The sequence below is a fragment of the Capsicum annuum genome, chromosome 6 (genome assembly GCF_002878395.1).
Source record: "Capsicum annuum cultivar UCD-10X-F1 chromosome 6, UCD10Xv1.1, whole genome shotgun sequence".
NCBI lineage: Eukaryota > Viridiplantae > Streptophyta > Magnoliopsida > Solanales > Solanaceae > Capsicum > Capsicum annuum.
Genome location: NC_061116.1, coordinates 193,496,209 through 193,565,645, shown reverse-complemented (window position 1 = coordinate 193,565,645; position 69,437 = coordinate 193,496,209). Strand labels below are relative to the sequence as shown.

Here is a 69,437-nt window from a genome sequence, read left to right as displayed (position 1 = left end):
GAGGGTGTAATGTTACTACATTGTTTTCTAGCTGTCTGTATTCTAAAATTCCTATAGCTTGTACAATATCGAATACTTTCTAATCTACACTTTAGCAAACTTATATGATTTATGCAATTTACTAAATTTATAAAGTCTGAAATAAAGATTGCTTCTGGTAATTCTGTAGTTTCTAATATTTCTATTTGATTTATTAGTCTTTGTTATATTCTTAAAATATCATTTCTTTGTCTTATTTCTTTATATAAATGATTATATTCTCTTTGTATTTCTCTTCCAAAAGGGTTCGTTTTCATGTATTTTTATCCTAAAGGAATACTTACTTGGTCACAATGTCTTCTATAATAGCTTATTCTTCTATTATGGTTAAATACGTCAATACCAGTTCCCTGTAATTCCCAACTTATTTCACTTACATATTCTCTGAATAATTCTGATTGTGAAGTGTCTATACATTTTAATAAATCTAAATAAATACTTAAAAAAGTATTTCTAGCTCTTCTTTCTCTGCCTTTTGTTTTATTTCTTCGTATAAAAACCAATATCTATGTCATATATTATTAGCAAAAGGATGTCTTTTCATTTATTATTATTTCTAAACTTAAGATGTTTTATTAAATGATATTCTAATTCAAATATTGTAGTAATTATTTTATCTAAGGTTATAGGGTCTTCTTTTATGGTATTAAGTCATTTATATTCTATATATAAACAATACAAATTATTTTCGATTTCTTTTAATGTTTTTGTATTTTTAGGTGGTATATTCATTAAACTATATATATATATATATATATATATATATATATATATATATATATATAAAACCCCCCACCCCCTTTCTTTCTTCTTCAAAAGACCCAACCCTTTTCACAATCTTCAAGCCACAACCACCACCACCCTGCCCACTCTTCTTTTCTTCTTCTGATGACATCCATTAATACTTTTTAGTCTTAATCATTGATTTAATTTTCACTAATATAACATTTTCTTTTAAAAAATGGGTGTTCTAAATTGCACATTTGAAAATTATAATAAAGATTTTTTGAAGCAGGATGAAGGTTTTTACTTTAGGTGATGATAGGGATTTAAAAAAAGGGGAGGATTTGAAGAGGAAGGAAGGGGGTAGAAGTTTGTAGAAGATGAAGGGTGGGAGTTGGGGTTTGAAGATGAAAAGGGGGAGGGCGTGGGTGGGGGGGGAGGGGGGCAAGGTTGAAGAAGATAAAGCGGTGGGGGTGAGTCTTATTTTTTTATTATATATAATTAAATTAGTAGGATTCACCAGAACCTCTTTTAAAAAAATGCGTTTTAATTTTTTTTGTCACTCCAGCTATTAAAGGGGTTATATAATTCACGTAAAAGTTGCTTAAGAGGGTATTTAAATATGTATAAAGTTAAAGTGGCAAAGCAAGTTGTCATGACAAGTTCGGGGGTTTTCTTATGCAATGTTTGATTTGATGTATCAAAAATAATTTCTAAAAAAATATTCTTTTTATAAAAATACCCTCTATATATCTGTTGAAAAAAATGTGAAAAAAAATTGAGGGATAATTATGTCTTTAATCATGTTAAGGCATGCATTAGATCCATTGCATTACTAATGCCATGAATTTTGAGGTATTAATAATACATTCCTCAATACACAATAGAGTGTATAACTAAGGCAAACATTAATTATACATAGGCTAAAATTGTATCAAACAAGGTACTAGTAATACATAAGACTAATGTATGCATTATTCTTTTTAATACATTCTACCAAACGACCCCTTAAAAGTATTTGAGAGTGTGTGAGTACATAAGATATGTTGGGTTTTAAGTTTATGAACTTAGATTGGACAACGACGGTCCTAGGATTTAGGGGTTATAGGTGTTTGTGAGGTTCAAACATGCATATTGATGTTCAAAGTGTTAAGGTTTAGCCCCCCAAATCAAATCATTTAATTATCTTCTTGGTTTCTGAGATATCTTGAGGGAACTACTGACCTCGGCCTTTGGTATCCTAAAGGAAGCAATTTCAAGTTGGTGGGATATGCAGATGCTGACTATGCAGGTTATCTAGTGGATAGAAAAAGCACCACAGGTGTGACACACTTTCTTGGATCATGTTTAATTTCATGGTCTACCAAGAAGCAAAATTTGTGGTCTTGTCAACTACTGGGGCTGAGTATGTAGCTGCTGGATCATGTTGTGCACAATTGCTATGGATCAAACAACAATTGTAGAATTTTGGTATGGATGTTGGTTGTGTTTCAATTTTTGTGACAAGACTAGTGCCATAAATATTGCTAACAATCTAGTTTAACATAAGATAACTAAACATATTGATATTAGAAATCATTTTCTAAAAGACAATGTTCAGAAGGGTCATATATCACTCATATTTTGCTCCACTAAAAAATAAATTATTGATATTTTTATTAGACATTAGGTAGAGAATACTTTGAAAAGAACAGGCTAGACTCAGAGATGATTAAAATTGCATGAACTACCTTTAATGATTGGTTAATTAGAAAATGTACTCATTGTATACTAGCCTTTTGCTATTCATTTCAGTCTTGCACATTCAGTTGTGTGTCCTTATTCCAGTGTAATGGTAATTTATTTTAACTTTGTCTTAGTTGTGCAAAATTAGGGAAAATACAAAGCAATGGAGCTCATGGACTTTTGTCAATTATGATTTACTTAAGTTAGTAGTTGGCTATGCATTATAAAACGGCTAAGAACTTATGTTCCAAATGTTGTCAAAATTCAAAAGTCCTCTTTTTTAAAAAGTTTCCACCGCCTTCTTTTCATTTTCCCATCTCCTTTTCCTATCGTTCACTCCTGTCACACCCATTCACTCCTACAAACTTCAATTTTTTTCTCCTTCTCTCTCTCTCCATCTATATAAACCCTAATCGATATTACACTCCATCATTATCACTTCTGAAATACGACCACCTTGCTCCATTCAAAGCTTTAAAGTCGTCTTAATGGCCTCATTAACTCCATCTTCCTAGCTAAGAATGATTCCACTGATTCCTTCTCCAAATTAGTCGCTATTATTATTCATTCAGATGTAGACAAAACACTAGAAACTTTCTCCTCTCTTACCTTCAAAATATCTGATGTTAGGGCTTGGAACGAGTTTTGTTCCATGGTTGATTTGTTTTCCCAAGACCCTTCTTGTAATCAATCTTATAATTCCTCTTCCTCTGATCTAGTGTAAGAGTTCACTCCTCTTCTGATACTTTCTCTTGATGATGTACCCATTCCTACTCCTGTTCCAAAACGAGTTCATTCTCGCTTAGTAAAGAAATATGTGGATCGTGTTTCTATTCCCAAGGATGAAACTTTTCTTAAAACATCTACACGTCCTGCTCCACTCAAGACTCATCACACTAGAAACCAAAAGAGGCAAGAGAAGGCCTATCTTGAGGAAGTTCTTCAAGCAAGTAAAAAAGAAACAGTCATTTTTTACCTTTTCTACTCCACGAATTCCACCCTTAGATACTGATCTACTTGTTCAATCCATTCGTCGAGAAAAGACCATAAAACGTTCTATTCCTAAGCCCATAGCTCTTCGTCCCTCAAGATTTTCCCCTTCGTCTACACCCTCAAAGAAATCTGCTCCAAAGAAGCCTAATCCCTCTTCTCCAAAATCCAAAAGAACTCTAAAATCTAAGTCTTTAAAACAAGTCACTCAACCTGGTTCATCTTCTGAATCAAAAGCTACTGAGGTTGATGTCCCTCCTCATACTAATATCTGATCCCAACTTGTAGTATATTCTGCACTTTCAAAAGAGGTCCTTTATTCTAGGACGTATTGTTACTGGATTTCAGTGAACTTGAAATAGCCACTCTCTTGGAAAAAATAGAGTTTCATGGATGGTCTTTCTTATTTCATCAGTTTAATATTCAACACAAATTTGAGAGGCCTGAAGTCTATGAATTCTATGTTATTTTTTGAAAAGAAACTGTAAATGATGAAATGGAATCACTGATTTCCAATAAAACTTGAAAGTTAGTTGATTTATCATCGGGTTGTAAAACAATTGGATGTAAATGAGTATTATGTAAAAAAAATTAAAATCGGATGGATCTGTTGATAAATACAAGGCTATACTAGTGACTAAAGATTTTAAGCAACTAGAAGGCCTAGAATTTTTTTTATACTTTTTCTCCGGTAACTAGAATTACATCCATTAGACTTTAGTTATTGTTGTAGCAATTTTTAATGTACAAATTCATCAAATGGATGTAAAAATTGCTTGTTTAAATAATGACCTAAATGAGGAGATTTACATGGAACAATCCGAGTATTTTGTCGAGGCTGACCAAGAAAGCAAAGTATGTAAACTTACTAAATTCTTATATGGCTTGAAACATGCATCAAAGTAATGACATTAAAAGTTTGATTCCTACATGATTGATAATGGCTTTAAAACAAATGAGTGTGATAAGTGTATATATCATAAGTTTTGAAATAATTTACATATTATTATTTGCCTACATGTTGATGATTTATTGATCTTTGGCTCTAACATGAATGTCATTGGAGAGACTAAAAATATTTTTAGAAGTCATTTTGATATGAAAGATCTTGGTGAGGTAAATTTTATTCTAGGAATAAAAATAACTAGAACATGTGATAGAATTTTCCTTGATCAGTCATATTATGTTGAGAAAATTTTTTAAAAAATATAATTTTCTTGATTGCAAGCATGTTGTAACTCCATTTGATTCTAGTGTTCACTTGTTTCCCGCTGAAAGTGAAAATGATGTAATAAATCAAAAGGAATATGCTAGCATAATTGAAAGTTTGAGATATGTGACTCATTGCACTAGACATGATATTGCATATGCATTAGGAGTACTTAGCAGGTTTACTAGTAAGTCAGTTAATGAAAATTGACATGCTATAACGAGAGTAATGAAATATTTAATTGGAATGAATACTTGTGGTTTGTTCTATAAAAAATATCCTATTGTACTTGAAGGCTTTTGTGATACGAATTGAAACACTTTATCAGATGATTTCTTATCTACTACTGGTTATATTTTTACTTTGGGTGGTGTTTCTATTTGCTGGAAATCTAAAAAATAAACTGTAATTGCTAACTCTACCATGGAGGCTGAACTAATTGTTTTAGCTTCAGCTAGTGAGGAAGCGAATTAGTTGAGAGATTTGTTATTTCAAATACATTATTTTGAAAAATCAATTCCTCTTATTTTAATTCATTGTTATAGCACCGCTGTAATTGATAGAGTTCAAAACCGTTATTACAACGATATATCCAGATTCATAAGGAGAAAACACAGTAATGTGAGATCATATTTGACAAATGATACCATTAATGTTAATTATGTCAAATCGTGTGAAAATCTTGCAGATCCATTAACTAAGACCTTAGCAAGAGAAAAGGTCTGGAGCACATCGAGGGGGATAAAATTGAAGCCTATTGAATCTTAAGTCATATGTGAGGAAATCCAACCTGAGGACTAGAGATCCTATAACCTGGTTCAATGGAAAAAACAAATCACATGATGACTTCTTGTGAAAAATGCACTATCTTTATTCCTCCCTATGGTGTGAGTGCATTTACTTGTAATGATTGTGAGGTTGAATTTAAAAAAATCTTAGTGAAAATCTGTAGCTCGTATGAGTGGAGTGCTAAAATTACAGGAGCAGTCTCGATAGATTTCACCTATGTGTGTGGAGGTAGGCCGCTTCCTATGAGAATTAGGCTCATTCTCAAAGACATTAATGAAATCAGGATAGCACAGGGCCGCAATGTGCTGGCTATAAATCTCATGTCAACACCTTGATTATTATGTGTAAGCATTAACTTTTTATTTCTCTTAAGCAGTCATAGTTCAAGTCTGAGACCATTGCGGTTCTGAAGTAAAAAATTATTGTTTTATTAAGTAGAAGTTCAATGTAAAACACATCTTCATTATGTATGGTATTCTTCTTTTACCTAGTGAACTCTCTTATGTTAATATTAAAATAAGTGGGAGTTTGATGTTGTTTAAGCATTTTAATATCATTACACATGGTTTTTGACGTTATGCAACATAATGGTGCATTTCATGCTAGTTACTCCTTCTGTTACATATTTTTATGGTAAAGCCATCAGTTGAAAAACGCTAGGCGGCATATATGATTGCTGCATACCACTTTTCCACTGTGACATTATAAGATAATTATTTCTTTGGAGTTAATGGCCTTATTTTAAGTCATGAACGTGCATATTATTGTTACTTGAGTTGTGTTGGTGCTTGAAATGTAGTGGTTGAATTTGGTCACTATTTTTCTTGAGATTCATGTAACTTGTCACTTTCTATTCCTCCATTATGTTACTTTTTATGTGTTGTAACTCTTGTAATCTAAAGGTCATCGATATTTCATCTTTACTATCTTTCATTCATTCTTATACATTGCATGGAAGACTTTTCTTCCTATAAATAGAGGTGGTCTTGCACATTTTTCTAAGTACAAGAAATATTGAATTCACAAAAGTTAGTAAAAAAGAGAGTTTATTAATTGAAGGGAGGTGTTCTTTTTGGAGAGTTTTGAACTCAACTCTTGTTTAAAATTGTTGAGTGTTCTTTGTGAGAAGATCGTTATATCCTGTAGGGGACAAGTCAAGAAGATTACTGTTAGATCGGTGAAGCAGTTTGTTGTAGTGGGCTTGTATCTCCTTAAAGAGAGCGAGATATCTGCACCTCAATCGAAGAAGAAGAATATAACTTTTGTTTTTCTTTCCTTGTAACTTTTCAGTTGTAATATTATTGTAATTTCACCAACACTACCCTTCTATTTTCATATAGTTCCAACTTCAACTCATCCCTATGAAAATCCAATCATTATCTAATCATCTCCTTCTAGTCATTAGCTTATTATGAGAGAAGAAATAAAAATCTTTCCTTTTTTATGAAGTATTATAAAGGTAAGGATTTGCAACTACAATATTAAAGCACTAATATATACCTCAAGGTTACTACCAATCAAATTGTGGCATACGAAATTCTTTATAGTCATTATTGAACTTCATAAAACCTCTATGATGCTTGTTCTCTTCCAGCACTAAAGGAATCAGAAAAACCCTAATATTCAAATTCTCTGCAACTAGAATGTGAAATCAAACTGAACAAAGAAAGTGAGTTTTGACTTTTGACTTATCCACTTTAATTCTCTTAATTAATATTAATAATGTAGACAAAATTATCCATTTATCCCTCATTAAAAAATCTGAGTTATTACAGAATTGGTGAATTCCAACGCAATTACCAAAACAATTAAAGCTTTCTACATGTACATAGTTTTCAGTAATTTGCTTGGTGCTCTGAAAAATGAAATTCCAACACATTAAACAAAAGAAAAAAGCAAGAATAGTGTATAAAACATATAAAGATCCCTTTTTCACTAATACTTGTATGTACAAGAGCAAAAAATGGGTACAAAGCAAAAAATCATAAACCCATGTGCCAGCAATCCGGTTCACAAAGGAAAATCAGAAAAATACGACAACTAGAAAAAGCTTGTTGGAGGCCGGCAAGATAAATGTATAAAACATTAAAAGATCCTTTTTTCACTAATATTTGTATATACAAGAACAAAAAATGTGTACAAAGCAAAAATTTATAAACTAATATTTCTTCCATCCCTCTTGATCCAACAACTCTGAATCGATTCGTAAGTCTTCCATCACTCTAAAATCCATGGATAGTGTGAAGTTTTATGTTGTTCTCGCCTATCTGCTATTTCTTCTAGACTGTGTTTGTTTATCAACAAGTGTACTCTGTACTTATTCTATCTGTCTCACTCTTTCTCTGTATTAATGTCTATGATATTGAGATACCCTTGATAGGAGATACACAATTGTTAATTCTATAGTGATTATGCCTTTCGACAGAGATTGAAATTGAATGGGGATCGGTGACTAATGTGCCAAGGGCCTCTCCTGCTCTCCCTGTGGAAATCCCACACACTCAACCCTAGCTCATACATTTGTTCTTGGATAGTTTCCTTTACACTGACCCAATTGAAGAACCCGTCGTGTTATTAACATAGTCATTCTCGGGAGTTTCTGAAAATAAAACAAAACCACCATGATAACAAGTTGCTTTATTTTGTGATGTTGATGACGATAATGTTGGTTTTCTTTCAAATCTATTTTTACATGCAAACTGCATTTGATGTAAATTAGCTCAGTTTTATCATATCCTCCTTGCATATATATGTTTTATCTAATCCTAATGAAGATCTAAACTATAAACTATAATCCATTTGAAATGTTACATCTCCTCTCTATTTAATTCAGAGTTGGAGCTTAACCTGACATTTTAGAGAAATATTTTGAGAAAATTATTTTGTGTAGGAAAAAATTTCCATCTGGACAAAATATCTGCTTATAACTATAGCACAACGTCTGCTGTCGAGGAATTAACCCATCAAGCCAATTGTCAATGTGGAACATACTAACCTTTTCATCAACAGGCAATTTGTTGATGCTACATCAGGTAAATTAGTTAATCCATGTCAATCACCATAATAATATTCAGTTATCTTTTCATATCTATATTTAGCCCTTGATTGTGCGGCAGTAATAATTCCTTGACCTCTAAAATAAAATTTTCCGACCCACAACCTCAGGACAGGAGATTTAATTGCTCATGTTGCTGAAAGTGATGCAAAAGATATTAATCAAGCAATGTCTGCTGCTTGTAAGGGTTTTTATTAAGAATCATAGCCTAGAATGACTATTTATGTGTCACTTTCTTATCTCTTCGTACAGTCTTATGCTATGTTAATGGTTCTGGAGACAAGATTACACTTAATTCTCCATGGTTCATAACTGCAGGAAAGGTCAAAGGTATTGTTGTGCCTTTGCTGATATGATTGAGAAACATAACAATAAAATTGCAACGCCTCGGAAACTGGAAGCCATATAAGGAGGCTGCTAAGATTGAAGTACCAACGGTTGTACGTCTCAGCTATTATGCTGGTGAGTGAGAAATCCAACTGGAAAGAAAGTATATCATCAATTATTTCTTGTCCCTTGAAAATATTTATGTTCACAGTTCACTTATCGACGGTGCAGGTATGACTGTTTCTGCTGATGGACCATATCATGTTCAAACACTGCATGGACTGATTGGGTTTGCTGGTCAGATTATCTCAGGAAATTTTCCTCTTCTCGTGTTTTGTTGAAGATTGGCCCTGCTTTAGCTTGTGGCAATAAGTGTCATGTTAAAGATGGCTGATCAAATCCCATGATCTGCAGTTTTAAGTAGAAAATTGCAGGAGGTAACGTTCAAATTTCCTCTTTTATTGCGAGTAAATTTCATGGGTGGCCATCCAACTTTATATTTTTTATCGAAAAGTCATTTTTCTTTGTTTTGTTACACAAAAGTCATTTAACTTCGTCTCATCTTTCACAAAAGTATTTTAATATAATTTAATTAAAACCCTACCTAAAATGTGAGATGATATTTAAAAATATCCTTTGTGTTTGATGGTAGGTTCAAAATGACACCTCAAAGTATACCTTTGAGAAGTTTTGGTGCTTTAAGCTTACTATATCTTAGTACATTTGATTTTCTTTTAATACTTACCAAACTCTAATTGTTAAATTTTATAAAATTCTGAAAAAAAGAATTTAATATTGAGTCACATTTAGAGGTTTATTATCTGCAATTTTTTTTCATTTATTGTAGGATTTGGTGTGGCTTTGTAGATTAATTTATCTAATTATAGAATAATTTCATAGACCCCTTCACAAATTTCGTTTTTGAAAGTTGATCTCTCATATTACATATGATATCACACTGACTTTGGTTGTTTGATTTCTTTATAACAATTCTTTTAATTTATTTATCACTATAAAAACTGTATATTTGGAATTAAATTTTTTATGAAATAATTGAAATACCAAGGAGTGAAATACTTTAACAAAAATTTAAAATTTTCATTATGTCATCATTATCAAATTTCAACAAATCTTTCAGCTCCATCCCCGGCCTTTTCAAAATATCTATCATTCAATACTTTTTATTTTTTTTATTTCATAATAAGTAACATTATTATTTTTTTTTTCTAACTCTATTTAGTAAAAATTATTGCAGTTTACTTTGCATAGTCAATGTATTGAAAATAAAATTCATAGTAGTTATTATAAAATAATTTGAAAATCATATCTACTTATTTAATAGGCATAATACATAAATATGACCCTAAACTTGACACCAAATTATAACTTTGACCTTAAACTTTGATAGTGCACAAATAGGACCTTTAACTATTCAGAACCTGAACAAATATGACCTCCAATTTTGCAACCTCCATGCGTGAGTTTCTTTTTTTTTTTTTGTTAAAAAGGTGCATTTCAATATAATAAATAAAAAATTATAGAAAGTATTACATACGACAGGGCTCAGCCCGGGTTAATTATAAAAGTGTAGTAGTTTCGCTCATCTGAGGATAGAGCATTTGGATTAACAGATCTTTCAAAAGAAATTCCTCTCATGTCTGCTCCCAAGTCATGTTGAGCATACATGGGTGGAACTAGCAAAAGATGGGCCTCTTCGAAGTAGTTTAAGGCTGCCCCATGTTTGGCTAACTTGTTCGCGACCTGGTTCTGTTCCCTAAAGAAATGGTGTACTGCTGGGTGGCCCGCCTCCCTTAACTTTGACCTGCAAAGATTAATAATGTCATCATAATGTTCATTTCCATCTGTAAGCATGCGCAAGATTTCAAGTGAATCAGTATTGATTTCAATAGGTAAGAGGTTGTGTTGAATAGGTAGAGTAATGCCTACCTTGAGGGCAATTAGCTCCATTTGATTATTAGTAGCAAACATGAAACTTTGTGTGACGCCTAAAATCCATTCTCCTAAGTGATTACGAACTACACCTCTAATTCGTCCCTTCCCAGGGTTGCCCAATCAAGACCCATCCACATTGAGCTTATAATGGTCCGCCAAAGGAGGGTTCCATTTGATGTGGATAGTGGGCTTAAGATCTTTATTTTAGATTTTGTTCATGAGGAACTTGTATTCAATAGCTTCATTGTAGGCCTGAGCAAGGGAAGGCTTGACATAACCTTGTTGGAAGAGGTTATGGCTCCTGGATTTCCAGATAACCCATAGGCAATGAGGGATGATTTCATGCCAGAGAAGAGTTTTATCAAAGGCCTTATGTTTGGTGGCTCTCCAACTGTTGGACCAGTGAAGAGAGAAAAGATTAGAGGTTGTGTAGGCACTGGGGAAACTAGCATGGATGAATGTATCGGCCTAGAACCGTGAGGTAGAAGGACAATTGAAGAATAGGTGATTAGAATCTTCAATCGTGTGGTTACAGATTTTGCAGTGGGGGTTGATGTCCAAGCCCCTCCTAGACAGGTTAAAACCCGTAGGGAGCTTGTCATGGTGCATGAGCCAGATGAAGAATTTGATTCTAGGGGGGTTGGGAGCTGCCATATCCTACGTGGATATGTAATCCAATCATACGGTTCCACATCATTAAAAGGGCTGACTGGGAGGACTTTTGATCTGAAACTTAAAACGACGTTGTTTTGCTTCTATAAGTTAAAACGACGTCGTTTTACTTGTTATTATTATTATTATTATTATTATTATTATTATTATTATTATTATTATTATTATTCTACTACTATTTCTACATATTACGTACTACTATTGCTTCTATCAATATACCACTACTACTACGACTAATTATTATTATTATTATTATTATTATTATTAATAATAATAATAATAATAATAATAATGATAATAATAATAACAATATTTTAATAAAATTTCATCTTAATAACGTTTTATTAATAACGTTAATTTAATATACTACTACTACTGCCCTTAATAACGTTTTCTTAATAACGTTTTAATAACGCTAATTTAATATACTACTACTACTGCCCTTAACAACCTGTTATTAATAACGTTTTAATAACGATAATTTAATATACTACTACTACTGCCCTTAACAACCTTTTATTAATAACGTTTTAATAGCGTTAATTTAATATACTACTACTACTACTGCCCTTAATAACGTTTTAATAACGTTAATTTAATAATGTTTTAATAACGTTAATTTAATAACTTTAATTTCATAACGTTTTATTAAAACTATAATTTTTTTATTATTATTAGTATAGTTTCATCTTGGAGCTGAAAATAATAAAAAAAATAATAGTGAAAAGTTATTAAAATATATAAAAAGGAATTACTAAGGGCATAATAGTCATTTTACCCTTTTTTTTACTGTTGGAACGCTCAAATTTTTAGCCCGAAGCGTTCAGTTTTGCGTGTACAACACGCGTTTGGCCACATAGGATCGGAGGTCATATTTGTGCAGTTTTAAATAGTTAAAGGTTATATTTGTACACTATCAAAGTTTGAGGTCAAAGTTATAATTTAGTGTCAAGTTTAGGGTCATATTTATTTATTATGCCTATTTAATAGTGTATTGATAATATGAACAAAATAATATGTAGCAAAAGTAAAAAAAAAAAGTCTATAAATTAATCGAACAAAATAGTATATCAGTAAAAAGGTTAGTAAATGAAAATGTAATTATTGCTAATTTATGATAAATAGATTTTAATTTATTTATTTTTTATTTTACCTTTTTTCAATATTTTTAATTTAGTAGGTAGAGTTTGTCAAACATATGAAAATAAAATGATTCATTTCTATTAGCAATATAGTGAATCAAAACTGCTTAAAAGTATATCTGAGGACCATTTTGAACCTACCTTTAAACATAAAAGATCGTTTTTTATTTCATCTCAAATTTTAGGTATCGTTTTAACCAAATTATTTCAAAATGACTTTTGTGAAAGATGAGACAAAGTTAAATGACTTTTGTGTAACAAAATAAAACTTTTGATTAAAAAAATACAAAGTTGATGACGACCATGAAATATACTCCTTTTATTGCCTTAGACAGTAGTTCTGCACGGAAGTCCACGAAGTTTCATCTTTTTGGAATCATATATGAGTGAAAGAATAAGTTTGTTCTTACCAAAATTTTCAAAAATATTCCATAATTCCTGAATATTCTCATTACTTTTTATACCACTTGAGCAACAACATACTCAATATAATTTCATACGTGGAGCCGGAGGCCTAGGGCGTGGGGAGTGAGGAGGGTGGTGCGTAAGCAACCTTATTTCCTACCTTGTGAAGTTAGAGAGGTACTTTTCTTTTCATCAGAGTGTTGTTGCCGCTTGCTACATGTTGTCTGTTTAGTTATTTGACAACACTTTTTACTGGAATATGTTGTATTCTGTTCCTAAGAAGTTAGAATGTTAAAACATTATTTAGTTGAACAGAAAATGAACCTCCTTTTCCCATAAATTCCATCTGTATCCCACTTGAAATAATGGCCTAAATCATGTATTAGGGGAACTTTATACTTTTGAATACTTGTGCAATGTCTCTAACCTGAAATTGAAGAAGACCACCCCGATGCACATTTCTGTTCCATCTAGAATTTTCATCATCCAGTTTGCCTTCTAGCTTCTCTATTTATTGATTCCATCTGTCGATGAATATTTTTTCCTGTGATTTACCTTATAATGTGGATGTATAATTAAATTTATTCCCATTCAGATTTATTGAGGCTTAACGGCTGAATTCTTGCCTTATTTATGTATTCATTTGTTATTCTTGACATTACTTGCTTGAACATCTCATCTAAAGAGCTATGAGATTTTCTATTTGTCTAATTAAGTAATGACACGAGAAGTTTGTTCCTACACAATATAACTGGTTCTATTCTCTTATTTTTTTTGCCAATAGATTGCATCGGTGTTTTGCCTTCTTACTGAGGAATATTGCTTCAATTGTCTTGCAGAAATTGATGGTATAGGCTTAAAATGATTTGGAAATTTCTATGGAACATCATATTGGCCTATCTTGATGAAGCGCAAGGCTAAGGTACTTTTCCTCTTAATTTGTCAAGCTACAAATTTGACCCTTTATTGGTACTAAATCAGATTATGAGATTATTTATTTTGTTAGAAAAAACATAGTTAACCAGAAGCTGCACTAAAGCTATTATATATTTTTACAAATTACAAATTTTCTTAATCAATAAAACTCACATATCAACTTGACTATTATTTTTGTTGAACACTCTCAAATAAAGAAAGCTCGCTTCACCAAGGTCATTTTCATATTCATCTTGAACCAATTATTTTGAATATATATATAGGAGAAAGAGAGTGTGTTTTCAAGGGGGATAGATGAAACGAAAAGAACTGCATAGAAGCTCCTAAATGCTGATTTGTGGGTGCCTCATGTTGATGGGTAGGACATGAAATTTCCACATTATGAGAAATCTATTTAAAAAATTTGTGGTTATTTAATTTTCAGATTAATTATTTTGATTGAGTGACTTTTTCTTTGGTTCTTAAGAAATATTTTTTTTATCATATTTGTATAGCTCATTTCCTACATACATGTTTTTATTTGTCACCTATTTGTACAAGCTAAGATTTCACAGATACGGGTACTAGAAATGTTGTGGTTTGGCTGCCAACTGTCACTGTTGTGGCTAATAAGCATATTGATCGATTATACCTTCGTAACTACAATTTAGTATGCCATTTTCGTCGATATCATTTTTTAGGATAATCTTTGAAAATGGTATTTCTTCTTAGATTGTGGGTGAATTATCAATTCTAATTATTGTAAAGGACATGAACATCGATGTCAATGAGAGAACAGGACTGAGAGCTGTAACACACATTCAAATTCATTTTAAAAGAGGAGTTTTATCATATGCAAAAATTTATCAGAGATAAATATGGACTGAATATAATCTGAGATTTTAATTGCTAGTGTGTATTGAATTTTGGAATAAGGAATACGGAGACGTGGTTGTAGTTTGAATATTCAATCGTCTGTATGTATAGGTATGATATTGGTATGTTAAGTCTGCTTTTTTTCTTGACTCATTTGTCTTCTCAAAAACTTGGATTGACGGTCACTTTTCTGTGATGAATAATTGATAAATGTTAGATAAACGTTTATATAACTAATAGAGCTTTACCTAGTTATATCAGCTAAAAAAATAACATAAAAGCAATATTTTATGTAGGAGTTTCTCTTCCATACCAAGCTCGTGGCCTTGACGGTCTTTCTAATTTATTATTGTTCATTGTAAGTTCTCATTTAACAATCATATAAGCCAGTGATCAAACCGAGTAATTCAAATATCTATATTATTCACGTGAGTCACTTGAAAAATACATGGTTTCCACCAATACTCACTTTTATCCAATGTGTCCTCACGCATAATATGTTTCTATGGAAATGTCTTCCATGATTTTGCTGGTAGAATATCACCAGATAAAGTAAAGATATTGAAGACAAGGTTGAGCTTTATTTTTATAGGACCTGAAAGGCTATTGTGAGCATAAAAAACTCACGATTGCACCAAAATTTAGTCTTCTGAAATACGTCTAACTATGTGTGATCATTGATTTGCTGGACATTGAAATATACCCCGAACATACTTCAGGAATGCTTTCTCGACTTGCCAAATGGAAGGAAGGATAGGAGTTTAATTTCACAGCATTTAACAACAAGCTCATTGGAGCGAGAGACTTTTCTGCGTTCAATGGTGGAACACTATTAGATGAGAGAGGGCATGGTGCACATACTCCAAATACTTTTGATAGTGTTGCTGACATTTCACCTCTTGCTTATTTTAATATGTAAACAAATTTTGCAACTCAAGTTGCTTGCGTTCGGAAAGTGACATGTTATTATATGTGGTAGATCCACAATTGAAGATGGCGTTGATATTATATCCATTTCCATTGGTTTCTTAATGCTTTTTGGGATGAAACTATTGCACTTGGTGTATTTAGTTCTACGGGAAAGGAAATTTTTATAAGTTGTTCTGCTGGAAATGAAGGCCCATATAATTATACCTTAGCTTTGAAATATGTTTTGAACTTGGACTTGGTTCAATATTAAATTAAAGTGGATGACGTCAAATTTAGTCAAGTAGTTTGTATTATTCTTCTGGAAAGACTTGGGCATCACAAAGAAGAGGAAAATCTTCGATATTTTTTATGATAAAAGTAGAAACTATTACTAGGCAAAATGTATATAATGAGGGTAAATCTGATAAAGTTCACCAACACACGTCAGAATATGTGGTTAACAGGAATAAATATAACCGCAGTGTTTTCTGGTACACACAAGTAAATATAATTGCAGTGAGACTTTTCTGTTAACATATATTATAGTATTTGTTCTTTTGAAACTTTTTTGTATTTATAAAATATAGCTTGGCGATATTATTATAGCCTATCTCGTTGTATCTGTTGCATAGCAACAATATCTGTTCATGATAATCAAACTACAAAAGTGAAAAGTAGTAATTTTTCCTTCAAAATCATATACATTAGGCCCGTGCACAACACAAGGATACCATATCTAGTTATTATATAAAAAAGGTGAAGAGTTAGAAAATCAAGGGTAATTTTGTCATTTCAAAAAGATCAACATTGCTGGTAGGGATGGCAATAGGGGAACGAGGTTAGGGCGGGTTGGGGCTGGCGAAGTCTTGCCCTACCACTTATTTAACCGGCCCTGCCCCGCATAGTTTCCCCTGTCCCGCGCCGCCTTATATAGCTCTGTTTAATCTTAACAATGTGATTATTCATGCTATAGAAAGACAGAGAAGGAGGTCAAAGCAACAAAATGTATAGCTATTTTCATAAATATCCAATTCTTACTGTGAGATTAGTTCGATATTATTGTAGTGACCACCCTTCTTTGTTATTTTCATAAGTATCCGATTCTTTTTTCATTTAAGATAATAGTTAAAACTCTCATTTCTCTAAACTTTGTGGGACTGATTTGGGGTTGATCAGGGCTCAGATTATGTAATACCTCGAGTTTTTATGTCCTAAACCTCCCAAAAGATAGCCCATGAGGTTAGCGTTCCGACGCATCAAGCCTCGTATTGATCCGAGGTCATGACAAGAAGTTATGAAAATTTTCCTTTGAGAGCCTGACAAAATGCCATGGCTACGACTCAGGGTAAAGAGTCATTACCACTCATGACGAGTTGTCACGAGTGAGTCGTAGCCACTTCAGTGAGTCCCTCGGCCTTAGTCTAGTGACTACGATATCTCACTACGATTCGTAATCAGTGACTACGAGTCGTATCGAGGGACTTGTAGTCACAACAGTGTGTAACCAAGGATCCCCTCCAGTGGTTACGAGTCCAACATATGACTCGTGACCATACCTTACGATTCATTGTGTGGACTCGTAGCCTGACCAGTGTATGACCCAAGGACTCAGCTTCTGATTACGACTCCACCCTACACTCATAGTCAGTCATGATGAGTCGTTAGGTGGCAAGTCGTAGTCAGACCAGAATGTACCCAGAATCCCAGTATCCCAGGCTACGACGCAGGACAAAAATCGTAATCAATCGTTACGAGTCATGACTATTGGAAACGTGTTTTCCTACATGCTTTTCCAGGGGATTTTATGTCTTTTCCACCCCCTTAAAATCCAAATCCATGTCGTTTTGTCTTCCCAAAGAGTGGTATAAAAGGACCCAAAAGCCCCCAAATCATCAATTAACCGTATTCCACCCAAAGGAGATCAAAGAGACAAATTTCCCACCTTCGTCGAGCAAACTAGGGCTTCTCAATAAGCAAGATCAATTTCAAAGATTTCCCGAAGGCTCCTACTTCAGGTATGTGAGCTATTCATCAATGGGCTCCTTTCACCCATTGAATCCCAAAATTTCCAATCCTCACCCTAAGGATTCTCAATCGGCGCGTCACATAGTGCAATTTCCGCGATGAGCTCCGCGTCGCTATCGCGGACCCTTACTGCCTCCTCATGAAAATGCTCATAACTTTTTGCTCGAATATCGGATTAAGGCAAAATTGACAGCGTTAGAAAGTTAATTCAATCACCTACAATTTGGTGGGTCTTATGCTCCAAAATTATACATATTCCAGAAGTTATACACGTTCAAAATTAATCCTTATAGAATAGAATTTCAAAATTTAATCGATAATGAAAGTTCTTAACTCCACTTCACTCTAAGTGTTTTCTACAAACACCCTTTCTCTCAAAGGCACTTTTCACACTAGGATAATAATCATGACACTTATATTTATATTGAAAATAATTGGATTCAAGCTTATACACGTAAGACAACGGTTCAAATTTTAGCCCAAAAATGCTGAGTGTTACATTAGCGTGTAAAAGAATAACTCAAAATATGATGTACTACTAATGTTTGCATTAGTAATATAAGTATTAATTATGATTTTAGTAGTTATACAGAGATTATTTCTTACGCAACATCTGATTTGGTGTGTTAAAAATAACTTTCGTTGCATATTTTTAAATAAGAAATTATTTACAAAAATATCCTCCACGGATATAATAAAAATAATGTGAAAAAGGTTCTGAGGGGTTATAGTGTCTTTACCCATGCTAATGCATGCATTAAACACCATTACATTACTAATACTAAGGGTTTCCCACGTATTAATTATGCATAGCATAATACATAACAGAGTGTACATACATAGGTTAAAAAAGTATACCAAACAAGATATTAATAATACACAGAGCTAATGCATTTTTTTAATGCATACTACCAAACATCTCCTTAGATAAATTGAGTTTGATTTTGTTTGTGTGAATTCACTTATTTTTAAGTATTGGGTTCAATTGGTGTGAATGGAAAATGGAAGGACACAACCTTTTATGAAAAGACATATTATTTTGAAAAAGAAGTGACTGTTCAGATAGTTGTGTCTGATCAGAAAAAGACACGATGTTTTGAATGAAAAGACATGACTCTTCCAAAGGATACGCCTTTTCGGATGAACCATTGCCACCTTTCGGAAAGGGCACTTGATGGCTATATACACCTGAATTTATCCACAGGTTTTGGTATGAAAAATTTTCAGAAATACAAACTCTTCTTGTCTTCAAAACATTCCTTGTGATCAATCAAATCGTTGAGTGAGTTCGACGAATCCAATTATTTGAGGTACCACTATAGTTGGATTGAAAGTCATTTTATCCTGGGAGGAAAATTTCAAAACCTCGGGTACAGTGAGAGGAATTATTCCTTAAGGACACTCCGCAAAGTTGGGGGACTTGCCTTTACGTTTCTGTTTCATCTTAATTTCTGGAAAAATAAAATACACTTCTTAGAAAGATCACTTTGATCTTGTGTTGAGGGTGTTGTTGCACTTCATAGTGTTCTTGTTTTAAACTTGAACTAGTGTTGAAGTTATTGTGTCAAATTTGTACCCGAAAACGTTGAAAAACAACAATCTTAAGGAATAATTTTGGAAAAAAAAATATTTTTTTTGCTTGTTTGGTGAAATTTTCTTTTCACTAATTTTTTTTTTCAGAATCTGTATTGCTTGATTTTTAGAGATTAAAGCTTTTAGCTTTTTACTCCGTTTGAACTTAACTAGTGATTTGAAGACATAAATCTTCATCACAAGTTAAAGATCACTCAGTTGACGATTGAAAGTCACAAAAACTTCATCGTTAAACTATAAACAAGAGGTGTTTAAAGTTGCTGCAACTTTATTACTAGTATTTTGACATACTAAAGGTTTTGTCTTATTTTGATAGGAAAATGACGACTGATAGTCAAATGCATGATGCTAGAACGACTATGGCAGCAACTAGAATTGCCACGATGAGTCGTACTAATGCCCAACAAGCTATGGCACCAGCGGAGAAATCCGAAAAGTTCGCGGGTATTGACTTCAAGAGATGGTAGCAGAAAATATTTTTCTACCTCACAACTCTCTGCCTTGAATGGTTCACGGTTGAGGAAGCTCTGGAGGTGCCTGAGAGAACTTCTGAACAAGAGCGCTTCGTGATTATGGAGGTTTGGAAACACTCAGATTTCCTTTGTAGGAATTACATCTTGAGTGGTCTCCAAGATGACCTTTACAATGTGTACAGTGGAACAAAGACATCGAAAAAGTTATGGGGAGCGCTAGAATGAAAGTAAAAGACGGAGGATGCATGAACTAAAAAGTTCTTTGTTGCAAGATTCCTGGAGTACAAAATAATAGACAACAAGTCTGTTGTTTCCCAAGTGCAGGAACTACAAGTGATCATCCATGATCTCCTTGCAGAAGGTATGATTTTAACAAATACCTTTATTGAACAGTTTAAACATGTTCTTAGTATTTACATAACCTTTGTTGTAGGTTTGATTGTGAATGAAGCATTTCAAGTAGCAGAAATAATAGAGAAGCTACCACCTATGTGGAAAGACTTCAAGAACAATTTGAAACACAAACATAAGAAGATGTCAGTCGAAGATCTGATTGTACGACTACACATTGAAGAAGATAATACGGCTGCGGAAAGAAGGTCAAGAGGCAATTTTGCAATAAGAGGAGTAAACATTGTAGAAGATGACCAAAATAACTCCAAAAAGAGAAAGAAGCTGGAAATGAAAGCAATCAACCCAAGAAGAAATTCAAGGGAAAGTGCTTCAACTGTGGTAAGATTGACCATAAGTCTATGGATTGTCGTGCCCAGAAGAAAGGGAAGAAAAAGGACCAAGCAAATTTAACTGAGTCTAAGAAAGAAACGGATGATCTGTGTGCTATGCTTTTCGAATGCAACTTAGTGGGAAATCCTCGTAAATAGTGGATGGATTCTGGTGCCACCCGCTATGTTTGTACTAACAAGGATTTGTTTTCGACGTTCGCTCTGGCTCAAGTAGAAGAAAAGATCTACATGGAAAACTCTACTACTGCAAAAGTAGAAGGAACAGGAAAAGTGTGCTTGAAGATGACTTCCGGCAAAGTGTTGACACTTAACAATGTCTTGTATGTTCAGTTTCACTTCTAGACAAGAACGAATTCAAATGTATATTTGTTTCCAGAAAAATTGTGCTTAGTAAAGAAGAAGTGTATGCAGGAAAAGGCTACCTCAATGAGGACCTATTCAAAATGAATGTAATGAATGTTGAAATCAATAAAAGTTCAGTTTCTTCTTACTTGATTGAGTCTTATGATTTATGGCATGAACGTTTAGGCCATGTTAATTATAAAATATTACAAAAAATGATTAACTTAGAAGTTTTGACAAACTTTGAGTGCAATAAATCAAAATATCAAACATGTGTGGAATCAAAGTATGCAAATCATCCTTATAAGTCCGTTGAAAGGAATTTCAATCCCTTAGACTTAATACACACGAACATTTGTGATATGAAGTCAACACCATCACGTGATGAGAAAAGTATTTCATAACTTTTATCGATGATTGCACGAGATATTGTTATGTCTATTTGCTAAATAGTAAGGATGAAGCAATAGATGCATTTAGGCAATATAAAACTGAAGTTAAAAATCAGTTAGGGAAAAGGATAAAAATGATAAGAAGTGATAGGGGCGGAGAATATGAATCTCCCTTCGACAGAATATGTGTAGAGAATGGAATTTTCCATCAAACTATGGCCCCGTATTCACCTCAATCTAATGAAATTGCGGAAAGAAAAAATCGAACTTTGAAGGAAATGATGAATGTCTTACTTATAAGTTTAGGTTTACCGTAAAACTTGTGGGGGGAGGCTATCCTTACAGCCAACCGAATACTCAATAGAGTTCTCCATAGTAAGACACAATCAATCCCTTATGAAAAATGGAAAGGAAGGAAACCCAACTTGAAATATTTCAAAGTGTGGGGGTGTCTAGAAAAGGTCCAAGTTCCTATGCCTAAAAGAGTTAAGATAGGACCTACGGTGGAATGTGTGTTCATAGGATATGCTAAAAGTAGTAAAGCATGTCGATTTTTGGTTCATAAATACAAACATCCAGATATTAATGAAAATACGGTAATTAAATCAGATAACGCTAAATTCTTTGAAAATATTTATTCCTATAAAACTAGACGTGAACAGTCTAGTGGAGGGTCTAAACGAACTCGAGATGAACCAAGTGAGAATGTATATAATGATAAGAATCCAAGACATAGTACCCATCAAAGAACGTTAACTTTGTTTGGATCGGATTTTGTAACATTTCTCTTAGAAAATGAGCCTTAAACATTTAAGGAAGCGATGACATCTTCGGACTCATCCTTTTGGAAAGAGGCAGTCGATAGTGAGGTTGATTCAATCTTAAGAAACCATACATGGGAGTTGGTTGATCTTCCTCCAGGAAACAAACTTTTAGGATCTAAATTGATCTTAAAAAGAAAAATGAAAGCGGATGGTACTATTAACAAATACAAGGCAAGACTTGCAGTAAAAGACTTCAAACAAAAAGAAGGCCTTGATTACTTTGATACATACTCGCCGGTAACAAGGATAACATCGATTCGAATGTTAATTGCCTTGGCGGCGGTATATGGTCTTGAAATCCATCAAATGGATGTGAAAACTACATTCCTAAATGGAGAATTGAAGGAAGAAATTTACATAGAACAACCTGAGGGTTTTATGGTTCCAGGAAAAGAAAATAAGGTGTGTAAACTTGTTAAGTCACTTTATGGACTAAAACAAGCACCTAAGCAATGACATGCAAAGTTTGACCAAACAATGTTGGCAAACGGATTCAAAATTAATGAATGTGATTAATGTGTTTATATTAAAGACACTCCGAATCACCAAGTCATTGTGTGTTTATATGTGGATGATATGTTGATTATTAGTAGAGACACTTCAGACTTAAATACAATAAAACGAATGCTCGAGAGTAAGTTCGATATGAAAGACCTTGGAGTTGCGGACGTGATCTTAGGAATAAGAATTCATAGAATTCCACAAGGATTGGCATTGTCACAGTTTCATTACATCGAAAAAGTACTTGACAAAATTAAGTATATGGAATTTGGTATTGCCAAGACTCCATTGGGTATGAGCTTTGCACTTCGAAAGAATGAAGGTGAAAGTGACTCACAATTGGAGTACGCAAGAGTATTGGGATATTTAATGTATATAATGAATTGTACATGACCATACATAGCATGTGCTATTAGTAAATTAAGTCGGTACACGAGTTATCCCAACAAAATTCATTGGTTGGCAATGAAAAGAGTTTTGGGGTATCTCAAATACACTCAAGACTACGCTTTGCATTATAATAAATATCCCACGGTACTTGAAGGATATAGTGATGCAAATTGGATCACTGGATCAAACGAAGTAAAATCCATGACTGGATATGTATTTACTATCGGTGGAGGAACGGTCTCTTGAAAGTCATCCAAACATACTTGTATTGCTCGCTCTACAATGGAATCTGAATTTATCGCATTGGATAAAGCCGGTGAAGAAGCAGAATGGCTCCAGAATTTCTTGGAAGATATTCCTTATTGGCCCAAACCAGTGGAACCAGTATGTATACATTGTGATAGCCAATAGATGATAGAAAGGGCAGGGAGCATAATGTACAACGGTAAATCTCATCACATAAGACGGAGACATAATACCATTAAAGAATTTCTCTCTAGTGTAATTATCACTGTTGACTATGTGAAGTCAAAAGATAATGTGTCGGATCCACTTACAAAAGGACTATCTAGACAGGAGTTGAGAAAACATCTAAGGAAATGGGTTTAAAGCCTAGGACAAGTCAGCATAGCGGTAACTCTACCTAGTAGACTGGAGATCCCAAGAGCTAGGTTCAAGGAGATCAAACAAAGTTATGTCTGACAGGTTCAACATTGTCAAAATACCAACTCATTCTCATGATGTAGACAATGTTTAGTAAACAAGGATAAGACTTAAGGTGAAAAGTCTTTTAATGATTATCTAAATTTGGCAGATTTGATTAAATAGTTTAAATCTATAGGATTGAGCGTTTAGAAATCACCTATGTGAGGGAGAAGTGGAAGCCGCTTTAAAGAGAATGTTAGTAAAGGTCTATTCGCTAAGCTCTCATGATTAGTAAAGGTCTATTCTCTAAGCTCTCATGAAATCGGGACGTGTTCATGACTGAAAAGAATAAAATCGTGAGAACCATAAATGGTAAAAGGCTGGTTGTGTGACCTGTGTTTTCTAGGTGTACATTAAAGCTCGACGGTTCAAAGGGAAACCTACTTGTCCAGATGTAATCAGTCTTTACTTGATGATCACATATTTGTCCATAAAGTTTTACAAAGTATAGTCATTCTCCATTCATGTGGGGGATTGTTGGGTTCAATTGGTGTGAATGGAAAATGGAGGAACACAACCTTTTATGAAAAGGCATATTGTTTTGGAAAAGGAGTGACTGTTCAGATAGTTGTGTTTATTCAGAAAAGACACAATATTTTGAATGAAAAGACATGACTTTTCCAAAGGATACACCTCTTCGGATGAACCATTACCACCTTTCGGAAGGGGCAGTTGATGGCTATATAAACCTGCATTTATCCACAGGTTTTGGTATGAAATTTTTTTTTGAAATACAAACTCTTCTTGTCTTCAAAACATTCCTTGTGATCAATCAAATCGTTGAGTGAGTTCGACGAATCCAATAATTTGAGGTACCACTATAGTTGGATTGAAAGTCATTTTATCCTGAGAGGAAGATTCCAAAACCTCGGGTACAGTGAGGAAAATTATTCCTTAAGGACACTTCGTGAAGTTGGGGGACTTGGTTTTACATTTATGTTTCATCTTAATTTCTGGAAAAATAAAATGCACTTCTTAGAAAGATCACTTTGATCTTGTGTTGAGGGTGTTGTTGCACTTCATAGTATTTTTGTTTTAAACTTGAACTAGTGTTGAGTTATTGTGTCAAATTACAGATTCTTAAACCCGAAAACGTTAAAAAACAACATTAAGTACTTTTTACTTTTAAACATATTTTAAGTTTTGGTGATGTCAGATAGCTTTGATAGTGTTTGAAGAAACTATAAGGTCCTTTTAAGCGCCAATTTTCAGGTTAAAAAAGGAAAAAGGTACGAATATGTCCCTGAACTTTGATAAATGATACAAATATACACTCTGTCATACTTTAGGTACAAATAGACTCTTGTCGTTAATGAAAAAGTACGTATATACCCCTGAACTTTTATAAATGCTAGAGATATACCTTTTGTCATACTTTAGGTACAAATATACTCTTGTAGTTAATGAAAAAGTACATATATACCCCTAAACTTTGATAAATGGTATAAGTATACCCTCTGTCATACTTTAGGTACAAATATACTATTGCCGTTAATGAAAAGGTACAAATATACCCTTTTTACTAACGTCAAGACATGTGTCACAATCTTGTTCATTTGCCCCTTTTAATTCAATTTATCCTCACCCTACCAGAAAATAATTCTAATTTAACCCATAAACTGATTCAAATAATAACACAAACCCGATTCCGTCTAATAGAACCTTCAAGACGTAGCTCTATTCATGTATATTCATTTTCTCTTTCACTTTCTATTAGACCGTGTCGGGTTTGAGTTATTATTTAGATCGGGTTATGGGTTAAATTAGAATTATTTGGGGTGGAGTTGGGATAAATTAAATTTAAAAAGGTCAAATGAACATTGTGACACGTTCTACCGTTAGTGAGAAGGGTATATATGTACTTTTTCATTAATACAAGGTTATATTTGTACCTAAAGTATATCGAAAGGTATATCTGTACCATTTATCAAAGTTCAAAGTTATACATGTATTTTTTCATTAACGACAAAAGTATATTTATACCTAAAAAATGACAAAAGATATATTTATACCATTTATCAAAGTTTCAGTTAAAAAATGCAAAAATAAGACTAAAGTAGATGTCCCAACTTATGACAACAATGTACAGAGCTCCTAAGATAAGACAATTACATAATGCCACTAAAAAAAAAACAAACAAAAGAGTACAGCTCCTTGTACAACTATGCATAGCCATGATCGTTCTTACAAGTACAAGGCTCTTAAAAGAAAATTAAAAGATATGGGAATCAGTGTATTCAAAGATGATGTGAAACTTGAAAGAGGAAAACACATTTCAGCAGAACTGTTGAAAGCGATTGAGGAATCAAGAATTGCCATTATTATCTTTTCTGAGGACTATGCTTCATCCACCTGGTGCTTGGAGGAACTCGCAACGATAATGGAGTGTGTTGATCAGAAGGAACAAACGGCATATCCTGTCTTCTATAACGTTGAGCCATCTGATTTATGCATGAAAGGTACGTCAGAGAAAATTGGGTAAGAGCTGTCAAATAAGTATTCAAATTAAAACGATAGACAAAACTGATCAAATGTGATTTAACTAAAAGTAGGTCGGATTGGAGTAATTATGATACGGGAATTCCTAGCTCGAGATCTTTCACACGAAGCCAAGCACGTGAGTTGCAACGGCTCCAAGCCTTGTTCACATTCTTGGCCATGTGTGAGGCCCTTGTGAGCCCATCTAAGGGCCTATATTTAATAAAATGTAAAGAGGCCCACCAAGACACCCCAAACCCACCTACTTAAATGCCAAGGTTTATTTGGTCTTTGTCCCTCCTTTCTAAGTGACTATATAAGTCATGTAATAGGGCTAGTCTTGCTTTAGTTCATTCCCATTATTCAAGAAATAAAGACTTGTAAATTTTGGACTTCTCTTTCTCATCATTTGGAGAGGCCAAACCAAATTCTCACTAGTAGAGTGATATTAGTGTTGTATCTTGGCTAGAAACTAGGTTCTTGAGGTTTTTTGAGTTCCTCTTGGTCCAAGTAAGAACTTGGTATTGATATTTATTAGTCTTAGGGTCCTTTCTCTTGTTAGGGTTCTTAGATTAATGAATATTGTGTGTTAAGTTTCTATATCTTTCTTTGTATATCTTGTTAACATTGTGTTGTTGAATATAAAAGTCTAGTGAAGACGTATGGGGGATCTTTTGATTCACTAGCAATATTGTCTTTGTTGTTCTTGTTGTTAAACTCACTTTTCTAGTTCAAACAAGTATTGCAAGCCTAGTGAAGCCGTGTGTGGCCATTTTCGATTCACTAGCACTTTGTTGTTCATCTTGTTGTTCTTGTGTTGGTTGGAGTCTCTTGATACACACTTAGCATTGTATCATTTGGTATCAAAGCTCAAGGCTAGGTTTTGTTCTTACAAAAACAATCTTGGAAAGCTCTTACCAAAAAGTGTGTTCTTGAACATTTTCGTAAAAAAAAAATTGGTTGTAGATCTATAAAAGTTTTACTTGTTTAGTTGTTTCTTGTGTTGGTTTCTTTCTCATCAACACAAAGGGTGTTTAAATCTAAAGTTGAGCTTAATGAAAAAGAGAATTGTGTTGTAAAAAATAAAAGAAAAAACTTGGAAGTGACCATTGTGGTGTATTGTTGTTGTGTTCTTGAAGGTGTTGATGTTGTGTTTATCCTAAACTTCTCCTCATCTTATGTCTTAACTTCTATAAAAATAAATAGATCCAAAAAGGTTGTAGGACAAAATTGAAAATTGTTTGTGAGAAGACTTGCCAACATCACCTTTTCAAGACTTGACAACCACTTTTTCTTAAAACAAGGAACCTTGTCTTATGGGACTAGTGAGGTCAAACATCACCTTTTGAGTTTGAAAAAAAAGAAAAGAAAAGAAAAAAGGGGTTTGAAAAATGTTACAACACTTTATGTTTTCCATCCCAATAACAAGTCATCCATTACAAAAGATCTAAGGGAACTAAGACTCCAAGTTGATGAACTATTTATATGGACCCGCGGCCATTGACATGCTGCCATGTCACCCTAGTTATTGTTCACGTGATAATTAAGCTCAAATTTGGATGTTCTAGTTTTTAATTATTGATTCCTAGTTTCCTCTAATTGACTTGAGAACTAATTAACAAACTAGTACATTCCTACTAGCTTGTCAATTAGTCACTTGAAGCCTTGTGTTCGTGTCAACGTTTGTTTGTCTGCTTTTGTCGTTTGAATACGTTGTAACTCTTGGCTCTAGTCCGATGAGAATTCTTTGAGTTCCAAACAAGAATCCATTCCGGGAAAGAGCATACTTATACCTTACGAATTCACGGGTTCCTAGCCAATCTACAACTCTTGTGGAACTTGAGTGTGGGTGAACCAAGAGAGTGTGAGTGAGGAGAGGGACTTTAAATTAACTTGTTTGTTGCTTGTGTAGGTGATACCTTGATAGTGGAGGGAACCACATCTCAAACCGTGGATTCTAATGAAATGAAGAATATGAGGGTCACTCTTGAGGCTATGACCCAAACTCTTGAAAGGTTAAGTACGGAAGTGGGAGCCATAAGGGGAGAAGTGACAACTATTAGTGGGAGGTTAGAACAAGTGGAGAGTCAAAGGAACACTCGTCCTTCTACTCCTCGACATGTTTCGTCAAGTGGAAATGATAGAAATTCCTCCGCCACCGTTACTCCCGAAACATGGCCACAATTGCCAAATCCTTCACTAGCTCTACTAAATGCCGCAAGACAAACCACTTATAACCCTCTAAATAGAGACTCTAATAGACCAACCCGTTCCCAAATATCTCAAGTTCCGCAAGAGGTACTCAGACGTCAAATGCCTCCACAAAATCCGAACCCCCCTTCCAAGCTCCACTAAACCAAAGACTACTACCTCCATAAAATCCAATTCCTCTGAATCAAGTTCCAAATGTCGAAAATCATCCCGTCCACCTTGAGGAATATGGTAGAGAGAATTATGAAGGGTATGGAGCCTTTGACGATGCCTACATGAGGGAGGAAGAGATGAGAAGAGGTCGTGTGGATCCAAAGAGATACCGAGGGTATGGAGAAAGGGGAAACCGACACCTAGAGAGAGACGTAGGCATCAATACCATCAAATTGAGGCTACCTACCTTTAAGGGTGAAAGTGACCCTGATGTGTATCTTGCTTGGGAGTCGACGTGCGATAAAGTGTTTTAAGTGAATGATACATCGGAGGAAAAGAAGAGTCGTTATGCCATAGCTTATTTTGAAGGCTATGCTAACACTTGGTGGGAATACGTCAAGCGGTTCGATAATGAGTTGGTAGAGGTACAACCACCACCATGGTTTCGGTTGAGGTACCTAATGAGGCAACGGTATCTTCCCGAAAGTTATCATCATGAGTTACTTTCTAGGTTGTATAATTTACGACAAGGGAATCGAAGTGTTATGGCATACTATGACGAGTTTCAACAACTCATGTTGAAGCTTGATCATCGGGGAGAACAAATTGGCCATGACATCATTCGGTTCAAGTGTGGGTTGAACAAAGAGATCTCCACTCATTTAACGCTTCACAAGTTTGATACTGTTGAAGGGATTTTCCAAGCGGATCTTGAGATTGAAAGGGAGCTTAAAGAGAGGTCGTTGTTCAAGGCAAAGGGATCATCAACCTCGGGTTGGCCGAGGAGCAAAGATATGGTTCAACCATCTTTGGGTTGGCCCAAAAACAAGGACTAACCTGCCACTACAAGGCTGTCCAAGCCTAAAACAGTCCATAAATTTTCTCCTCGGCAAGAAGCTCATAAGTATCCTAATCCTAAAGGGTTCCAATGTTTCAAGTGCCAAGGTTGGGGACATAAAGCCATTGAATGTCCAAACCGGCGCAATGTGATCCTAAGGAAAAGGAGATTGTATTACCTTGGTGAGGAAGTGGGTCTTGAAAAAGAAGAGAATGAGGCCGAGCCTCAAGATGGAGAGAAACCCAAAAATGAGCCACATGATGATGATGATTGTGAGGATGCTTATCCACAAGAAGGGGAGTGCGTCATTCTAAACTTTGTAGTGAGGCGTGCCATGATTAGTAAGGCGATAGATGACCCTAGCCAACGAGAGAATTTATTCCATACTAAATGTCTTCTGAAGGGAAGTGTGTATACTATGGTGATAGATAGTGGAAGTTGTGCGAATATGGTTAGTGTTGAAATGGTGAACTTATTGAAATTGTTGACTACACCTCACACCAGTCCTTACAAGTTTCAATGTTTGAATGAATGCGGCGAGTTAAAGGTCACAAGGCAATGTATGATACGCTTTAAGGTAGCCAACTACCATGACGAGGTGCTTTGTGATATGATACCAATGGAGGCTTGTCACTTGTTGTTAGGAAGGCCTTGGCAATACGATAGATCGACCAAACATGATGGAAGGTCCAATAGGTATACACTTGAGAAGGATGGCCGAAAGGTCGCTCTTTATTCATTATTGCCTTCCCAAGTGAATGAATTATACCAAAAGATGTGGGAATTGAGGAAAAAGGGAAAGAAGGACGAGAGTGAGGGAAAAAGAGGGGAAACCGAGAGTGAGGGAGTAGGGAAAACTGAGGGGATCCTAATTTCTAAGGGGTAAGGAAGTGTGGTGATGATGTCTAGGAGGAAAGAATTATTTGTGGATCATGACGAGGACACTCCGATGCTCCTCTTGGCTCATTGTTTTAACACTAACGCCACTAACATTTCTATTTCTCCTCCTATTTCTCATGTTTTGTAGGATTACGAGGATGTCTTCCCAAAGGAATTACCACAAAGATTGGCCAACAAACCAGCTTATAGGAGCAACCCGATGATACCAAGGAATTATAACGCCAAGTTGAGGAACTCCTCAACAAACGATATATCAAGGAAAGTATGAGCCCTTGTGCGGTTCCGGTGCTACTAGTTCCCAAAAAAGATGGGACTTAGCGTATGTGCGTTGATTGCCGAGATGGGACTCCGAGCCATCAATAAGATAACGGTAAAATATCATCACCCTATTCCTAGGTTAGATGATATGCTTGATGAATTGAGTGGTTCATATTTGTTTTCTAAAATTAATTTGAGGAGTGGCTATCACCAAATTTGTATACAACCGGGTGATGAATGGAAAACCGCCTTCAAGACCAAATTCGGTCTTTATGAATGGATGGTTATGCCATTCGGCCTAACAAACGCTCCAAGTACTTTTATGAGGCTAATGAATCATGTGATGAAGCCATTTATCAGAAAGTTTGTTGTTGTTTATTTTGATGATGTATTGGTGTATAGTAAGTCCTTAGATGAGCATGTAAAGCATTTACAATGTGTGTTTGATGTCCTCTGAAAGGAGAAGTTATATGCTAATCTAGAAAAGTGTTCTTTTGGTGTCCATGAGGTTGTATTTCTTGGGTTTGTGGTGAGCTCAAGAGGGGTCGAAGTGGATGAATCTAAGATTGACGCCATTAAAAATTGGCCAACTCCCCAAACCGTAGGTGAAGTGAGAAGCTTCCATGGGTTGGCTAGTTTTTATAGACGTTTTGTCAAAGGATTTAGCACCATTGTCGCCCCCTTGACCGAAGTGATTAAAAAGGATCAGCCTTTCAAGTAGGGAGATGAACAAGCTAAGGCCTTCGAGGACTTGAAAGCTATGTTCATCTCGGCCCCTTTGCTATAATTGCCGAATTTTGACAAGACTTTTGAGGTCAAATGTGATGTAAGCAAAGTTGGCATAGGCGCGGTTTTAATCCAAGAATTGAAGTCTATTGCCTACTTTAGCGAAAATCTCAAAGGAGCAACTATAAACTACTCTACATACAATTTAGAGTTGTATGCCTTGATTAGAGCCTTGGCCACTTGGCAACATTATTTGTGGACTAAAGAATTCGTGATCCGAACGGATCATGAATCCTTGAAGCATCTACGGGTACAAGACAAGCTTAACCGGCGACATGCCAAATGGATTGAATTTGTTGAAACTTTCCCTTATGTTATTCAATACAAGAAGGGTAAAGACAATGTGGTTACCGATGCTTTGTCCTAAAAATATGTGCTTGTGTCTACTTTGTCGTTTAAGTTGATGGGGTTTGAAAGCCTCAAGTCTTTATATCCCGATGGCCCTCACTTCGCTCCTATCTATAGTAAAGTGAAGAGTTGGAAAGGGATAGGTGGGTTACAGATAGGGGTTCCTATCCCTATACCAAATTTGATGGATACTTGTTTAAAGGTAGACGATTGTGTGTTCCCTTAAGTTCGTGGAGAGAATTATTTGTGAGGAAAGCACATAATGGCGGTCTAATGGGCTATTTTGGGGTCGAGAAGACCCTTGGAATTTTGGAAGAACAATTTTATTGGCCTAGAATGCACAAGGATGTGGCTCGAATTTGCGGCCAATGTGTTGAGTGCAAAGGAGCCAAGTCACAGCTCCAACCCCACAGGTTGTACACCCCATTGTCCACCCCTTTGCGTCCTTGTCTTGACATATCAATGGAGTTCGTGTTGGGATTACCGAGGACTAGAAGGGGCGGGATAGTATTTTTATCGTGGTGGAGCGGTTTTCCAAGATGGCTCACTTTATTCCTTGTTCTAAATGTGATGATGCACCTAGCGTAGCCTCTTTATTTGTTGATAATGTTGTAAAACTTCATGATGTTCCGAGGACCATAGTAAGTGATAGGAATTCTAAATTCCTAAGCCACTTTTGGAAGTCCATGTGGGGTAGACTCAGTACTAAGTTATTGTTTTTGACTTTATGCCACCCACAAACCGATGGCCAACGAAAGTAGTAAACAGGACCTTAGGGTCTATGTTACGGTCCAAGGTTAAAGGAAAAATAACTTCTTGGGAGAAGCACTTACCGTTGATTGAGTTTGCTTATAATCATATTATACACTCGAGCACGGGGATGACACCCTTTGAGTGTGTATACGACATCAACCCCCTTACCCCTTTGGATTTAACCCCTTTGCCAAGTGATCTTGTGATAAGCGTAGATGGAAGCAAATGGACCGAGGCCATAAAAAAGCTACATGAGAAGGTGAGGTTGCGGTTGGATAAGAAAAACCAAGAAGTTGCGAGGCGAGCCAAAAAAGGAAGAAGAAAGCTCATTTTTGAACCGGGAGATTGGGTGTGGGTGCATATAAGGAAGGATAGATTCCCATCTCAAAGGAATGCTAAGTTGATGCCACGGGGTGATGGCCCGTTCCAAGTATTAGAAAGGATCAACGACAATGCCTACAAGATTGATCTACCCCCGGAATATCAAGTGCACAACATTTTCAACGTGTGTGATCTCTCTCGGGTGGAAACGTTGGAGGATGGCAATGATCCGAATTTGAGGACAAATTTCCTTCAAGATGGAGAGGATGATACGGGAATTCCTAGCTCGAGACTTTTCACACGAAGCCAAGCACGTGAGTTGCAACGACTCCAAGCCTTGTTCACATTCTTGGCCATGTGTGAGGCCCTTGTGAGCCCATCTAAGGGCCTATATTTAATAAAATATAAAGAGGCCCACTAAGACACCCTAAACCCGCCTACTTAAATGCCAAGGGTAATTTGGTCTTTGTCCCTCCTTTCTAAGTGACTATATAAGCCATGTAATAGGGCTAGTCTTGCTTTAGTTCATTCCTATTATTCAAGAAATAAAGACTTGTAAATTTTTGACTTCTCTTTCTCATCATTTGGAGAGGCCAAAATCAAATTCTCACTAGTAGAGTGATACTAGTGTTGTATCTTGGCTAGAAACTAGGTTCTTGAGATTTTTTGAGTTCCTCTTGGTCCAAGTAAGAACTTGGTATTGATATTTATTAGTCTTAGGGTCTTTTCTCTTGTTAGGGTTCTTAGATTAATGAATATTGTGTGTTAAGTTTCTATCTCTGTTTCTATCTCTTTCTTTGTAAATCTTGTTAACATTGTGTTGTTGAATATAAAAGTCCAGTGAAGCCGTGTGGGGCTCTTTCGATTCACTAGCAATATTGTCTTTGTTGTTCTTGTTGTTAAACTCACTTTTCTAGTTCAAACAAGTGTTGCAAGCCTAGTGAAGCCGTGTGTGGCCATTTTCGATTCACTAGCACTTTGTTGTTCATCTTGTTGTTCTTGTGTTGGTTGGAATCTCTTGATACACACTTAGCATTGTATCAAATTAAAACTTTGGAATGCATATTAAGGGTGTGTTTGGTATGATGAAAAATGTTTTCCTATTTTTCTTTGTTTGGTTGTAGTAAAATATTGGGGAAATATTTTTCAAAATAACTCATTTTCCTCTATTTGAGGGAAAATGACTTTCCTCATGGGTCAAGGAAAGTCATTTTTCAGAAAATAACAAATGTGACTTATGCCCCCACCCCCTCCCCTCTTCTCCACCCCAACAACACTCATATTCACATTACTCAGAAATATTTTTCACTGTGCTTTGCTTCAATTTTTCACTGCTTGAAATAAAAAATAGTGAAGCTTGAATTTTCTCCTTTTCCAATGTTCGTTGAATGTACTGTTATTTCCATATGCATAGAGGAAGACTTACCTATGTTACTTTTGCTAATTGCATATTCCATTTTGTCATCGATATAGCTAGCTTGTTTCACAAGGTTGAATAAGCTTATCGTTCTGTTGTATTTCTATTGATTGCAATATTTTTGAGATTGTCCTGACAAAATATTGAAAAGTATCTCCTATATTTACTAATTAGTAGTTGGTTAAATTTTAATGACTTGTAATATTTTATTATTCGATATTGATATTATTTTCTATGCTTAAATTAGTTCTTACAAATTGTTGAGTTGCTAAAGGCAGTGATATACTAGTTAACAATTAGTAATATTTTTTAAAAAATATTTTTTCACTCACCGACCAAACACTCTTTGAATTCAAACCCCTTTTGTATGACCAGGCAACACACGTGCAATTCAATTGCTTTTGAGCATGTAAGGTGTATTTACTACCCATGTCCAAATTCTTAAAGATCAAATTTCCTAATTTACCCTCAATTGCTAAAATACCATTCTATTGGATGTGGTTTGTTTGATTGTTGAGCTTGCTTACAGAGGACATTGATCTCATATAGGAGGGCGTGAAGTACGTTGACTAGGTAGAAGGTTAGTAGATAACCTTTCTAAAAGCTAGATTGTTAATTTAACTAAATCTCCTAACATCTAATGTGGATAAAAGAAAAAAAAATCGTATACAATTAGAGTGGCTAACCAATATCTTATGACGAAATATAATCCAAAGAATTTGGTAAAAGTTATAAATAAGTCAATTTTAAATTATTTATTATATATAAGTCATTATAAAAAAAATCGCAAAAAACATCTCAATTATCAATTACCTATTCAGAATAGATGATAATTTATTATTTAAACTTTAAGAACATACAAAAATCATTAAAGAGAACTTCTCAATTAGAATAAGTCTAAAAAAAATGCATGATAATTTATTTTTATAACATAAAAAACATTCTAAAATTTTAGAAAATTTATCTTGAAGCACAAGAAAAATTGTCTCTTCAATCATAAATACTGTTAATATTTCACTAAAAACTTCTCAATTATTAGCAATTGTCTATCACGAATACATGATGATTTGTTATTATAAACTTCAAGAACATACTAATTAAAATTTTAAAAAATTACCTCAAATCATAAACAAATTTATTTCTTTAATCATAGATATTATTAAGACTGTAAACATCAAAACAAAAATTTTTAAAAACATACCTTAAATCCATTCAAATTTACGAACAACGATAATAAAGAATATTTTTTTTTTTGAGAACTATATTATCGACGTATTATTGTAGAAAGAAGAATTCTCAATTTATAAGAAATTTTAGGTTTAGTTTACTTTTCTTCTTTGGCAATTCAATTTGTATTTATTTAATGTAATAAATTAGCCTTTGTGATTTTTTTGTTTCCATATTTTGTTTAGTATTTCTTTTTTCTTTCTTCTTCTTCTTCTTCTTCGTTTTTTCCTTTTTTCCTCCGCACATTTTCTTTCTTCATTTTTAATTCAATTTAGCTTTCTTTCCATTTATGTATTTTCCTTTTTTTTTCTTTAGACGTTTTTTTCCTTACTTTCTTTAATTCAAATCAATATTATTTTTCATTTATTTAATTTATTAATAAATTACATAGAAGGTAAGCTTTGAATTAATTTAGAACTTTCTTTCCTAACTCAATGAGGATTTTAATTAATTTCAAAGATCTAATATTAATAATAACTAAATAATAATTTGAGGAAAATAGTGAAAAGACGATTCTATCTAAAGAAGAGACTTTTAATGAAGGGCAAAAAGTTCAAATCACTTTTTTAAGGGTCGTCACACTTTTTATATATTATAGATACAGATTATAGAATAGATATACCGCATAAATTTCTTTCCTAAAATATTTAAGGCGTCTCGTTATGCCTTTAGATCACCAATTCGAGCTACCGCTGAACTTTGTTCTGTTTGAATTTGGGGGATGAGTGGTATGGGAAAGCCCTGCTTTTATATAACCTACTTTTTGTGCAACCTAATTTTTGTATAATAGCTTGTAAATTACGTAAAAAAGGATAAAATATACCAGGCAAGTGTGACAAGCTCGACCCAAAAGGCCAACTCCCTTTCACAGTCAAGGAATTTTGAACTTCTGAGACCTTCATTATGAAAGTCACAAGCCAAACCATCTGAGCCACACAAAGGGTTTAGCATTTAGGAAAGAGACAACTATCACAAAAGAGTCTTGACATGATCTCTGGTCAATCTCTAAGTAAACTTCCTCACTAGAACGTCTGTGCATCTTTTTTTTTTACATGTCTGAATATCTCACCCTCGCCTCCCACATTTGTCATCCTTTTGGCCTTTCTTCTTTTGTGGCAGCAACATCTTCTTTTTCATCAACCCTGCTCTCCACCATTTCCCAAACATCATAGGCTCTTAGCAAAGCCTTCATTCAGATGCACCAACTTCCATAGATTTCTTTAGTAAGCATTGGAACTTAGAACAGAATCCCATTGGCATTAGTCATCTTCTGTCTGTGTTTAGTTGTCTTGAGAACACAGGCTATAATACCACTTCGTTGGAAATTTTCGGAGAATCTGACAATAAAAACACAAACTAGAAAAACTTATTGCTAGAGTACATGACTATTTATAGATCGATGAAGTCCTTCTTGTATCGAGCTTAACATGCATGCATCACTATTGATAAGTCCACTCTTCACATCTTGCCAAGAACATGGATAAAACTATTTTCTCCGTCCCATTTTACTCGTTTTAATTTGACATTATACAGTGATTTTCAAAAATAATTAATAATAAGACTATTTATCATAGTATCCCTATTAAATGATGTTTACATTTTAATTTGAAGAAAAAACAATTAATATTAAGAGTAAAAAGGAAAAAAAAAATTGTCTTGTCTTAATTAATGAAAAATAACTAGTAAAATGAGAAATTAAATTAGAAAATTTAGAAGGAGTAAAATGGAATGAAGGGAGTACCAGACTTAATCTTCTTTCGAGGTACATGACCAAATTCTTACTCCAATACATGCATTTCAAAAATCAAGACACATAATCAATACTCTAATTCATATTTTCTCTGTTCATTCTCAAATAATTAATTAATAAGGATATTATATAAACATGTCCTTTAACTTGACCTTAAATTATATCTACGATCTTCAATTTTGGATGTGCACGAGTATGCTCTTAAACTAATATAAAGTTGAACAAGTAGACATATATGTTCTACGTGGCATAATACACCTAGGATGCCCACGTAGGATGCCACATAGGACATACATATCTACTTGTTCAACTTTATATAAGTTTAAGAGCCTACTTGTGCACATCCAAATTTGAAGGTCATAGATATGATATGAAGTCAAGTTAAAGTACATGTTTATGTATAGTGCCTAATTAATACTCTAATTCATATTTTCTCCATTCATTCTTACTTGTCATATTTTGATTTGCATACTCATTAAGAAAATAATTATTAACATGACTATTTTATCATATTCTATTAATTGATGGTTATAACAGTGTCTTGAAATTAGTTTAGATAATAAATAACTAAATGCTAAGGATAAATAAGAGAAAAAATTATCCTTTCTTTATATATCATAAAATAACAAGTAAAAATGAAAATTTAATTAAAAATTTAAGTGAAAAGTAATTCTGAATAGTGGGAGTACTAGACAACATACAAGCAAGTCTATTTTTTCAAAAATATTTATTTTAGTATTATTGTTGAGCTTTTACCATTGTTCCCAAGTCTTCTTTCAATTAATTAATTAATATATCTCATTCTTTCAAAGTCAACCATCCTTGAGATCATTCCTTCTCTTTTTAATTTATATTTATATTATTCTTTTATTTTAGTTAATTCTTATTAATTTGATATAAATTTTAATAATAAATATTTTTATCAAATAATCTTATTAATAATGTTATAAAACTCTAAATTTAAGAACTTATCAATGTCAGAGTGGCAGTTCTTGATGAACTCCACAATGCAGAGAAAGAAATTAAAATCAGAGAAGAAAGAAAGTAGAAGAAGAAGAGAGTAGAGATGTGGTAGAATAGGGGAAGGAGAGCCAAATCTTATTGAAATGTTATTCAACCTTCTTTCTTATGTTGTACATGCTAGAGTATATATACACTTCAAGTAACTACTCAACTTGATAACTAACTTTGTGAACAAAAGATCTTAACTAACTTATGCTACTCCCACTTGCACTATTAATCTAACAGTTTAACTAACATTTACATCACTAATATTAACAAACTTGATCAAAAAAGTTGCAGAAAGAAAAACTATTTTCGCGTTACTGTGTACTTAATTAATAGTAAACTCCGGTCCTATAAGCAGTGGCGGATCTAGCATATATCCAGGGTTCAGCCGAACCTCCTTCGGCGAAAAATTACACTATTTATATATGGTCAAAATTATTTTTATGTCGAACCCCTTAATGAACTTCTTGGCTCCGCCATTGCCTATAAGAGGCAAAGAGAACTTTCTTCAACTCTATATTTTGTATACATATTGAGAACTTTCTTCAACTCTTACATAGAGCAACAAGAAATTTAACAAGCTTGATTAGAGAAAATGAATAAATAACACAGAATCGACACATCAAAGTCGAAAAAACAACTGTCGTATTTTTCAGTCCAATCAGCTCCAACGAAAAGTTTTATGTTGTCAATGAAATGAGGAGAAATTTAAAACCGGAGTAAGCTAATTAAAGAAGACCATCTCATGTTGACAGTAAAAGTGAAACATAGCATAATATCCAAAAACAGTCATCATACAGGTTATTTCTAGCCAAGAAAGGAGAAAATAGGTTTCACATCGAATTATTCTAAAAATACGACGCATGAATCTAGTTATGAAACACTTATTCTTACGAATGGGTCCACAGAGAACAAATCACAGCCAAATGGTTGCAAATAAAGAGTGAATTTTACATGTGGACGATGATGTGGCATGTCCACGTGACCCTTTTTACACATGTGGCATGCTTTGTGGAATTCTATTAGAAAGAGGGGCATTTTAAGCTAAATATTGAACGGAGTGATATTTTTGAGCGAAAAAACTAAGGAGGAATATTTTTGATCCATTTCACATAATTTAGGGGTATTTTTGACTCTTCTTGGTTAAAACTATTTTAATATAGAAATCAAACAAAACAAAATGGAGGGAGTATTTCTTTTTACTTGTGGCTCTGCTCCCAAGTGTTCACCTCGTCTTGCTTGTATATTTGCAGACTAGTAGAAAGTTTTACACATTTCGTGGCTCCCCAAAATGAAGCAAATCAAAAGTGGAAATATGATGCCTTTTTGAGTTTTAGAGGAGAAGACATCCGCAATAATTTTGTTGCGCATCTTTATAAACGTCTGGAAGATATGGGAATCAGTGTATTCAAAGATGATGTGAAACTTGAAAGAGGAAAACACATTTCAACAGAACTGTTGAAAGCGATTGAGGAATCAAGAATTGCTATTATTATCTTTTCTGAGGACTATGCTTCATCCACCTGGTGCTTGGAGGAACTCGCAACGATAATGGAGTGTGTTGATCAGAAGGAACAAACGGCATATCCTGTCTTCTATAACGTTGAGCCATCTGATTTACGCATGAAAGGTACGTAAGACAAAATTGAGTAGAAAATGTAAATTAAAAAGAGTGGCATTGACTTGATCAAATGGATTTAATGAAAAGTAGGTTGGATTGGAGTAATTAAAACTTTGGAATGCATATTAAAATTTCAATTTTTTTTATAAAAACTTCCCTCATAGTTCAAATTTCAAAGTTCAAATATTTCCCATCTTATTTATTATCTTTTCTATACTCTCCCCCTACATCTTCTTCTTTGTCGTTTTCGCTGCTGCCGCCACTGACACGTTCATTCTTTTTATCTCATTCTTCTTCTTCTTCTTTATTCTTATTTTTATGGACTATTTTGCTTTGATTGAGAATTATTTTTTAAGTCATTAAAGAAATTCTATAGAAAATCATGCAACTATGATAGTTACAGTAGATGCTTCAACAACTTCAATAATTGCTTAATATTTTGGAAGAAAGTGAGGTGGAGTAGAAGCCGACGAAGAAGATGGTGGTTGTGGATAAGGAGGTGGTAGTGGTGGAGGAGGAGAAAGTGGTGGTGATGAAAAAGTAGGATCTTTGCGTAAATAATAAAATTTTGAAATTTTAAAATAGTATTATTAATACTGATCTTAAAATTGTGCTCATAATAATGATGAAGTTTCATTTTTCTTTAGAGTTTTGAAACAATTTTGTCACCTTTAATTATTTTTTTCCTCTTTCTTTGGTCGGGCCCAATATATGCTACTTTCTTTGTCCCAATTAATGCAATACATATGAAATTTAGAAAGTTAATCAAGATTTTTATTTAATTTTTAAATATTTTAAATTGTTGTACTGTAATTTATGAAACTTTTTTCTAATTTTTCGATCTGTCTCAATTTTAAATGTGAACTAAGTGTAATGTAGAAAGTGACCATTTTATTTTATTTTTTGTATGATTTTTAAATATTTTGCTTTTAATATATACACAAGGTAAATAAACATTTTAAACTGTGTGAAGGTGAGAAGAGCAGCTTTGCAAAAGCATTGGAAAAACATGTGGAAGATTTCAAGGCTTATAAACCTGAGGCAGATCATATGGATTATGCTATGCAGAGGTTAGGCAAGAGGTATCTTGCTCTCAGAGAAGCAAAAAGAAACCAGACAATCAGGGATAATTTGGAGAAGGTGCAAAGGTGGAAGAATGCTCTGCATAGAGCTGCTGGAATAGCAGGACTGGATGTTCGTAAAACTGCTAATGGGTGAGTGAGTAGTTAAAAGAACACTCTTTGAGTTCGAACCCCTTTTGTGTGACCAGGCAACACACGTGCAATTCAATTGCTTTTGAGCATGTAAGGTGTATTTACTACCCATGTCCAAATTCTTAAAGATCAAATTTCCTAATTTACCCTCAATTGATAAAATACCATTCTATTGGATGTGGTTTGTTTGATTGTTGAGCTTGCTTACTGAGGACATTGATCTTAGATGGGAGGGCGTGAAGTACGTTGACTAGGGTAGAAGGTTAGTACATAACAGTGTGTTGTCTTGCTATCCATTCATATTAGTAGTCATAGTATTACTACTCCTGTAGTTTCTTGTCCTTTAAGTTTCTATTAATATCTGTTGTTTCTTGTTCCTGAATTATTGTATTATTTTGTTGTAGTTTCCGTTCTAGTATTATCTGCTATTTTTGTTTGTGTCTATTGTTTCTACTTTCTTGTACATCCATTACTTCTTTGGGAATGTATTGGACTGTTTTTCTTGAGTCGATGGTTCATTGGAAACAACCTCTTTACCTCTAAGGTAGGGTAATGTCTGCCCCAGACCCCACTTGGTACATTGGGTATGTTTTTGTTGTTGTGTATTGAGCTGCCCCAGACCCCAGGCCGACGAAGATTATTTTCGTTGTTATGTGAAGATTTCTCTTCAATTCATGATCATTAAACTGAAACCAATCCTTTTTACTACAAAGAAAGTGAGAACGTGTTTCAATGTTTGGGTACCGTAATATCTGACTGTGGCAAAGGTCTAGTTCCAATTGAATCTTGTTCGAGCGAAGTGTGATTTTTGCTGAAAACTCAAATGGAAGTGTTTATGTGGATGTGACAATTAAATAGATTGCATACAGAAGGCCCCTATGAAAATGAAACTTTAAACTAGATTTCTTGTGAAGTTGAACATCCTGTTCCCTAAAATATATTAGACGAGTTCTGGAGAAGCAATGAATGGATTACCGTCTGCTTTTGACTACTTTAACGTTTCTTGTGTTTCAAATGATCAATTTTTTTATTGTTATATTTTTACTAAATGCAGGAATGAAGCAAAATCTATTGACAAGATTATAAATGATAACTTCCGAAGTATGCACCACACCGTTTCAGCAACTGAAAAATATCTAGTGGGAATCGACTCCCGTATAGGTGAAGTAGAATCGTTACTGAGGTTTCATTCAGGTGGTGTCTGTTTTGTTGGAATATGGGGGATTGGAGGCATTGGTAAGACAACTGTTGCAAGAAAATATTTTGACAAGGTTTCTCATCAATTTCAAGGGTCGTGTTTTCTTGCGAATGTTAGAGAAGAATCAAAGAAGTATGAGCTAATGTACTTGCAAAAGACACTTCTTTCAAGACTCTTAAACGAAAAATCAATGAAGATAGCAAGTTTTTTTGAAGGAGCCGACATGATAAAAAGAAAGCTTTGCCGCTTAAAAGTTTTAATTGTTTTTGATGATGTCGATGATGAAGACCAATTGGAATATTTAGTTGGAAATCATGACTGGTTTGGTGATGGAAGTAGAATCATTACAACAACTAGAAACCGTGATTTATTACGCAGTCATGACCAGTTATATCCTGTTCCTGAATTGACTAAAGATCAGGCAGTTGAAGTCTTCAGTTGGCACACTTTTCAGAAACGGACTCCTGATAGAGAGTTTTTGAAACTCTCCAAGTCTGTAGTAGATTATGCTAAAGGCTTACCTTTAGCTCTTAAGGTCTTGGGTTCTTTTCTCTACAAGCGAGGCATGACAGAGTGGAGAAGTGCATTAGATAAACTTAGAGATACTGGATATGAAAAAATTTTTAAGCAGCTCAGTTTAAGTCTAGAAGGATTGAATCATGAAGAGAAGAATATATTCCTTGATATTGCATGCTTCTTTAGAGGAAGAAAACGAGATGATGTGATAACAATACTAAACAGTTTTGGCTTCCGATCAGAGATTGGAACTGATGTCCTCGTCCAAAAATCACTCTTACATATTTCTGAAGGAATGGTTGAGATGCATGATTTGATAGAGCAAATGGGCCAGCAAGTGGTACGCAGTGTTGACCAGGACAGGCCATGGAACCACAGTAGACTATGGCATGAACAAGATATAAAAACTGTTTTTTCTGCAAATCAGGTAAGCATGTCCTCTGCTGGAGATTTCCATTTTATCTTTCGCATTATTTGTCCTCACTGGGAGTAAATTTTTCTCAGCCTAAACTGCAGCTCATGGGATAGTTTCTTAATTAAATCATCCAATATATTGAAAACAAGTATATCCTTGTAGCGTCGAATTTGTACCATATTACTTTGCACTCAAGGATAGCCACCAATTAGGAAGGTTAGTTGCATATTCTGTCTCAGTTTACTGTATGTGCCTTCTTAAGATTATAAATAGAGCAGCTTACTCAATATCCATTTACTAGAGTTCTAGTTCTAATTATGATTTTGCGGTTTTAGATTTTTATCATCTTGAACATTTTATCGTCGAATACAAAGTGAGTGTGAAAAATTCTAGTTATTCATAGGTCTTATCCGTCCTTATGATGAACTTCTACGTCCTAGGGAAATTTTCTGGTACCAATTATTTGCATATAATGATATTTTTATTGATGTTGTGGGTTAAATCCGTATACAAGAGGAACACCAAGAAGTAGAGAATCTGCACAAAAGTGGGTCTCTACCAATGACATTCAATCATCTGTTCCTACAAGAATTTTGTACAAACTCATGTTCTTTCTCTTCAAAAGATCTCCTGGGCCTTTCCCTCCAAAGTACCCATATAATGGTCTAGCGCAGAACATGCTATGTTCTTCTTCTCCATATAATGGTTTTAATATATATTTACATTCTAAATAATTTGCTGTGTATATTTTAGTATTGTTACCGCTTTTCCTTTTTCCCATTGAAAGTAATTCGACTAACGACAATTTGTTACTAGTTTATAATAATAATTGTCTTGTTAAGTAGTTTGTCACAAAGTTTTCTCCCTCTTACAGAATAAATTTATGCGGAGCTACTCTTTAAGACCATGATATTTTAACTTCTAGATTTATAGTGAGCTTTATTTTTAAAAACTAATGCAAATTATTCTGTGATACGTTCTTAGCTTTGTTGGATAATAGGGAAAGAACTCCTAATGTAAACATATGTCAAATCAACTCATGAAACAATTTGGTCGAACTCATAATGAAAAGCCATAAATAAATCTTACACTATAGGTATTATCCTAAAGTTATTACATCCTATTAATTCCAGCAAAAATGGAAATAGATTAAGATTTGTATACTTAAAGAGAATAGGTTCTATGCTTGGAAGTATGTTCTGTTTAACGAAATTACTTTAATTTCTTTCCAGAGGACAGAGTCAATTGAAGGCATAATGGTACCAATTGGCTCGGACCGTCATATATGCAAGTGGAGCAAAGTTTTCGAAAACATGCCGTGTCTTAGGTTACTCATTGTCAAAGGGGAGGAGGCCCGACATCATGACCCTATTTGTGACCGTATTGACTATCTCCCGAGTAACTTGAAATGGCTTGATTGGTCATACTACAGTTTTGCAACTTTACCAGCAGAGTTTGAACCAGGAAACCTTGTTGGGCTCAACATGACTTTTAGTTCTCTTGTGGAAATCTTCAAGGAACCAAAGGTATTGCTGATCTCCGTCACAAAAGAATATTTTTTATAAAAAGAAATGACAGTTAAAGCTGACGTTTCTATGCCATCTCTTTTTATGAACAGGCATTTGACAAGTTGACAATCCTCAATTTAAGTTTTTCAGGAAGTTTACTCCGAACACCCAATTTTTGTCACTCCAAACCTCCAAAAGATTATACTGAAAAGTTGTGTAAGCTTGGTAGAAATTCATCCATCTGTTGGAAATCTCAGAAAGCTTAAATTTTTGAATATGGAAAACTGCAAAAGTCTCAATTCCTTTCCAAGCAGTGTTCAAATGGAATCTCTTGAAAGCTTCAGCCTCTCGGGTTGTGAGAAATTAGAAAAATTTCCAGAAATTCGGGGAAATATGGAATTGCTATCAGAGCTCCTCTTGGCACATACCGCTCTTTGGGAACTGCCCTCATCAATAGGACTACTAAGTGGTATCAGCTTGCTTGATTTGCGTTCGTGTGAAAACCTTGTGAGACTCTCATCCAGTGTCTGTGAGATGAGAAACCTGAAAATTTTGATTGTGAAAGGCTGCTCAAGATTTGCAAACTTTCCTGAAAATCTTGGTGATCTAAACCAGTTGGAGGAGCTCTATGCAGGTAACACTTCCATTTGTCAACTACCAGATTCTATTGGAAACTTAAGCAAACTCAAGATCCTATCATTAAGAAGAGGGTGGAAGGTAAAGCATCAGCGTGCTCGCAGCTTGATATTACCCTTGGTGTATCATGGTTTGAGGAAATTGAAAAGCTTAGATCTCAGTGGTTGCAATTTATGTGATAATCAAGCTGCTGCTCTTGTGTTTTTTCCTTCTTTATTGGAACTGAATCTGAGCAGAAATAAGTTCATTCCTTACCTAATAGCTTATGTATACTTTCTTGCCTTCGATATCTCAACATAACACACTGTCAGGAACTTAAGGAACTTCCCTTACTTCCTCGGAGTATAGAGGAATTATATGCAGAGGATTTTTTGGCAAAAGGAAGTATTGTAAAGCTACCAATGTACCCAAGGTTGAATTTGATCTCATTCACTAATTATAGTTTTGATCAACAATCTTATGTAGAGGAGAGAAATGGAAGCTCTGTTTTGGATGATATTCTTAGTTTATTTTTCTCAAACAATATCCATGAAATGACCCGTCCCTCTCTTCAGTCTGGTGACAGGATGACTTGCTCCATTGTCTTTCCTGAACATGCAGTTCCCACGTGGTTTAAGCACCAGAGTGTTAATGAAAAGATCAGGTTCAAACAGCCCATTGATTGGTATAATGATAAGTTCAAGGGCTTTGCTCTCTGCTGTGTGACTCTCATGGGAGCAGGTGTCTGCAATCCTGATTCAAGGCTATCTGAGAAGTACGACTATGCTTTAATCAAAGCCAAATTGATATGCAGTGATCATTCAGAAGACCTTAAAGTGCTAGAGAAAGAATGTAAAGTGGGCACAGCATCTAGAACCTATGGCTGGTATGTTTGTTTTGCCTACATACCATTGTATTTTTCAAGGCCCATGTACGGCGTAAATGTTGGAATTTTTAACCAGTATGGCTTCTTTGAGGCATCTATCTACGGTCGCAGAGTGAGACAGTGGGGAGTTCATTTGATCTATGAGGATGATAGAATGTTTTTTAAGAGAAGACTACAGACGAAGTTGGTTTCAGCTCCCCTAAGCTGAACAGGGGGCTGAATTAGCTCTATGTGCTGGGATATTGAGGGGATTGCCAACTTCTAAAGTTTAATAATTTAAATATGGTTAACAATTTAATTTCAATGTGATTAAGGGATTTTTTGGTAGAGTGCATTAGAAAAAATAATACTTGCATTAGTTTTTTGTACTACTAGTACCTTATTTGGTACACTTTCTCAACCTATGTATAAGTAATGCAAGTCTTAGTTATATACTTTATTAGGTATTAAGGTATGTATAACTATTAGATGAAAATTCATGATAATAGCGATGCAATGAGTTCTAATTCGTGCATTAGCATGGTTAAAAGGCACAATTGCTCCTCAAAATTTTTTCCACATCCTTTTCACCATATTTATAGAGGGTAATTTAGTAAACAATTTTTTTTCTTAATTATGCTATGCAAGTTATTTTTAATACACCAAACCAAACATTGCATAAGAAAAATCTTAGCATAACTAATACCAACATTATTAATTCACCATATTTTACACTTTTCTTATGCACCCTACCAAACGACCCCAAGTGTTAGGTTAACAATGTTGGAAAATATCAGGTAAATTTATTGCCTTATAATTGTTGAATCAATATTAGAACTATAAATACACAGTAATTCAACAACAACAACAATATACCCAGTGTATTCCCACATAGTGGGGTCTGAGGAGGGTAGTAATAGCGCATTAGCATTAGTGGTTGACCAGTGTTGTAAAATTGTTTTATTGTGCACATGAACTAATACTACAGATATAATTTGATTAGGATTAGATTTGTTCAACTTATTTAGGTGTTAGTTGTATTAGACGTAGTTATCTGTTCCTACATTCTAGGAGTTAGTTTACGCTAATTTTGATTATTTTAGCTGTATATAAACTGCACTGCAGTCTCATCAAATACACATACTTTCTTCTACTCTATTCCTCTGCTTTTATATGGTATCAGCGCCACAATAACTCCAACGAGTAATTTTTTTTCTTGCACATCAATGACTGCCTCCACCCCAATTGCTAATGCTGATACCTCCCCTGTTGTCAAAAACTTAATTCAATTGAACCCAGCCTCCAACTGTCGATTAAACTATCTGGTAGCCACAACTTCACTATTTGGAAGGCCCAGATTGCCATGCTACTTCATGGCCATTGCCTCTATGGTCATCTTGACGGCACCGCGTTGTCCCCTCCGAAAACAATCATCACTAACGAAATTGAATTTGCCAACCCCGAATACAAGGATTGGTTTCGCCAAGATAAACTAATCCAAATTGCTCTTATGGCGCATCCACTATCGCTTCCGCAGACAACTCCAAAGCTGCTTGGGATCAGCTTCACACCTCCTTTACGAACAAATCGCAGACCCGTATATTTAGCCTCCGTCACCATCTCAGTCGGGTCAGTAAAGACAACAAATCTATTGTTGAATATCTGTGTGAGATTCGCTCTCTGTCTAATGAGCTCGCCACAGATGGTTCACCGGTCAATAATGAAAAACTTGTGGTGAAAATTTTAAGTGGACTCGGTCCAGAGTTCCGTGAGATTTCAACAGCTATACGGGCACGAGACTCTCCAATCAGCTACGAAAAACTTTTTGACAAGCTTCTCTATCACGAAATGTTCCTAAAACATGATGACCTCAAAAAGGCGACCACACAAGTCACTGCAGCAGTTGCTCAACGTGTCATAAATTCCCAATCAGCACCACGCAATAATCGACACCCACCTAACAACAACCGACGTCCCCAAAACAGACAACCCAATCAAAGTGTTATTCCTCAGGATTCCAACAATAGTTCTCAGTGGCATAACTTCCTTCACCAATCTTCACGAGTCCGTTGTTAGCTCTGTGACAAATTTGGCCATACAACAAATATCCGTCGGCCCCGATCCCATAACCACTTTGAAGCTAAGGCTAATTTTGCTGCCCAAACACCGCTAAATGACCCATGGATTGTAGACTCGGGTGCATCTCACCATATTACCGCCGATACCAACTCCTTGCACAATGTTCAGGACTTCAAAGGGATGGAGGAAGTGACGATGGGTAATGATAATGTGATTCCAATTACTCAAACTGGTACTACTCATTTATATGCGTCAAATAATGCCTTCAAACTCTCTACTATTTTATGTGCTCCTGCTATCAAGCGCAAGCTTATTTCCATTTCTCAATTTTGTCAAGATAACCAAACCTCAATAGAATTTTTTCCTTTTAACTAAGGATCTGACTATGGGAACACCTCTTCTGTGTGGCCCGAATAAAGCAGGTATCTATGAATGGCCAACACTGTCTAGCCCAACCATCAATGTTGCTGTTACCGGCCCTTTGTTACATCTGTGGCATCGAAGATTGGGTCATCCTCATTCTCGAGTTTTATTTTGCATTCTCAATAATTTTAGTCTTTTTTATTCTTTGAAAGACAAATTCACTAATTGTAATTCTTGTTGTTGCAATAAAGCCCACAAATTTCCATTTTATTTAAACAAATTCTCCAGTAAATCTCCATATAGTGATTTGTGGGGGGCCATCTCCAGTGTTCTCAATTGATAAAAAACATTATTATTGTATTTTTGTTGATCAGTATAGCAAATACATCTGGTTATACACAATGAAAAAAAATGAAGTTCAACAAATTTTTCAAAACCTACATCCTGTGCTTGAAAAACATTTTGATAAAAAAATACTCACTCTATACACTGATGGAGGAAGTGAATATCAAATATTAGACCCGTACCTCCACTCCAATGGCATACAACATCTTGTTTCTCCACCGTACACACCTCAACGGGTTGCCATGGTCGAAAGACGTCATCGTCACCTAGTTGAGACAGCTAAAATACTACTTCATCAAGCTGCTTTACCATCTAATTTTTGGTCATTTGCTTGCCATCATGCCTCATATCTCATCAACCATCTACCCACTCGCACACTTAATAGCAAGTCATCATTTGAAATTTTTTTTAATGACAAACCAGCGTACGAATCTCTTCGTACATTTGGTTGTTTGTGCTACCCATGGCTTCGACCATATGCCCAAAATAAGTTAGAACCATACTCCAATTTAGAATCATACTCCAATCCTTGTGTCTTTCTTGAATTCTCTATCACTCATTATTCCCATAGTCTTTTGACCCCACCAGTTCCAAAATTTTTCTCTCTCGGGATGTAAAATTTTTTAAAGATGTTTTTTCATTTGAAAGTATGTTTTCTCAATTGAACTAGAAATTTTCTTCTTTAAAGTGGGAAAAAGTTTCTTCTCCAAATAACTCTGACTCTTTCAATCATGGAGAAAATACACTTGATGCTAATAACTCCCAGTTACTCCCCACTATTCCACTCATGCGAGACACACGCCAAGATGCATGCTCAATTCGTGCCACATAGGAAAATTACCCGAAGACAGATCACTCCATACCTCAGGCACTAGGTAATATCCCCTCTACTTCCTTAACATCTTCTTCTTCTGAAAGGTATAGGCAATCCACCGCTAATAACCTTCAACCCGATTTTGTTTTCCAAAGCCAACCCCCTAATCTCTCTTCTTGTTCTATCTCCAAGAATTGCTGCCCACCAATTAGCTGCGTCTATCGACGTCGACCACACTCATCTTCCATCAGCTCCACCTTTAAGTTTACCTTCCCCATCTGAACCTGTTGTTAACATTCCACCCATAGAACAACATAATATAGTAACATGATGGCAAAACAACATCGTCAAGCGACGAAAAATTATTGATTACGCTGCCCAAATGAACCAGCCTGCACCTTCTATTCCTGTAACCCACAAGCAAGCACAAAAATTCCCATATTGGAGAGATGCTATGAAGGCTGAATTTGATGCATTAATGAAGAACCGGACTTGGGACTTGGCTCCACCAGACCATGCCCGAAATATTGTCCCTTGTAAGTGGTTGTTTTGAATCAAAACTAAATCTGATGGATGTATTGATAGGTACAAAGCACGTTTACTTGGAAAAGGGTTCACTCAAAGGCCTGGATTTGATTTTCATAAGACATTCAGTCCAGTGGTTAAACCAACTACAATTCGAACAGTACTTATAGTTGCTGTACAGATGAACTGGCCACTACATCAAGTAGATGTCAATTATGCTTTTCTTCAGGGAAAGATTCAAGAAGACATGTATATGTCTCAACCTTTTGGCTATGAAGACACGAATCATCCCAACTATGTCTGCCATCTCAAAAAGGCAATTTACGGACTCCGGCAAGCTCCTAAGGTCTGGTATGATGCATTGACTAGTTCTTTGATTCAAATGGGGTTCAAGATGTCTGAGTGATAATTCTCTCTTTGTTCTGCACAATATGGGGGTCACTATTTATCTATTGATCTATGTGGATGACCTCATAGTCACAGGCAGTGATGAAACACTCATTCAACATGTTGTTACCTCTCTTTCGAAAAAAATTTCTCTCAAGTACCTTGGTTTATTACACTATTTCTTGGGTGTTGAAGTACACAGAAATGCTGATGGCTTGTTTCTCAATCAATCCAAGTATATATAGGAGATTCTACATGACTACTTAGATGTAAAACTGCAAAGGTATTCAGTCAGCTAAGAGCATGTCCGAGATCCTACTAGTTGATGATGGATCACCTAAAACTGATGGAAAAGAATACAGAAGTGTGCTCGGTGACATCAATGATCACCGCTCTATCTCAGGCTACATTGTTTGTCTGGGCACAACGCCCATCTCCTGGAGTTCTTGTAAACAATCTCCTGTCTCTAGATCCTCCACTGAGGTTGAATATCGTGCGGTTGCTTCCGCCTTGTCTGAAACGAATTGGGTTACTCACTTGCTCAAAGATCTTTATGTGTCACTCCCTGCTACACCTATAATATTTTGTGATAACCTTGAAGTTACGTACATCGCCGAGAATCTGGTACATCATACCAAAATGAAGCACCTTGAGGTTGATCTTCACTTTGTTCGTAACCAGGTCCGCAATGGATTGGTCCAAATGAGTCACATACACTCTGCTGATCAATTTGCAGATCCACTTACCAAACCATTGTCCAAGCCAGCTTTCCAGTTAATGCTGCCCAAGTTACGTGTTGTTCCTCACACCTAACTTGAGGGGGGCGTAATGGCGCATTAGCATTAGTGGTTGACCATTGTTGTAAAATTGTTTTACTGTGCACATGTACTAATACTACAGATATAATTTGATTAGGATTAGATTTATTCAACTTATTTAGGCGTTAGTTGTATTAGACGTAGTTATCTGTTCCTACATTTTAGGAGTTAGTTTACGCTAATTTTGATTATTTCAGTTGTATATAAACTGCACTGCAGTCTCATCAAATACACATAATTTCTTCTACTCTATTCCTCTGCTTATATAGGTAGAGTGTACGCAGACCTTATCACTACCTTAGGACAAGTCGAGAGGCTGTTTCCTATAGACCCCCGGCTTAGGACCGATAACAGTATAGCAATCACAAAACATAAATGTGTTAAATACACAGTAATTAATAGGTTAAATTAACATGAAATGTATGAATCAATGTCGTAGAAAACTAAAGAAGTAGTAGGTACCACCAAAGGTTGTGATGGGATGGTGCGTACTTTTCATCCTTAACAAGAGTTCTTGAGTTCAAGACCTAACAATGAAGTCTCCTTGGTGGAGAGCGCTTTACCCAAAAGTGGGACTTTCGGCATGAATCTTGAAAAAACAAAGCGGGGATTGGTTATCGGGTGAAAAACCCAAAAAAAAAGAAGCAAAGGTTATTAGAATTATAATTAAGGAGTTCTATCTTGTTGTTGACTATGATTCAGAGTTGAGTTAGCCGTTGCTAATCATTGAGGATGCTCAAACCCTTTAGTTCCCTGATCTCAGGTGTAGAAATGGTTTGAACTGTTAAGCAGTTTCATTTTCAATTAAGACAGCTATATGAAAGAAAGTCAAACTTCTGCTGAATTGCATATTACATCACTTTTTTGTGTCAAATCCATGTACTTATTTCATTTACCAAGAGCTAGTTTGAAACAACTTCCAAATTAAACTAGAAATAGATTAATTTGCCTTTTGATAATAAAGTTAAAAGATACTAAATTCCTAGTTAGAAACTACCTGAAAGAATTCCAAATTTGGAATTTTACAATTTTAACATAAGTTTTTGTGAGTGCATGCTGTATGCATAAATGTATTTATCTTGTTAAAAATAATATACTTGCATTTATTTGACTCTTGACATGTGAAATAGAGCAAAACTTTCAAACAGTAGTAGTAGTAACTGTTTCCTTTTCTTTTTGCTCTATTTTGTTTTTCATACAAAAACTCAATACTGAAATGACATAACCTCATATATTAAGTGGAATTAGTTATCAGGATTGTTCATCTCCTAAATTCCGCTTGTAGATGATCATGTTTTTTCCTTTTCTGCATTTCTCTTTGTGTTCTCAGTTTTTGGCTTCTAATCATTCAATATTATTGATTTTGCGAAGAAATCTTTATTGCACATCTTTATGTCATATGTAGATAAAAAGGACAGCCCGATGCATCAAAGCTTCCACTATGCATGGGGTCCAGGGAAAGACTGGACCGCAGGGTCATATGTAGATATTTTTCCATCTTTTTAATTTTCATTTTCTTTCTCAAAACCTACTCTAAATGAGCAATTCTTTCTTTTTGTCATTAACTTTTATTAGTTCACCAGCTTTTACCTAATACGCATTTGTTTTCGTTTTCTTCTGCTCTTGCATTTGGTAAAATTGCAAAAGCCAGTTCCCAGGTAGGATGCGTTGCTAGTGATTAGTAACAGAAAAAGTAACTGATCAAAAGTATCTCCAGATCATGATATCTATGCGTAGGAAGTTAATTTAGATCAACTAACTTGATATATTAGTTCTTTAATTTTGAGATTCCTCTCAAAGTTTCATTCCTTGCCCATTGATATGTACTCTTAATGGGTAATATCAAAACCACACCTACTATGTAGATGACTCCCACTGTTACAGTAAAGCTTTAAGGCTTTGTGATTGTCTCTTATTAAGTTGCAGAATCTGATGGGAGTAAAGCATCTAACACCCCCTGAACTATGATCAAATTTGCTATAACACACTCCAACTTCACGGGGTCCCTATTACCCCCTGAACTAAATTTTAACGTATTTTTGTCATCCTTTTTAGCTGACGTGGCACCTTTGACTAAAGTTTTTGTTGCTTGCATGAATTTGGGTTGAAAGTGTACGATTGTTTGGCGTTTTGCTGTCTAACAGAGCCTAGAGACAGTGTCGTTTCTTTGAGCTCAAATTGGAGACGGACATTGAGCAACCCGTCATATATGTTTTGTATCAAGTGCATCCTTTTTCTTTTTCATTTTTCTTAACGTTTCTCCTTATACATATTAGTTCTATGTTCTTTTAGATTGCTTTACGATGCTCTAATATTGGGATTTTATTGCTCAATCAATCTCTGCTGGTTTTTGTAATTTAAATTTCAAGCAAAAAACAAGTACTCCCTCGGTTTCGATTTGTTTGCTTGATTTTGGTTGGCATGGAGTTTAAGAAAGTAAAGACTACTTTTGAACTTTATGGTCTTTAAACGAAAGATATGTAGAATCAACCAAAATGGTCTTTAATCTTGTAATCTTAAACATGTCGTGTAAACTCGAAATTAAGGAGTTGGTAAAAAGGGAAAGAGATATTCTTTTTGAAATAGACAAACAAATTGAAACAGATGGAGTAACTAATATACCCAAGTATCAGAGTCTTTGGTGTTGCATATTCAGATAAATTTTTCAGTGGATTGTATTACAAAAACATTATGAAATAATCACACGGCTCCTCAGCAAGAATGTATACATCTTATTCTCAAAATTCCAGGTGATGGTAACTTCTTAATCTGTGCTTTGTAGGATGGTTGGAAAGTTGGTGAGTGCATGTAGTGCTGTGTCTGGACAGATTTGAGAGCAGGGAAGCACTTCTATGTTAGTCATTGGTTGACTAATTCTGATTCGTGCTTTAGAGTTACTAAACGGATAAAGTGTTTTCTCCTGTATTCACAAGTCTCCGACCCAAGATACCTGAAAAGCGCTGCCATATTACTGAGGAGATTTGAAAGATGATGAGCTTTCTGAGGAATCAGGGATTCCTCGTGTTGTGTTTATCCACAATGGTGGGTACACAAGTGTGAGTGAGTACTTGTGATGTGAAAAGCTGTATCGAAGCTCTTTTATCACCATTTACTTTACAGGACTTGTGGGTCAATTTTGCACTTTGTGGTTTCTTAAATAATCGAATATACCCTTAAAATACGTTTTCCATTATTGATGAAATGCAAAAGCATAAAATTGTTGTACTAAAATTTCACTAGAATATATAGAAGCTTACACATGGTTTTTATTTATTTTTTAATCAAGTTGTTTCTCTTCTCATCTTCTCAGTTGCCGTAATATTTAGTGCAGTTTTCACTTCGAAAGAGTTGCAGCTGCTCGATTGCCAAGATAATTTTAACATTAGTTGACAATTGCCCATTCTGGATAGCCACTGATGCAGTAAATCATCTGCAGTAAAAACCATTAAGGACACTATTCTTATGTCTATCATGCTTACGTCTTAGTTATATGGTTATTATAACTTTCACAAGTATAAGCATGCTTTTACCTGAGAAGATTATACGAAAGCATAGCTATTTACTACTATTGTTGGTTTATTGAACCAATGAATTTTTGTAAACTTATGTGTATTTAAAAATTTGTAATAGCGGGTAGCTGAAAGCATTTATTTATTAAAAGAACATGAAGATATATGACTATTAATGCAGCGCCGTTGGATATTTCAATACCTTGTTTATCAATAATGACTTGTTCATTTGGAAAGATTGTCTAGGAGTTGGGAAAGTTTTAATAGTTATAACAAATTGTTGGGTTTTCATGTTTATGAGGGAAAGAAAAAAAATTCAACTTTTGACATCCGAATTGAATGTCGAAGCAAAATTGCAACTTCAAAAAAAACTGATTTTAAATGTAATGGAGAAATTAAACAAACTTCCCATTGAGTGAAAATTCCTTACCCAAAATAATCCAATTATCATTTATTATTCCAAAATGATCATTCAACCCACTTTGTTGTAGGGCAAGTGCATCATAGTAACTGCTATACAGTGAAGAAAATTAACAGAGAAAAACGGATTCTGATCTTTTTTGTAGCAAGCGTCATACACTTAAATTACATCCAGAATGTGAATCCAATTTTTCTCTGTTGATTCTGGATGTGATTTTTTTTTCAAAGTTTATTTAATCTAATTTTAAGTCACATTGATTCACATTCAATGATATTTTGAATCTAATAGTCATTTGGTCTACGAGATAAAGGTGGGTATCCTAGGTTAAGGTTGAGATAAGATTTATCCCCAGATAAATTTATACCGTCTACCACACGCATGATAAATCTTATCACATGTTTAATCCTGGAATATCCCACCGTACCTCATTCAAATTGAGATTAGTTTATCACATCTCAGGTGGGATAAATTAGTCTAGGGATTGTAATCCCAGGACTATAATCTCAAGATAATTTAATCTGCGTACCAACGACTCCCAAGAGTATTCGAATTTTCATTTACAGATAATAGGTACTTATGTAGTTACCTTAAACTCTTGGAAAGTCCCCTGAAGACACCAGCATATAGAGCTAGTTTCAGCAATGCCTCAAGCTCAGGTCTAGAGCCATGTGACAGAAAGTTTGAGTTAGACTCAGTTTTGCATGGTTCAAAGTCCAAACGATGCTTCATCTATTCGGCTTCTGAAAAATTGTTTATGTCTTATAAACCAGATGAACTTCCCACTGTCTTGCGATGCGGTTGTTGATAGATGCCTTAAATAGGCAATACTGGCTAAGGTTTCTAGCATCTGCGCCAGACACCTGCAGAAGAAAATACAATGGTATGTAGGCAAAGCAAACATACCAGCCACAAGTTCTGGATGCAGTGCCCACTTTACATTCTTTCTCCAGCACTTCAGGCTTCTCCAGATTATTATTGCATATCAATTTGGCTTTTATGGAAGTATAGTCATACTTCCCTGATAAACCTGAACCAGGATCATAGACGCCCGCTCCCATGCAAGTGACAAAGCAGATAGCAAAGCCCTGAAAATTATAATGGAACCAATCCTTAGGTAGTTCAAACGGATATCTTTTCCTCGATACTTTGATGCTTAAACCACGTGGGAATTGCACATCCAGGAAAAATAATTGATATCCCATTCCGGCCATAGTTTAGCAGGTAGCCTACATTAACCTTAGCATCTGAGAGGAAAAAACTGAGAATTTGCTCCAAAACTGAGCTATCAATGCTCTTTTCCATATAAGGCTGATGATCAAAAGAATAATTGGTGAATGAGACTAAAAATAAAATCAGGAAAGTCCGCAGAGCTACAATACTCTCTATGCCCAGAAAATCTTCTGCATACAGTTCCTTTAGTTCCTGACAGTGTGTTATGTTAAGGTATCGGAGTTGGAAAAGATCAATGATAAATGGTAAAGAAGTTTGTTTCTGCTTAAGTTTAGTTCCAATAAAGAAGACAAGTATCTAAGAGAACAAACTTCTTCACAAAAAACATTGCATCCACTGAGATCTAATCTTTTTAATTCTGACAAACCATTTAATGAAATCGGGTGCACCAAACTCCCAGGAGATTTACTCCTCCCCTTCCACCCTCTTCTTGATGATAGGACTGTAAGTCTGCTTAATTGTTGAACAGAATCTGGTAGTTGCCAAATTGCGGTGTTGCCAGCATAAAGCTCCTCCAACTCTTCTAGATCACCAAGGTTTGCAGGAAAGGTTTCTGAAAACTGGGAATTCGGAGTGAATTTTCTGAAAAAGAAAAGTTGAAAATTGTCAACTTGTTAAATTCCTGTTAATAATAAAGTGGAGGAATGGAAACATCAGATTTCACTAACTCCTCTGTAAAAGGAAATTCAATGTTTAAGACACTGTTATGGAAGGGATAAGCCAATACCTTTGGTTCTTCGCAAAATTCGACAAGAGAACTAAAAGTCATGCTGAGACCAACAAGGTTTCGCGGTTGAAAATGCGCTGGTTAAAGTGATTTTGTAACAAGGTTGTAAGTTCCAAATCCTGAGTAAAATCCAGAGCTACTCAGTATTTTAATCAAATCGTCTTTCTGTTTCCTCTGAAGAAGCATGCAATACCAAGTAAGAGCTCCTTGTCTTTGTGGCTTAATCCATCTAGACTTAAGCTAAGTTGCTTAATAATTTCCCCGTCTCCAATGTCTTTGAGTCTATCTAATGCTCATTCATGCCTCCTTTGTAGAGAAAAGAAGCCAATAGCTCAAGAGCTAAGGGTAAACCATTAGCATAAATTACTAGAAAAATCGAAAGGTTTTCAAATCAGGAGTCTCTTTCTGAAAGGCGTGCCAACTGAAAAAGTTCAAGAGCCTCATCGATAGACAGTTCAGGGACACGATATATCTCATCGTGCTTTTGAAGTAAATCAATGTTTCTAGATGTTGTTGTGATGATCCTACTCTCATCACCAAACCAGCCACGTCCTCCAACTAAGTATTCCAATTGGTTATCGTTATCCACGTCATCAAGAACAATCGAAACCTTCTTACAACGTAGAGCACTGCTCATCTTTTGAGCACCTTCATTAGAACTTACTACATTCAGTGATTGTTGCTTCAAGATTTGTGAAAGAAGCTTCATTTGCAAAAGTTTCGGGCCTTTCGGTTTATGCCTTTTTGAAATTTCTGCAAAATTTGCAAGAAAACAAGACCCTTCAAATTCATCAGAGATTCAACATTCAACAATGATGTTACTTAGTTCCTTTACACGAGATTAGATTCCAACTAGATGTTTAACTTCAGCAAAGCTTGAAACCGTCCCTATATTAAATAGAAATGTAATAGAAAAATAAAACATCTAAAAATAATGAATGATGAGGAAGTGAAAAACAATAACCACATTGGGACCAACTGAAAATTGGAACCACTACTACTCCAACACTTCAATCCTAAACTAGTAGGGGTGAGTTACACGAGTCCTGATATATATTTAATGTTCTCTATCACTAGCTATACTTATACTGTCATAGTTATCTATAAACAGACTGCAAACACTCTTACCCTGTGTAAAGGTACGAAAAGGCATACACGAGTAACTTGGGGCAAGTTTGCCAAATATTCATTTTAAAAACTTTGTTTGCAATGAAAAATTTTTCAAATACCCACTAAATATGATGTCATCATTTCTTCTTTTCAAGTTAACAAATCTAGCACATAAGGTTCTAATAATACACTTTAGCCCCCTCCTTCATCCACAATTATATTTAAAATATCTTTTAAAAAATAATTTTAAAAAAAACTCCAAAAGCATAAAATAGAAGCTCCCGATTTCCTCCAAAATTCTCCAATTTCAGCGATTTTTTTCAGCGATCAACTCAAAATCAGTCCACAAACATCATAATATTGTCCATTGCATCCATTGTTACTCCATTTGTTTGTTATCTTCTCAAATACATTTTTCACCATCATTAAAAAACTTTCAAATCACTCACATTACTCAAAACCTCTTTAGAAAGTACATTACAGTTGCTCAGGAGACTCCAACTTCGTTTCTCTATTTCATAAACCCAACGATCATTGATTAGAAGCAATATTTACATTTTCACTATTTTGTATGAATATCTGCCCAGTCATCGATCAGTCATCGACCGTTCATATACTCGGCATATACCAGTAGCATAATCGAGGATCAACTAAAGTGTAATTCTAGGATGCTTATTGCAGAGCTTGTTCTAATTTCTGGTGATTTTCATGGGAGAATGGGAGGAGACTCCCATACGTTGAAAATGAAAATCTTTTACTAAGGTGGCATTGCTCATTGCGGTTCGCCGCAACGGTTCATACAATGACTTGGTTGCAAACGTAATGGAGAGCAAGGATTTAGATTATGATTTGAGCTACGTGGTCATTAGTTATTTAATAAATGCGAGGAAGAAGATGCATCCTACGATCATAAATAATGACAGACATGTGTCCTTGTACATGATGGATGTTGATGTTGATGGCTTTAGGCCTATTTTAAGAATAAATGTAGTTGAGAGGCCCTTTAATCAGCGCTCGATAGTCGACGATAATTTTACTGATTATGAGAACGATGGCGATCATCCAACGAATATGCAATATGATTCTTTAGATATGGAATATGATTCATTAGACTCACAAGATATTGAAGAAGATTGTGGAACGGGATCACAACTAACTCATTTCTTCACCGATGGAACTAATTTCTATTGTGAACAAACATTCAATAACAAGAAAGAGCTGAAATGCTATTACACAGAGTATCACTGAGGGAGACTTTTGATTATATTACGAGGAAGAGTAGTACCAAATTGTTGAAGGTGAAATATGTATATCGTGATTTCGGCTTATTGTTGTGGGCAAATAAGTACAAATGCTCTGACAGATTTCGCATATACAAGTATGCTGGGTCCCACACTTGCAATGTTGAACACGTCACAAGCAAGCATAAGAAAATTTTATTCGAGATCATTGCTTCATAATACATAAATCATTTTTGTGATGGTAATGGTCCAAGCATAAAAGAAATTCAGAGGCTTATGTTTAGGAAGATGCATTGTAACTTAAGCTATTGGATGTGTTGGAAAGAAAGTGTAATTGCAAAGAACATAGTTCATAGGATACCGGATCCCGAATATTCTTGCTTTCCGATTTTTTTATATATGGTCGAGTTATTGAATCCCAATTCTGCTTATTCTATCATGATTAACAAGATGGATGAATCATCTGTGTACTACTTTTTAGCTTTTGAAGCTTGCATACGGGGATATGCCCACATGAGAAAGGTAATTGTCGTTGGTGGCACACATTTGTATGGCAAGTATGGGGGTGTGTTGCTGAGTGCCATTGCACAGGACACCAAAAATTATTTATCCAATTATCTTTTGTGTTGTGGATAAAGAGAACGATGCTTCTTGGACCTTCTTCTTTGAGAAGTTGAAGTCTATAGTAGAAGATGATCCAGATCTATGTGGCATCTACAATAGGCACATTAGCTTTGCCAATGCCTTCTCCCACATTTATAATTGTGCACATCATAGACTTTGCATGAGGCACCTTGCTGAAAATCTTTGTGTAAATCAACACTGTGGAGAACATCTTTATCTGTTCTACTTCACGGCAAAGGCTTATTATTATAATGAGTTTAGCGAGCATTTTGCGAAATTCAAGGATAAATGCCCCGTGGTATCACATATCCTTGAAAATGTGCTTGGTTTTGAAAAGTAGAGTAGAGAACACTTCCCAAGCAATAAGTACGATGTGATGACCACAAACATCACTGAGTCGCTCAACACAATATTGACGGATGAACGACAGTACCCTATGTTGTATATATTCAATTCTATTGCTAAAAAATTTGGTGAAAATCTCAGGGAGCGACATGCATTTGTCGATAGTTCAAATTACAAATTTGTGCCTTGTGCAGAAAAAATCTTAAGGGATAATAAGAGTGCAAGCGATTTCTTGTATGTAACTAATGTGAACAGGGATCTCGATCAATTTACCGTGTTTGGCGGTGGTGTTACTGTGAAGATCAATCTCTTGGAGAAGACTTGTTCTTGTAGGAAATATGACTTGGTGAAACTGCCGTGCGAACATGCAATGGCCACTTTGTAATCAAAGTATGGCGATGGCAAAGTTATGGTAATTCCATCTACAAGTACTCTTCGCCTATTTATAAAATTAAAATTTACCTCCTTACATACTCTGAAGTTATTAACATTGTCTCTCTAGAGTCCGAATAAATTGTGCCACAGGAATTGCAAGACACGAAGATTGTTCGACCCCCTACGATCCCAAACTCGGAAGAAAGAGAGTGAAATGTGTTAAGGACTTCGGTGAAACTTTCAAGTCCAAAAGGAGGAATAAGTGTTCAATATGCAAGAAAGTCGGGCACAAAAAAACCACATGTAGCATGACTAACAACTGTTAGATAGGCTTTTTTTCTTATTTTGTAACTCAAGATAGATGCATTTTTGTAGAATTTAATGTTCAGTTGTCGTCGCCTATATCCATTGTCTATTATACACCAAGTTAATCTATGTTATGTCTTTCACTCGATCGATTAAAGAATTATTAAAGGATATATGATTACTCAACAAACATGTTATGTAGAGCTTTTGTAACGCCCCAAAGTTTTTCTTAGCTAAATTTTGTCCCTAAAATATCAAGCATTGACTTCTAGAATAATTTATACTTTTTTTTTGTTGTAATCCCTTAGATTTCAACTTTTTATTTCGTAGATGATCGAATAAGTTTTCCGTCGACATAAGATGCGTCCAAAACGGATACTCGGTGAAGGAGTTATGGTTAATTTAAGTCCTAGTCGTAAAACACCGTCATTCCTGTCCTTGGCGCATCGCGGAGATGGTGTAAATGATGATGGTAAATTTCCAGTGGGACTCCGCGATGGTGGTACATCATGGAGTGGGCCAAATTCCCATTTGTCAATTTTCAGTGAGCCACCGCGATGGCCCATGAAATCGGGCTCCCAGTTATATTTTAATACCGGTCTCATTAAGGGTATATTGGGTATTTTTCCACATCCTTATCAGTCTAAACATGAGATTTCAACCTCAATTGAGCATATTACTCATACATTCACCAAAAATATTCAAGAACACTCTCTAGGGTTCCATATTGATAATCTAAATAAATCAAGATTCAACCGTGAGTTTTTAAAATAACTTGAAGATTTGGAATCCCCAAGCCGTGGGCATCAAGAAGCATCCTTTAAATTTCTAGATAGAGGTACGTGGGGTTTATCCTAAAAAAACTACATGGGCTTAAAACCATTAGAGCATGATTTTTAGATTCTTATGCATGAATTTTAAAAGGTTTTTGGAATCTATGTTATAAATTACGTACTCCGAATATTTTAATGTTACTATTGTTTTGACCTTGTGGTATATCCCCTAAATTGATTTACATGTATACGTATATATATGGAATTTGAGATTTAAGATCGTTGAGAGCAAAAATTATGAACTCCCTCCCGTGTATTGAAATAAAAATTATGGTTTTGTAATTTGAAAGATGTTTTCACAATATTATAGCATTTGAGCATGATTTGAAATTGTTGAGAGGGTGTTTATTAATATAAATATGTTGTGTTTAGGAGGAAGAATTGCATGTGAATTCAGAACTTTGACATGACTACCTTGTACTGTACTACTGAAATGCTTGACAAAGATGAGTTCCTTGCATGTGTTTACATGAGGTTTGAGAAAGAGTTTCTTTGAATTGAATTATTGAAATGGTGGTCCCAAAACTTGTGTTTTGAAAATAGAGATTTACGATAGACTAATAATGGCTCAGAGATGTGACTTGCAAGTTAATGGTGTGATGATACCATATGTATTTATGCCATAACAGATTATGTTCTTAGAGCATGTTTTCAGAGACTATATGTTTCGATAGAGTTTTAAAAAGGGGCTTAAAGAGGGTTAGGTAGTTACCCAAAGAGGGCGTGAGTTCAAGCAACTCTTAGCCTGAAACTGTATTTGCATATTCGGGTAGATTATTATTGCACGCTGGCGACGGTCATGTGGCGTAGTAGATTCAGAGACTCCGACCCTTGCGGCACACTTGGGTTGGGGGCTTCGCTGCCGAGTTAATTGCAGTTTCTATATAGCCCAGGGAATTTTTTTTAGAGTTGTAGGGTATATCACCTAGCGCAGAAGTAGCACAGATTTCTCAGAGTTGAGATAATTTTTACAGAGTCTTTAAAATGCCTATGTGAATTCTTACTATATGATGTACTTATGAACTGTTTTAAATTGCTCTCATATATGTTGAATAATAAATGATTATTTTGGATATGCTCTGCGTACCAATACATCTGTATTGACCCCTCTCCAGTCTAGGGTTCCAGATAAGTAGTAGATAATTCAGACAGTTAATCAAATTGTGCAGTGGTGAGCCTTCTCTATTCCAGAAGGCCTGTCTTTTCAGATTATGTCACTTAGTTTAGTTTTGGTCTACTGGGGGCCTTGTCCCAGTTTTAGACAGTTGTCAGATTTTCATGTAGTAGAGATTTCGCAGACTGAGTCAGATGTTATTTAGATGTAGTTGATTTATAGTTTCCATACTTGTGTTGAATTCAGAATTGACCATGTTTTTATAGCAGATTATGTTTCTGCATCTTTTTTTATTATATAAATGTTGTGCATGATTACCAGATAGAGAAGGGCATTTCGGGCCTTCATGGTTTGGGATGTCCATCACGGCCAGGCCCTCGTTCAGTTTGTGACAAACTTGGTATCAGAGCACGGTTCATGGTCCCATGGTGTCTATGAAATCGCGTCGGGTAGAGTCTTATTTATGGGTGTGTAGTGCACCACACTTATAAACAGGAGGTTACTAGGCATTTAAATATGTTTCTCTTCTTTGTGATTTAGTTCGTGCTTCATAGTCTAATCTATCCCCTAATCAATGACCTCTTAATTTTCAAAAAACCAGCGATGCCTCTCCGTCGCACCAACGTTAATGCTCAGGATGATGAAGTCCATCCCACCCATGGGATACGGACCCATAATAAAGCTCATACCTCAGAACCTATTCATACTCCGAGAATACCTCCTGTACTGACCAGTCCTCCTAGAGCTCCCTGGACGGGGGCCAATAGCACTCAGCCTCGTGAAGGAGAGGTTTCTAATGTTGAATTTAGACAGTCTATTTAGATGTTGGCATAGCTGGTAGCCGCACAAACTCAGAGGTCGGAGGATACTAGGTTTGCGTCTGTAACTTCTGAAGTTACTAGAGTGGGCCAGTTTATGAGAATGAACCCACCCAAGTTCTCTGGCGCTAAGGTATAAGAGTACCTGCAAGAGTTCATAGACGAAATGGAGAAGATTTTCAAAGTAATGCATGTTGATCAGGTAGAGGGTGTTGAGCTAGCAACATACCAGCTAAAGGATGTAGCGAACCAATGGTACAACGAGTGGGAAGATGTGAAGGGTGACAGTGCTGAGCCCACAGTTTGGGATGAGTTCGTGGAAGCTTTTCTTGACCGATTCTTTCCTCTGGAGCTGAGGGAAGCTAAAGTAGAGGAGTTCATAAACATTAAGCAGGGTAAGATGAGTGTTCAGGAGTATACTTTAAAGTTTAACCAGCTGGCCCGTTATGCTCCTGAGCTGACGAGTAGTCTGAGGGACTGAATTAGGAAGTTTGCTTCTGGCATTTCGGATAATCTAGTGCTTGAGTGTCAAGGAGCTATGCTGAACAGGGATATGGACTTTGCTAGACTGTCAGTCCACATGCAATAAGTTGAGGAGAAGAAGAAAAAGATAAGCCAAATCTAGAGAGAAGGGCAGACAGGAAAAGAGAGCCAGAGCGACAGACCAGAGTCATAGGCAGTAGCAGAGCGATAATTGGGGTGGAAAATGGCAAAAGAAAAAGAATTGGGGTAATGCATAGTCGGCATCTAGTGCTCCAGTGTCCAGACCCACAGCTGAGCAGTGCACCCAGAATATTTAGTTTAGTCAGGGGCCGAGGATACAGGGTACGCAGTCACAGAGAAGTGTAGCGCAGACCTCTCGGTCCTATCCGTGCTGTGGGAGATGCAGGAGGAATCATCTAGGGAGATGTCAGTTTGGCGCTTTGGTGTGTTATTCATGCGGCCAGCCAGGCCATATCCAGAGAGACTGTCCGACAGCAAAGAGTAATGTTTGAGGAGCCAAGTTGCAGGCGAATTCATCTGTACCACCACCTCATAAGGTGTAACTTCAGCCATTGAAAATGGTCAAAACCGGTTGTATGCTTTGACCAACCGCTAGGAGGTAGAGGCCTCACCAGATGTAGTCACCGGTACGTTGCAAATATTTTCTCGTGATGTGTATATATTACTTGATCCTGGGTCTACCTTGTCTTATGTGACCCCATACGTGGATGTTGGTTTTGGGTTTGAGCCTACTGTGATTGCTGAACCTTTTTTGGTTTTCACCCAGGTGGGAGATTCTGCTGTGGCTAGAAGGGTATATAGAAATTGTATTGTGTCTATTTTCAGTCGAGATACCGAGGAAGATCTCATAGAACTTGATATGGTTGATTTTGATGCCATCTTAGGGATGGACTGGCTCTATTCGTGCTATGCCACCTTGAATTATAGGATCCGAAGAGTCATCTTTTCTTTTCCGAATGAGTCTATGATAGAATGGAAAGGACATTCTCTAGCACCTAGAGGGCACTTCATATATTATGTCAGGGCCCATAAACTTATTTCCAAAGGTTGCTTGTATAATCTTATTTGGGTTAAAGATTCTAGAGCTGAAAGTCTCCCTCTTCAGTCTGTCCCCGTAGTAAATAAATCCCCGAAAGTCTTTCCAGATGATCTCCCAGGAATACCACCTGATAGAGAGATAGATTTTGGTATTGATTTATTGCCAGATACCTCTCCTATTTCTATTCTGCCATATAGGATGGCTCCTGCAGAGCTAAAAGAGTTGAAAGAATAACTAGCAGATCTTTTAGATAAAGGTTTTATCCACCCCAGTGTGTCTCCCTAGGGTGCACCTGTACTTTTCATGCGAAAGAAAGACGATTCCCTTTGTATGTGCATAGATTACCGCCAGTTGAATAAGGTCACGATTAAAAATAAATATCCCCTTCCTAGGATTAATGATCTTTTTGATCAACTTCAGGGTGCTAAATGTTTTTCAAAGATAGACCTTCGTTTGGGATATCACCAGTTGAAAGTTAGAGAGTAAGATATTCCCAAAATAGCTTTTCGAACCAGATATGACCATTATGTATTCTTAGTCATGTCCTTTGGGTTGAATAACGCCCTTGGAAATTTCTTAGATCTAATAAATATGGTTTGTTGTCAGTTTCTGGATCTGTTTGTCATTGTATTCATTGATGACATTTTGGTATATTCTAAGAGTGAGGAGGACCATGCCAATCACCTCCGAATCATCTTTCAGAACCTTAAAGACCATAAGGTGTATGCAAAATTTTTCAAGTGTGAATTTTGGTTGAATGCTATTGCGTTCTTGGGGCATATTGTGTCTAGTTAAGGGATTAAGATTGATCCCCAAAAGATTGAGGCAGTGAGAAAATGGCCCAGACCCACGACTTCAATCGATATTCAGAGCTTCTTGGATTTGGTGTGTTATTACAGAAGATTTGTCGTGAGTTTTTGTTCCATAGCTGCACCACTTACTAAGTTGAATTAGAAAAAGGTAAAGTTTTTATGGTCTGACTCTTGTGAAAATAGTTTTGAGAAGTTGAAAGACAAGTTGACTACTGCTCCTGTTCTGAATCTTTCGGAGTGTACAAAAGGTTTTGTTGTATACTGTGATGCGTCCTGAGTGGGACATGGGTGTGTTCCTATGCAACATGGTAAGGTAGTGGCTTATGCATACAGGCAGTTGAAGGTGCATGAGCGGAACTACCCTACTCATAACTTGGAGTTAGCAGCTGTGGTTTTTGCACTTAAGATCTGGCGACACTATTTGTATGGGGTACACGTTGATATATTTACTGACCACAAGATTTTACAGTATGTTTTCTCACAGAAAGAATTGAATATCAGGTAAAGGCGGTGGTTGGAACTTTTAAAAGACTATGACATAAGCCTGCACTATCATTTGGGCAAGGCAAACATGGTAGCCGATGCCCTCAGCAGGTTATCTATGGGTAGTCTTTCTCATGTGGGGAAAGAAAAGAGGGAGATGGAGAAGGATAATCACCGACTTGCAAATCTAGGAATGCGACTTTTCGATTTTGAGGATGGAGGAGTGGTTGTTCATGAGATAGCTAAATCTTTCCTTTGTGCAGAAGTCAAAGAGAAGCAGGTTGAAGATCCCATCTTGATGCAGATCAAGAAAGATATGGGTCAACAAAAGGCATTGTCTTTTGAAATTGGTGGTGATGGTGTTTTGAGATACCAGGGTAGATTGTGTGTGCCAGATGTAGATAGTCTAAGGAAGAGAATCCTTGACGAAGCTCACACATCAAGGTATGTTGTTCACCCTGGCTCTACTAAGATGTATCAGTATTTGAAAACCATTTATTAGTGGAATAATGTGAAGCGTGATGTGGCTAACTATGTTGCCAAGTGTTTGAATTGTCAACAAGTTAAAAGTGGAACATCTGAGGCCAAGTGGTTCTTCTCAAGAGATAGCTTTGCCTTTGTGGAAGTGGGAGATGATTAATATGGACTTCTTTACAGGACTTTCGAGGTCTCGAAACCAGAATGATTCCATTTGGGTGATTGTTGATAGGTTGACCAAGTCAGCTTACTTTTTACCTATCAGGAAAAATTATTCGAGAGAGGATTATGCCAAGCTGTTCATTGCAGAAATAGTTCATTTGCATGGGGCACCTATGTCTATCATATCTGACAGAGGTACACAGTTTTTTTTTCACAGTTTTGTAGATCGTTTTAAAAGGGTTTAGGTACCCTAGTGAATTTGAGCACGACTTTCACCCTCAGACAGATGGGCAAGCTGAGCGCACCATCCAGACCTTTGAGGCTATGTTGAGGGCCTGCATGATTGATTTTAAAGGTAGTTAGGTAGAGCACTTGACATTGATAGCTTTTGCATATAATAATAGTTTCCATTCCAATATTAAGATGGCACCTTTTGAGGCATTGTATGGGAGAAGATGCAGGTCCCCGATAGGATGGTATGAAGTAGGTGAGATGCAGATATTTGGGCTTGATCTTGTTCATCAGGTAATAAAGGATGTGAAAGTCATTAGAGAATGACTTAAGACAGCTTAGAGTCGTCAGACGTCCTACGCCGATGTTAGAAGAAGAGATCTAGAGTTTGAGCTTGGAGATTGGGTGTTTCTCAAGATTTCTCCCATGAAGGGAGTTATGCGATTCGAGAAGAAAGGTAAGCTGAGTCCTCGCTATATAGGACCATATCAGATTATGAGAAGGATAGGTAGAGTTGCGTATGAGTTAGAATTGCTAGCTAGTTTGGGTTTGGTTCATTCGGTATTTTATATATCTATGTTGAAGAAGTGTATTGGAGACCATTCTTTAGTATTGCCTATCGAAGAAATCAAAGTGACAGACTCCTTATCCTATGAAAAAGAGCCTGCAGAGATTTTGGATCTCCAAGTTAGAAGATTGAGGAACAAAGAGATAGCCTCAGTTAAAGTGTTATGGAGAAACTAGAAAATTGAAGAAGCGACTTGGGAATTAGAAGTTGGCATGAGAGCTAGATACCCAAACCTTTTTTATCCAATGGATGACGAAATGGAAGGTACAATCCTTACCTTATTCTTTCTATGCCTTAGTATGCTTGAAATTATACTTGCCTGTATCCCGCGTCAACATTCGGGGACAAATGTTCCCAAGGTGGGGATATTGTAACGCCCCGAAGTTTTTTTAGCTAAATTTTGTCCCTAAAATATCAAGCATTGGCTTATAGAATGATTTGTACTTTTTTTCCCTGTGGAATCCCTTAGATTTCAACTTTTCATTTCGTAGATGATCGAATAAGTTTTCCGTCAACATAAGATGCATCCAAAATGGACACTCAGTGAAGGAGTTATAGTTAATTTAAGTCCTAGTCGTGAAACACCGTCATTTCTGTCCTTGGCGCATCACGGAGAGGGTGTAAATGACGATGGTCAATTTCCAATGGGACTCTGTGATGGTGGTGCATTGTGGAGTGGACCAAATTCCCATTCGTTAATTTCCAGTGAGCCACTGCGATAGTGGCGCATCGCGGTGGCCCATGAAATCGGGCTCTTAGTTATATTTTAGTACCGGTCTCATTAAGGATATATTGGGTATTTTCCCACTCCCTTATCAGTCCAAACACGAGATTTCAACCCCAATTAAGCATATTACTCATACATTCACCAAAAATATTCAAGAACACTCTCTAGGGTTCCATATTGATAATCCAAATAAATCAAGATTCAACCGTGGGTTTTCAAAACAAATTGAAGATTTGAAATCCCCAAGCCGTGGGCATCAAGAAGCATCCTTTAAATTTCTAGATAGAGGTACGTGGGGTTTATTCTAAAAAAAACTACATAGGCTTAAAACC

At 35.5% G+C, this 69,437-nt stretch overlaps 2 protein-coding genes and 2 long non-coding RNA genes across 4 annotated transcripts; 3 read left to right on the top strand and 1 right to left on the bottom strand.

The window, feature by feature from the left end:
- The first annotated feature begins 13,071 nt into the window (after positions 1 to 13,071).
- On the top strand, positions 13,072 to 15,813 carry LOC124899300. The gene is made up of 3 exons (XR_007056586.1): positions 13,072 to 13,207; positions 13,870 to 13,952; positions 15,541 to 15,813. It is a non-coding gene; the product is annotated as an uncharacterized LOC124899300 (long non-coding RNA).
- A 23,623-nt stretch (positions 15,814 to 39,436) lies between these two features.
- LOC124899298 (disease resistance protein Roq1-like) lies at positions 39,437 to 46,628 on the top strand. The gene is made up of 5 exons (XM_047413671.1): positions 39,437 to 39,796; positions 40,761 to 41,001; positions 42,056 to 43,142; positions 44,363 to 44,656; positions 44,749 to 46,628. Exons 1-5 carry the CDS (start codon positions 39,559 to 39,561, stop codon positions 44,902 to 44,904), a joined length of 2,016 nt encoding a protein of 671 aa, XP_047269627.1. The 5' UTR covers positions 39,437 to 39,558; the 3' UTR covers positions 44,905 to 46,628.
- LOC124899299 (disease resistance protein RPV1-like) lies at positions 44,783 to 45,574 on the top strand. Its single transcript, XM_047413672.1, has one exon. It carries the CDS (start codon positions 44,915 to 44,917, stop codon positions 45,572 to 45,574), a length of 660 nt encoding a protein of 219 aa, XP_047269628.1. The 5' UTR covers positions 44,783 to 44,914.
- A 7,451-nt stretch (positions 46,629 to 54,079) lies between the features above and the next one.
- LOC124899297 lies at positions 54,080 to 58,290 on the bottom strand. Its single transcript, XR_007056585.1, has 3 exons — positions 57,337 to 58,290; positions 55,966 to 57,191; positions 54,080 to 54,879 (listed from the first exon to the last, which is right to left on the bottom strand). It is a non-coding gene; the product is annotated as an uncharacterized LOC124899297 (long non-coding RNA).
- Between the last annotated feature and the right edge of the window lie 11,147 nt (positions 58,291 to 69,437).

Bases quoted from the DNA above. Each gene is read 5' to 3' on its own strand.
- LOC124899298 (XM_047413671.1), top strand. From the start codon at position 39,559: ATGGGAATCAGTGTATTCAAAGATGATGTGAAACTTGAAAGAGGAAAA. The intron at 39,797-40,760 runs GTACGTAAGACA...AACTGTGTGAAG, and splicing joins ATCTGATTTACGCATGAAAG to GTGAGAAGAGCAGCTTTGCA. The intron at 43,143-44,362 runs GTAAGCATGTCC...ATTTCTTTCCAG, and splicing joins CTGTTTTTTCTGCAAATCAG to AGGACAGAGTCAATTGAAGG.
- LOC124899299 (XM_047413672.1), top strand. From the start codon at position 44,915: ATGGAAAACTGCAAAAGTCTCAATTCCTTTCCAAGCAGTGTTCAAATG.